The sequence below is a fragment of the Humulus lupulus genome, chromosome 8 (genome assembly GCF_963169125.1).
Source record: "Humulus lupulus chromosome 8, drHumLupu1.1, whole genome shotgun sequence".
Taxonomy (NCBI): Eukaryota; Viridiplantae; Streptophyta; class Magnoliopsida; order Rosales; family Cannabaceae; genus Humulus; species Humulus lupulus.
The window spans coordinates 65,642,091-65,713,291 of NC_084800.1; the positions used below are offsets into that span (position 1 = coordinate 65,642,091).

At 32.2% G+C, this 71,201-nt stretch overlaps 5 protein-coding genes, 2 long non-coding RNA genes and 1 other non-coding gene across 11 annotated transcripts in view; 3 read left to right on the forward strand and 5 right to left on the reverse strand.

The window, feature by feature from the left end:
- The first annotated feature begins 2,542 nt into the window (after window positions 1-2,542).
- On the forward strand, window positions 2,543-8,760 carry LOC133797591 (ATP-dependent Clp protease ATP-binding subunit ClpA homolog CD4B, chloroplastic). The gene is made up of 10 exons (XM_062235542.1): window positions 2,543-2,721; window positions 3,988-4,566; window positions 4,915-5,030; window positions 5,122-5,244; window positions 5,348-5,533; window positions 5,722-5,937; window positions 6,244-6,461; window positions 6,567-6,642; window positions 6,731-6,820; window positions 7,122-8,760. Exons 2-10 carry the CDS (start codon window positions 4,005-4,007, stop codon window positions 8,298-8,300), a joined length of 2,766 nt encoding a protein of 921 aa, XP_062091526.1. The 5' UTR covers window positions 2,543-2,721; window positions 3,988-4,004; the 3' UTR covers window positions 8,301-8,760.
- Window positions 8,761-14,405: 5,645 nt separating this feature from the next.
- On the reverse strand, window positions 14,406-14,512 carry LOC133798862 (small nucleolar RNA R71). The gene has a single exon (XR_009876079.1). It is a non-coding gene; the product is annotated as a small nucleolar RNA R71 (small nucleolar RNA).
- Window positions 14,513-22,409: 7,897 nt separating this feature from the next.
- Window positions 22,410-24,289, forward strand: LOC133793846 (uncharacterized). The gene is made up of 4 exons (XR_009874984.1): window positions 22,410-22,611; window positions 22,692-22,767; window positions 23,236-23,297; window positions 24,015-24,289. It is a non-coding gene; the product is annotated as an uncharacterized LOC133793846 (long non-coding RNA).
- A 5,632-nt stretch (window positions 24,290-29,921) lies between these two features.
- LOC133797592 (chaperone protein ClpC, chloroplastic-like) lies at window positions 29,922-35,780 on the forward strand. Its single transcript, XM_062235543.1, has 10 exons — window positions 29,922-30,078; window positions 30,878-31,456; window positions 31,651-31,766; window positions 31,879-32,001; window positions 32,083-32,268; window positions 32,395-32,610; window positions 33,305-33,522; window positions 33,761-33,836; window positions 33,925-34,014; window positions 34,326-35,780. The coding sequence occupies exons 2-10, from the start codon at window positions 30,895-30,897 to the stop codon at window positions 35,502-35,504; spliced, it is 2,766 nt and encodes a 921-aa protein (XP_062091527.1). The 5' UTR covers window positions 29,922-30,078; window positions 30,878-30,894; the 3' UTR covers window positions 35,505-35,780.
- Window positions 35,781-36,525: 745 nt separating this feature from the next.
- On the reverse strand, window positions 36,526-43,996 carry LOC133797593 (dual specificity protein phosphatase PHS1). 3 transcript variants are annotated; one of them, XM_062235544.1, is made up of 11 exons: window positions 43,581-43,996; window positions 43,224-43,301; window positions 42,857-42,999; window positions 42,032-42,236; window positions 41,676-41,852; window positions 41,399-41,559; window positions 39,704-40,796; window positions 38,642-38,788; window positions 38,083-38,310; window positions 37,456-37,613; window positions 36,526-37,326 (listed from the first exon to the last, which is right to left on the reverse strand). In XM_062235544.1, the coding sequence occupies exons 1-11, from the start codon at window positions 43,629-43,631 to the stop codon at window positions 36,966-36,968; spliced, it is 2,802 nt and encodes a 933-aa protein (XP_062091528.1). In that variant the 5' UTR covers window positions 43,632-43,996; the 3' UTR covers window positions 36,526-36,965. The 3 variants fall into 3 exon arrangements, with proteins under 3 accessions (XP_062091528.1, XP_062091529.1, XP_062091530.1); XM_062235545.1 differs by lacking the exon at window positions 43,581-43,996 and adding an exon at window positions 43,419-43,529; XM_062235546.1 differs by lacking the exons at window positions 43,224-43,301; window positions 43,581-43,996 and having other exon boundaries at window positions 42,032-42,231; window positions 42,857-42,994.
- A 5,790-nt stretch (window positions 43,997-49,786) lies between these two features.
- LOC133797594 (uncharacterized) lies at window positions 49,787-51,889 on the reverse strand. The gene is made up of 2 exons (XR_009875667.1): window positions 51,300-51,889; window positions 49,787-50,805 (listed from the first exon to the last, which is right to left on the reverse strand). It is a non-coding gene; the product is annotated as an uncharacterized LOC133797594 (long non-coding RNA).
- Window positions 51,890-54,768: 2,879 nt separating this feature from the next.
- On the reverse strand, window positions 54,769-59,807 carry LOC133797595 (serine carboxypeptidase-like 45). Of its 2 annotated transcripts, XM_062235548.1 has the most exons (10): window positions 59,460-59,807; window positions 59,278-59,379; window positions 59,101-59,196; window positions 58,671-58,763; window positions 58,502-58,581; window positions 58,297-58,418; window positions 57,997-58,218; window positions 57,819-57,911; window positions 57,579-57,696; window positions 54,769-55,121 (listed from the first exon to the last, which is right to left on the reverse strand). In XM_062235548.1, exons 1-10 carry the CDS (start codon window positions 59,701-59,703, stop codon window positions 54,972-54,974), a joined length of 1,320 nt encoding a protein of 439 aa, XP_062091532.1. In that variant the 5' UTR covers window positions 59,704-59,807; the 3' UTR covers window positions 54,769-54,971. The 2 variants fall into 2 exon arrangements, with proteins under 2 accessions (XP_062091532.1, XP_062091531.1); XM_062235547.1 differs by having other exon boundaries at window positions 57,997-58,418; window positions 59,460-59,803.
- An 8,623-nt stretch (window positions 59,808-68,430) lies between these two features.
- The window catches only part of LOC133797597 (coiled-coil domain-containing protein SCD2-like), a 7,319-nt gene continuing 4,548 nt past the window's right edge, over window positions 68,431-71,201 (reverse strand). Inside the window, exons 14-17 of the mRNA XM_062235549.1 lie at window positions 70,881-70,922; window positions 70,120-70,160; window positions 69,580-69,706; window positions 68,431-68,883 (exon numbers count right to left, since the gene is read on the reverse strand). Of these exons, the coding sequence (XP_062091533.1) occupies window positions 68,744-68,883; window positions 69,580-69,706; window positions 70,120-70,160; window positions 70,881-70,922 (350 nt within the window). The 3' untranslated portion in view covers window positions 68,431-68,743. The remainder of the gene's footprint in view (window positions 68,884-69,579; window positions 69,707-70,119; window positions 70,161-70,880; window positions 70,923-71,201) is intronic.

Here is a 71,201-nt window from a genome sequence, read left to right on the forward strand (position 1 = left end):
AATAAATATATAAATTAATTAAGTTTTGTTTTAATTTTTTTACTATAAATTTAAAATATTATTTTAAGCTTAAAAATATAAACTTCACATTATTAGTACTAGTATTTAAAAGAAAAAAATTACAAAAATGTTAAAAAAAAAAATACCACTTTTGTTTGGCCGGGTTGACCCGACCAACCCGCAAAAAAAAATACAATTTCAATTTGGGCGGGTTAACCCGACTAACCTGCCCAAATTATTGGACGGGTTAAAATTTTTTTTTTCTTAATTGGGCAAGTTACGGGTCACTTTTGCTAACTCAATTATGACATTAGACGGGTGAAAATGCCTTGTAACCCGACCAATGCTCAGCCTTAATCTTAAGTTCCAAAGAACTTTCCACCATTTTGAGGGTAATCGTAAATATTTAATCATTCATAAAAAATTATATTTTATTACATAAATTTTAGGATGATATAATTTCCAAATATAAATACTAAAAACATACAAAGAATATATAGTGTGATAATAAACATACAAATGTAATTATTTTTAAAAGACATTATTTTTTGTTTTTGTCAAAATATTTTAGTTAACTTTTCTTCTTATTACAAAACACTTTCGAGTTGGTTGGTTGGGTTTCTAAAAGCCACTTTTAAACTTTTGAAGCGCTAAAAACACTTTTAATATTAATTGAGTTTTCAATGCACTTTGACTTTTAGCTCTAAATTTATTTTTAAAAAAAAATATTGCCTAACAGTTTTTTTTTGATAATCTGAAAGTTAATCTCTGCCAACGTCTTTTTATTTTCTTTTTCAATTTTAGGCATCTCTCTCATTGCCTTCTAAATATATTTTTCACAATATTTTTTCTAATAATCTTTCTATCATCTTCTCTTTTTTTATTATTTTAAATATCTTTATATAATTTATCTCAATATTTTTTTTACCATTAAATTTGTTTAGTTACATATTTGTTCAATTCAATTTTAAAAAAACTATTTTTTTTAGAAAATCATTAGTCTAACACACATTATAAGTTGAAAACAATATATTTTTTTTCAGAGCAGTATTTTTAATTGAAAACAAAAATAGAACATAATACCTAACAGACCACGTGCCCTTTTAAAAACAACATATTTTGTTGTGTTCTCATTCTCTAGAAATGAAAGAAAAAAAAAATAAAGGAGAAATAATACCTTCCAAAACGTTCTAGCTTAATGACTTGGAAAAAATCGAAGGAATATCACATTTGTATTTGTAGTAGGCTTCTTTTGTTTTGCCCTTATACCTATTCTTTTCAACTTTATCACAACAAAGCAAAGACTAACTAAATGTAGTAAAGTCAACCTAGTCTATATCAACTTCTAATTACTATTATTCAAAATATATTTATATTTTTAAATATTAGTATTTAGATTAATATTTAATGTAATTTGAGTTAATAATAGTTCCATCAATCTAAATATTGATTCGATGGTTTAACAAGAACATATAATATATTCACGAGATAAAATTAGAATTTATATTTGTGGTGAAAGTACTTAATTTATTATGTTTGTATCACTTAAATATTTAAATTATTTTTTTAGCAGTGAAAGTATATTTCGTCAATGTTTTTGTGCAGTTTAATACAACTGTTAATTTTCTATGTTAAGTTCGATTGTGACATGTAGGTGAAAGTATAAAATTAAAGAGATATTTGTGGCGAAAATACTTAATTTAAGATATATTTGGGGTGAAAGTATCCAAATTATAAGCAAATGTCATGCTATGGTCGCAGACTTAAGAGCAAAACAAACCAATGCACTAAATTACACCAAAACATAAACAAAAGATACTTTCGACGTTAAAAAAATAACTTAAGTATTTAATATTACAAATACAATAATTTAAATATTTTCACAGCAAATATCTCTATAGTTATTAACCAACGTGCAAAACTGTATTTGTACATAAACACAAAATAAAAGGTAACTCAATTGATCGACAACAAGTAAGGCCATGCCAAAACCTAAGGCTGCCCTGTGCCTAATCCAAATCCAGTGTAGTCGATATTTTTTGTCTACACACACGTCCTAATCAAACATTTTTGCTCATTCAACTATTAAAATTCTCGAATTATTTGTTTTTTGTTTTTTCGAATTTCCATCATTTTCATACACCAATTTGTTTGGAAACTCTAAAATGAAGAAGAAGGAGGAAAAATCTTATTAAGAAATAGTATCGTGTACGACTTTGTTAAATGTAATATAGTGACGTGTTGAAATTTCAACTACTAAACCCGCGGTCTCCATCTCCATGCAACTACGCTTAGCCAGCCAATCAAGGAAAAGCAACCAAGGGTAAAAGAGTCACGGAATAAAATATCTGAGGGGTATGATGGGGACAAACAAAGCGTTGGTGAGCAAGATAAAGCAACCGTACACGTGTCGTGATCTATACAATAGTATTCCAATCTGACGGCTAACGAGAGCTGTTTGACTCTGGATGGGAAGATGGTGATGAGGCGGTGCATGAAGAGGTGTTGTAGTCACCGAAGAGATATAGATAAATCTCTTCCCATTGTTAGGAGCCGACCATTGTGTAATAGGGTCTCTCTTCTCCCTTTCTCTCTCTAAAAAGGAAGGCCCTTCTTCTCTCTCCTCGCTCCTTATCTCTTTTCTTTCTCCCTCTTCTGTTAATTTATTTTCCTTCGGGTTTTTCATTACTTGTAATTGAAGCTCAATCGAGCAGTTAAGGGGTGAGTTTCGGATTTCATTTTTCCATTTCTGTACTTATATTTCTATGGCTGAATTAGGGTTTTTGAATGGGTTTGTCCGTCAATTATTGTTTTTTGTTCAATTTTAGGGTTCCTTTGTCCTTCATCGATGATTATTGTTTCATTTCGGTTCAGTTTTGGGCACAAAAGCTCATCTTTTGGTGGTTGTAGCTGTATTATTATTATTTTTTCGGTTAATCGAATTGGAGTATTTATCTCTCCAATGGATTTTTGTTGTAGCTGTTTTTTATTTTATTTTTTTGGTATTGTAGATGCTATTGCTTATTTAATTTTTAGCTTTGTTCTATGGCGGGATTTCGTTTTAAGCTTCCATTCTTTTGCTGACTGTAGTTGCCAAGGTCATTACTCATAGTTACATGATTGTCACGCTTGTGATTACTTGCAAGTTGTTTACTTAAAAATGGTGCTAAAGTAGGCGTGTAGTGGTTAGAATATGGGTTCTAGTTTATTACAGCTTGTAAATGACTATCAGGATCATTACTTATTTATTTATTAATAATTTTTTGAGATGCGTTTATTTTTTGACTAAGTTATCATATTATTCTTAATCATAGAGTTCTTTAATTTTTTGGTTTGTTTGGTGGTTAGAATATAATACTATTAGATTAGATTAAGAAAAACAAAAAAGAATTGAGAGATATTTTTGCCAAAAGTAAGTTGGATATAAAGATCTAAAATTTTACATTACCAATAAAATATATAAACATGATAGATTAGATATAATAAAATTATTTATTTCTCAATACTTTCTAATTACATAACCAAATAAATTATCTAATTCATTCTAATAGAATATATAATAGACATTACTTAGGAATTATTTAACATAATTAAATTCTTCGCTAAAAAAATAAAATAGTACATTATAGTTGCCATCACCTTTTTTTGTAGGATTTTTTCTTATATTAGATCATAAATGTATAAATATTAATAATGTTTTATTTAAATTGTTAAATTTATAATTTGCACAATTAAAATTAATTAAACTTCCTCTCACTCGCCCAAGCCTTGAGCTGTACCTGATGACTTTCATGACCCCTTTACTTAAATTAGGCAAATAACCCACTAATGTTCAATCTTTTAAGATAGCTTAATAAGAGAAGTATACTTGGTATTTATATGAATGAATTACCATGATTTTGTTTTGTAAAATGTTATCAATGCAATTGTACTCTTCATCTTTTGTGCGAATTTAAAGTGGCTAAGTTGTTTCTTATACGTATGCAGTGTGTTAGGTGGAAATCATGGCTGCTTTAGTTCAGTCGACTAATGTTCCGGGTTTAGTGGCCGGGTTAAAGCAGGGCCAGTCTAAAAGGTCTGGCAAGTCAAAAAGGACAGTGAAGATGATGAGTTGTATACAAGCACCTGGATTGAGCATGAGAGGTTTCTCAGGACTTAGAAGCCTTAATGCTTTAGATACTGTGACAAGGCCTGGGCAGGATTTCCATTCTAGAGTGGCAATTACATTATCTTCCAGGCAACGGAAGGCTACCAGATGTGTCCCCAAAGCCATGTTTGAGCGCTTTACAGAGAAAGCAATTAAAGTAATTATGCTTGCCCAAGAGGAAGCAAGGCGACTTGGTCACAATTTTGTTGGCACAGAGCAGATTCTTTTGGGACTTATTGGTGAAGGAACTGGAATTGCTGCTAAGGTCCTTAAATCAATGGGTATTAATCTTAAAGATGCTCGTGTTGAGGTTGAAAAGATTATTGGAAGAGGTAGCGGCTTTGTTGCTGTTGAGATTCCATTCACTCCTCGTGCAAAGCGTGTTTTGGAGCTCTCATTGGAGGAAGCTCGGCAACTTGGTTTGTACTTTTTCTCTTCTTCCTTTCTACCGCTCTAACTTGGTTTTGCTGCTGTTTACTGTTATGCTTTTGAAAAATTGTTTGAAGTCATTTATTTTACTTGTGTGCTTTTGGTTGTTCTTATATCAAAACTGTTGAGTCACTTTTTACCCCTCTTGGAGATTAAATGCTCATTTTAGATAAATAAAGTTGTGGTAAAAACTGGGTGATCTATAAGTTGATCAGCTTGGATTAGAATCTATTTTTAAAGCCTGTTGCATTTAAATAGGCATTAATTAATTAGACTTGTTGCTGTGCTTGTGTTGTTAATATGATGATTGAAAAGCTCAATCTTATAAAATGTTTCAGGCCATAATTACATTGGGTCTGAGCACTTGCTTCTGGGCCTACTTCGTGAGGGTGAGGGTGTAGCTGCTCGTGTTCTTGAAAATTTGGGTGCTGACCCCAGTAATATTCGCACACAGGCGAGCATAGAATTCAATTTATCTTTGATGTCAAGGTAATTAATTATAATTACTAGAGAACTTCTGCTAAGGCTTTCCTTGTGGTGGGCAGGTTATTCGTATGGTGGGTGAGAGCACAGAAGCTGTTGGAGCTGGTGTTGGAGGAGGCAGCAGTGGTACTAAGATGCCAACGCTGGAAGAATATGGAACAAATTTAACAAAGCTAGCCGAAGAGGTAAATTTGAAGTCTTGGGAATTTTTTCACTTATTACAAAATTGCCACCTTTTGCTGCTATTGTCATGAATTCTTACTCACATTACATTTCTTTCCTTTCCAGGGTAAGTTGGATCCAGTTGTAGGAAGGCAGCCACAGATTGAAAGAGTTGTTCAGATTTTGGGCAGGCGAACGAAGAACAATCCCTGCCTTATCGGTGAGCCTGGTGTTGGGAAAACTGCAATTGCTGAGGGACTTGCCCAACGAATCGCAAGTGGTGATGTTCCTGAAACAATAGAGGGGAAGAAGGTACTCTTCATACTTTAAGTGCTTGTTTAAGGATCTGATGTAGCAACCTCCCTTTTTCTAGAAATATTTTAATATATATCTGTTTATGCATTATGTCATGTAGGAGATTCTCTGTTGTTTCAATGCTCAATTTAAATCTTCGTTTAATTTTGTGAATAATAATCTGATGAGTTGCCTTTCGTCTATAGGTTATAACACTGGATATGGGTCTTCTCGTTGCTGGCACCAAGTACCGTGGAGAGTTTGAGGAAAGATTGAAGAAACTTATGGAGGAAATCAAACAAAGTGATGAGATAATATTGTTCATTGATGAGGTTCACACTTTAATTGGAGCTGGAGCAGCAGAAGGAGCAATTGATGCTGCTAACATTTTAAAACCAGCTCTTGCTAGAGGTGAATTGCAGGTAATTTCATCACCATGGATGACTAAAGCATAAAGACACACACACACACATATACTCATCCATATTGCATATATCTATATTGTGTCTTGCTAACGTTGAAGTTGAAATACAAATTATGTATTTTATTTTAAGTTCTTGAAAAACATAGATGGGCGTGATTGTTATGTACTTCTTTGAAGTTGGTTGATGCCATCAACTTTCTGCTGTTTATTCTGGTTGATGCTCAGAGTTTTGTTCATTTACTTGCTACTACTAAGATTCTGGAGGTATAGTGGAGAAGTCTTAGTTTCATTTTTGATGGTGCAGTGTATTGGAGCCACAACACTGGATGAATATAGAAAGCACATTGAGAAAGACCCGGCCTTAGAAAGACGATTTCAACCAGTCAAAGTGCCTGAACCAACAGTTGAGGAAACTATTCTAATTTTGAAAGGGCTTCGTGAGCGATATGAGATCCACCACAAGCTTCGCTATACTGATGAGGCACTTGTATCTGCTGCACAGCTGTCATATCAGTACATCAGGTACATAATTCTTAAATATTGTCAGTACAATATTATGAAGAAATTGGTGACTTTATACTTGTTCTTGTTTGAGTTTTTTTCTGATGCTTTAATTATATGCTTCAGTGACCGTTTTCTGCCTGATAAAGCAATTGACTTGGTTGATGAAGCTGGTTCTCGAGTTCGACTTCGTCATGCACAGGTAATTATCTTCCTTCTCCTCTTATTTGATTTCATGGGAGACTTGAGAGTTATTCAACGTTTGATGATTTGTGTCGTGTCATTTACAGCTGCCTGAGGAAGCACGCGAGCTTGAGAAAGAACTGAGGCAGATCACCAAGGAGAAGAATGAAGCTGTTCGTGGCCAAGATTTTGAAAAGGTAAATCTTTTTTGTTTGCTTTCATGGTGGCTTTCTTATTTTCATGATTACAACAAGGGAACCATGCATCCTATATTTTCATAATATAACTATTTAAAGTTTTTAACATTTTTATGATGACAAACAACAAAAAGAAAATGGAAGAACCTTCCTTTGAATATTGCAATTTTTTATTAAAGTCTTTTCGAAGAGAAATCAACTCCTTAGCATCCTAGTGTATATATATGTATAGGCATTTAGAACTATCATGCCCTTATTCAGTAGGCTGACCATGCTTGACCATGTTTAAAATTTCAAACAGGCTGGAGAGTTGCGTGACCGAGAAATGGACCTGAAGGCACAGATTTCAGCTGTTGTTGATAAGGGCAAAGAAATGAGCAAGGCAGAGAGTGAGGCTGGAGATGTAGGTCCTATTGTGACCGAAGTGGATATCCAACATATTGTCTCCTCCTGGACTGGAATTCCTGTCGAGAAGGTGTCAACTGATGAATCTGACCGCCTTCTTAAGATGGAAGAGACGCTTCACAAGCGCGTCATTGGACAGGATGAGGCAGTTAAGGCTATCAGCCGTGCTATTCGCCGAGCCCGTGTTGGATTGAAAAACCCCAACCGTCCAATTGCTAGCTTTATATTTTCTGGTCCTACTGGTGTTGGAAAATCTGAGCTTGCAAAGGCATTGGCTGCTTACTACTTTGGCTCAGAAGAGGCCATGATCCGACTTGATATGAGTGAATTCATGGAAAGACATACTGTTTCCAAGCTTATTGGTTCTCCCCCTGGTTATGTTGGTTACACAGAGGGTGGTCAGCTGACTGAGGCAGTTCGACGCCGTCCTTACACTGTTGTACTTTTTGATGAGATTGAAAAGGCTCATCCTGATGTCTTCAACATGATGCTTCAAATTCTTGAAGATGGAAGGTTAACAGATAGTAAGGGAAGAACCGTAGACTTCAAGAATACACTTTTGATAATGACATCAAACGTTGGAAGCAGTGTAATCGAGAAAGGAGGCCGCAGGATCGGATTTGACCTTGACTATGATGAGAAGGATAGCAGTTACAACCGAATTAAGAGCTTGGTGACAGAGGAACTCAAGCAATACTTCAGGCCCGAGTTCTTGAATAGGTTGGATGAAATGATTGTCTTCCGACAGCTCACCAAGCTGGAGGTTAAGGATATAGCAGATATAATGTTGAAGGAGGTGTTCGAAAGGCTAAAGACCAAAGAAATAGAACTACAAGTGACAGAAAGGTTTAGAGATAGAGTGGTCGATGAAGGTTACAACCCGAGCTACGGTGCTAGGCCTTTAAGAAGAGCCATTATGAGACTTTTGGAGGACAGCATGGCTGAGAAGATGCTTGCTAGGGAGATCAAGGAGGGTGACTCGGTTATTGTGGATGTCGACGCTGATGGTAATGTCACTGTTCTGAACGGCAGCAGTGGCTCGCCTGAGTCGCTACCAGAGGCAATCCCTGTGTAGAGAGAAAGAACATCATCTTGGCCTCTTGCATTGCGTTAACCTTTTGCCAGTACCTCGTTTGATTTGTTTTTCTCTGTTAGTTGGAACTCTTGCCATAGATCTATAGTTCTTCTACCATGGCTCTCTATTGCTTCAACTTCTAGTTTCATATCTGATAACAAATACAGAGTAAGAAAAGAGAAAAAAAGAACTTGATTTAGCGTTAAAAGTTCAATGTGAATACCTGCTATCAACAGCTCTGAACTCCGTCGTCGACTTGGAAGACGACCATTCTGGCAGGCTGTGTTGGGCCATGTTCTTTGTTCTTCAACCATGGCTTGTTCTTTTGTATGATTTTTATTTAGGTCTTTATGTGTAAACGTATTAATTTTCAATTCAACAATCAAAAATTTCCAAATGTATTATAACATCAGTTTTATATTAGATAAAATTTTCAATAATAAAATTTTATTTTTAAGAAGTATAGGTTTTTAGGATGATTCTAATTTAATTTAGTATTCGCTGTATAAATATTTAATATTTTTATTTTGTAATTTTATATTTTTTTTATTAGGAAATTTGCGATAAAAGTCATTATGTTGCAAAGTTTTTTTTTAGTTTTAATTTTTATTTATTATATATTTTTTAAAATAATGAAAATTTTTATTAAAACATATTATAGTATAATTTATTTAAAAACAATTTAAACGAATTTAAATTTAAAAAAAAAAAAATCAAATTAAATTATAATTGAATCACAAAATTTTGGAAATTTCTAATTTTATTCTTCTTTTGTTATTCGAGGTTAGAGTGCTAAATCCTAAAATCACGAGTTCTTTGACTCAAGGATTGAACAAATACATTCTTACATAAAATACTAATATTTTTTTTTTGCTAAAATAGTATAATTTTATGGTCAATTTTTTTTCTTTTCATTTTTACGGTTTTCATGAAATTTTTATATTTTTATGGTTTTTTTTGTTTGTTTCAGTGAGTTGTTTTCAAGTTATTTTTCCTATAAATATATTTTCGTAATTATAAAATTTTAAAAATTATATTTTTGAAAACTTGAGTGTATATTAAAAAAAAAAATAGGAATAGTAAAAAAGTAAAAAATAATGTGTATTTAAAAAAAAATCTCTAAAACAAAGATTGAACATAAATGCATGGTTATGGAAGACAAAGGTTTTTTTTTTCTGTTCGGTAAGCAAGAATTACGAGGGAGAGAATTGTTCATTAGCGAGAGGATTGAATAAAATAATTGAGTCTTTTTTTATATACTATTGTAATTTACGTTTGCTTAGTTTTATTTATAAATTTTATTAAATTTGTATGATTATCATATGGATTTCAAATAAATATATAATATTATATATAAAAAAATGACATAATATATTAAAAGAAAATTTAAACTAAAACATTGTTTATGATTTAAAAAAATATATATTATGATAACTTAAGTGATAATTTTTTCAATTAAAATTAAAATTATGTATTATATATTATTGTCATAATTGATATTTTATAATATTTATTTTATATTAATATGGGTATTAAATATCTAATCTTCTATCAAATATTATTATAAACATATTATTTTATAATATTTGAATTTATATTAATATAATTAGTAAAAATTAGAATTATATATTATTATAATAATAAAAGTTTATAACATTTAAATTTATATTAATATAATTATTAAATATTTAGTTTTCTATTATATATTGTAGCATCCACATTGTTTTGATATAATATAGCTAATGTTATCCAAAAAAATTAGCATTGATGACGTGGCAAGTGATCCCTGGACACGTGACTGACACCTGGAAAAGTTCTGCTAGAGTATCGATCAGAAGATGCATTAGGAGCAGTAAGCAATCTAGGCTTATCTGCGACCAGTCTGGTCGATAGTTCCGCATACAAGGCAACATTAATAAGAAGATCTTTGTAAATTCCGAATTTAACTCACACAATCTCCTGAATATCCGATTATTCAGGAAAGAATAACTGTAACGATCTTATGTAATCCTCCTTGAGCCTATAAATAGCAAAAGATAACTCAAGGAAGGGACTGGGGGCTTTGGAATTATTTGAGACTATAGTAATTCTCCTAGTGATATTGTATTGTTCTTCAGAGGTTAGTGAAACTCATTGAACCATTGTTCTTTGATCACTCCTTTGATTCTATATCAATAACAGTCTAAGTGGACGTAGGTTATTACCAGATCCTGGGGCCGAACCACTATAAAAATATCGTGTTGTTATTTATTTTTGTCATTGCGTTCTTCTCATCATATTCATTCATATCAAGCATATTCTGACTCCGTGTCAGTTGGCCAAATCTTGGGTCAACAGCTAATAATCACATGATTGCATTGCATTACATATTATACAATATGTATAATTTGAGCATATGCATATTCTTATAAGTGTTTTCATGTATAAGTATAAAAGTTGTGTATGTGATGTCTATATGTAGGCTCAATATTATTAACCTTGTGGCATTTGAGTTGTCTTTTATGGGTGTTTGATGTGCTCAAGATATAAGGAAGGATAAAAAAATTATGGACAAGGCATGAAATTAAGTGAAAAAAGTGAGATATAGAAGACAAAAGATGTTAAGTGGTGAAAAATAGTACAATGTCGATTACTAGTGATAACTCTAGGAATTAGAGTTATTTTACCATATTTTTTATGCTAATTGTTGCTTAGTTCTTGAGTTTTTAATTAACTTATTAAGTTTTTATGTAATTTTTAATTTATTAGTCTTACTGTAGTTTTCTAGATTTTTATATGTTTTTATAGATATTTTATTATAATATGTTGTAATTTAATTATTTAAAATTTGTGTTGTTAGATTATAAGTATAAAAAAAATGTTATTTTATTTATCTTAGTTTCTAAAGTAGATTAAAATTCAATTAGTATTTTCATGGACTTAATTTGAGTTATTTTACAATTGAAAATATTTAATTCTAATTTAATATTTACTTATTTTGCAATAAATTGTTGCATTTTAATGCTCTTGAAAAGAGAAGAAAAAATGTTAGTTTTGAAGAGAAAAGGAAATAAAAGTGATATTTTTGTAGAAAGTAACAAGAAAATATTTTCTTTACAGGCCCATGCTAGAGCCCAGGCCCACGGTCAGCTTTAGCTCCAAACCAGCTTTCGGACCTCTGCCCCATTCAGGCCCAATCTGGGCCCGTTCCCTTCCTGCCCAGATGCCAGCCCAAGCGCCTGGCCCAGTTGTCCCTCACGCCTGGCAAGCCTCCCAGCCATGCAGCCAACGCCAGCTGTCACCTCACTTTGAAGCACTCAGCTTCAGCCTTCACGTGACTCTCCTGCTGCATCTCCTCACATCAATGAAGCTTCCCTCTTGGGCCAGCTCTCCACAACATACCACATGGCCCAAGCCATCTCACAGGCCCACGCCTGCCACCTGCCACACGCCTGGCCCAGCGTGTCCTCAGCCCACAAGGCCGCCTGCCACCAGTAGCCTAAATGCTGCATTTTGTCACTTTTTAGCCTAAAAATGTCTAAGTGTACCAATTGTCCCCTAGGTTCAAAATGCCACCTTTTTACCCATTTTCTACACACTTTTTACCCCAAAATCATCATCACTCCTACAATTCACCCCTATTTACCATATTATTATTAATTTAATCAATTTACTTAATTTAAATTGATTATTTTAATAATCTCATTTTGGCTATAAATAAGGGTTTTGAAGACCATTTGGGGGTGCTTAATTTTGGTTACCATCTTTTTCTCTCATTTTCTCTCTACCATTCTATCTTCCATTTGGGTTTTTCAAGAGCATTTTGCAAGTATGTATGTCTTTTATTTTGTAATTTCTACTCTAGTTATGTGCTTCTAATCTTTTTCATAAGATTATTAAGATCATGATGAAGCAACTTGTAACTAGGTAATATTTATGTTGTATGTTGATTTCCCTTGTAATACAACAAAGTTTATGGATTTTTCTTCTACATATATTTCTTTCATCTTAAATATCTTGTATTTTAGATTGTTAGAACATATTTACACTTTGTTCTTCATTAGTGCATAAACATAATATTCTTTGTGTAAGATGTGTCATTAAATTGTACACATCCATGCTTAGAACAAAAATATTATGTTTTGCCTTATAAATAATGTTCATTGATTTATTTGTTATTTCATTAGATTGATTTACACTAAATGCTTTGAAATTATAATTTTGAAAAGTGAAGAAAAATCCTAACTTTTTATAAGAAATTTGTGTTTAAAATTATAAATATTTTGGAAAATGATAGTTTAAATTATTTTAACTATCACTAAAACTTGGGAATCAACATACTAATAAATATTATTAAACTTACATTTTGTGGATTCTAGTATCTTAATAATCTTTTCTTTTAACACTTATTTTCAACTCATTATTGGTTTATTTTCATTATCTTAAATAGCTTTATTTTTCAATCTTTTATTTTATGTTCATAATATTAAAACTTATAAATCTTTGGAACTAGGTTAGAATTTATTACTTTTGATTTAAAATAGTTTCATTTTCGATTTTAGACAACTCCTTTGGGTTCGACATCCTTGCTTACGATCACTATTCTATATGGACGATTCGTGCGCTTGCGATATATAAATTTTTAAACATACCCGTTTTGGGTCCATCAAGTTTTTGGCGCCGTTGCCGGGGAGTTGCAAGAGAAAAGAAACGAATTTATCTCAAGGTTAGTGAATTCTTCTACTAGTTATTTTAATTTTTGTTACACTTAAAAAAAAAAAAACTAAAAAATATATATCTATAAAATCTAAAAAAAAAAAAAGATAAAAAGAAATTTGGGACGGTTCAACCACCCATAAAAAAATATATACTTATATTTATATTTATTGTTTTTTTTAGTTGACGGCACTTGTGCCTCCTATCTATCCTTTTAATTTTTATAGTCGATGGCACTTGTGCCTCCTAATTTTGTTATAATTTTGTTGTAATTTTATTTCTTTTATATCTTTGTTAATTGATGGCACTTGTGCCTCTTGACATTTGTTGTAATTTTCTTTATTTATATTGTTGTAATTTTTATTTTATTTAATTTCCGCAAATTACTAGTTGATGGCAATTTTGCCTCCTAGCTAGTTGATGGCAATTTTTGCCTCCTAGTCCTCTATCTTATGTTTAAGTTGATGGCACTTGTGCCTCCTAGTTTTTACCTTAATTTTGTTATGGTCGATGGCATGCTATGCCTCCCTACTCTTGCTTAAATTTTAGTCTTATTTAATTTTTGCCTTATTTTTCTTTGTCTTCTTTAATATTTTAGCGTAATATTGTGAAAAATACTTGAAAAAAAAAAAAAAAGAAACCTAAATCTTGTCCTTTCACCATAAGCAATTCTTGCTTAAAGGAAATTTGACCAAATTCCCATCCGCCTCTACTAATTAACCTCGGGGAGTTGTTAGTAGTGCGCGAGTAAGTGGAATCAAATAGGCCTGGGGACAAGTAAACCATAAGAATTATATTGTTGTGAAATCTCTAAAAATTCTAAGTATGCTCTGTGGTTGCGGTTTTAACTGATCTTCCACATCAGAAAATTGCTTGTTTGAGATTATCCTTGTTGCCTTGTTTGTGAAAAATTGTATGCATCATTGGGAACGTAACTCTAAAAAACGATTAGTAAAAAGACGTTTATCTTTGTTTGAAATTGAAAGTGTTAGTAAAAATTTGAGCATCATGGAACCTATTGCTAATATTGTTGATGAAAATGCTGTGCCTGAAAAAACTTTGCTTGAATATTTTGCACCTATTTCATCTAATGCTCCTTCATGCATTGTTTTACCTACAACTTCTGCTACTCATTTTGAGCTTAAACCAGCAATCATTCAATTGTTGCCATCTTTTTATGGGTTAGATAGAGAGGATCCTTACATGCATGTCAAAGATTTCTTAGAAATTTGCTCAACATTTAAATTTCAAAATTTTTCTGATGAGTCGGTCAAACTAAGATTGTTTCCTTTTTCATTAAAAGACAAATCAAAAGCTTGGTTAAATTCCCTTCCCACGGGGTCTATAACTACCTGGGATCAACTTTATAATAAATTCTTACTGAAATTTTTTCCTATGTCTAAAACTGATAGTCTAAGGAGAGAAATCTCCGAGTTTTTTCAAAAAGATAATGAAGAGTTCTATGAATGTTGGGAAATATTTAAAGATTTATTATTAAAATGTCCTCATCATGGTTTTGAAAAATGGAGACTTGTAAAATATTTTTATGATGGTTTGACTCCCTCTAATCGTCAAATGATTCAATCTATGCATACTGGAAAATTTTTAAAATTTCAAGGACAAGAGGCGTGGGACGCCCTTGAAGATTTATCTGTCAATTCACAACAATGGAATTATTTTGATCCTAGGTCTAGGTCAACTAATTCACCAAAAAGAGGAGGAAGGTATGAAGTAAAAGAAGAATTAGACTTAAGAACATCCTTAGACAAATTAGCGAGAAAAGTAGAAGCTTTAGCCATAAGCCAAACTATAAACTCTCCAATTCAACCTAGAAAAGATGTTTGTTCTATATGTTCTAGTCCTTGCCATAATGCCCAATCATGCCCTTCCTACCAAGAAGCCTTTTCTGAGGAGGCCAATGCTCTTCATTCTTATGGGAAACCAAATGATAGCCCATTTTCGTCCACCTACAATCCAAATTGGAGAAACCATCCAAACTTTTCATGGAGACAAAACCAACCCCAAATGAATCAAGGGCACCAATACAACACACAAAACCAAGCTCATGCCCCACAAAATCAACCATATCCGCAACAAAGAAAACATTCCTTAGAAGATACTTTACAACAATTTATGCAATCCACCCAACAAATCCTACAAAATCAATCTCAATCTATTACCAAACTCGAGACACAAGTAGGACAACTCGCCACTGCTTTAGCTGATAGAGAGAAAGGAACATTCCCTAGTCAACCTATCCCTAATCCAAAAGGTCAATATGAGATAGGAAAGTCTAGTCATAATGGAGAAGTCAAATCAATTTCAACTCTTAGGTCTGGAAAGAAAATTGTCAAACCCGATTACATACCCGAGGTTGAAAACGAAAAAGAAAAAGAAAAGAGTCAGCCTTTTAGTTCTAATCTCAATGACTCATCAAACAAAGAAACTCCAATCCATCCTTTTATTCCGAAAGCCCCATTCCCACAAAGATTACTTCCAATTAAAAAAGGCGGCCAATATAATGACATCTTAGAAGTTTTTAAACAAGTTAGTATCAATATCCCTTTCTTAGATGCCATTAAACAAATTCCTGCCTACTCTAAATTTTTAAAGGATCTTTGTACTGTTAAAAGAAACACTAATGTTCCTAAAAAGGCATTTTTAACTGAACAAGCTAGTTCCATTATTCAATATAAGAGTCTTGTTAAATATAAAGATCCTGGGTGTCCCACAATTTCATGCATTATTGGTGATCATTTTATTAACAAAGCTTTACTTGATTTGGGTGCTAGTGTAAATTTATTGCCTTATTCTGTTTATAAGCAACTTGGTCTTGGTGAGCTAAAACCTACCTCTATAACTCTTCAATTAGCCGATCGTTCTGTGAAAATTCCTAGAGGCATTATAGAGGATGTTTTGATAAAAGTTGATAAATTTTATTTTCCTGTTGACTTCATTGTTCTTGATACTCAACCTGTGGAAAATATGCATGCTCAAATTCCTATCATTTTAGGTAGACCATTCTTAGCTACATCTAATGCAATCATAAATTGTCGTAATGGTGTTTTGAAATTATCTTTTGGAAATATGACTGTTGAATTGAATGTTTTTAATGTGGTTAAATCTGTTGAGTGTGAAGAAGTGCATAAAGTTAACATGATAGATAGTATTTGTGAAAATGATGGAAATGACTTATTTGATTTTTGTGAAAAATACTTTGGTATGAACTTGCATGTTGATGACTCTAATGATGATGTGAATTATTTGGTAGAGCCAATACCCTTAAATGAAACCAAAGTTGAACCTTTTTCACCCTTAGGTCATGTTCAATCAATTTCTGAGTCTCCAAAGTTAGACCTTAAACCTTTGCCAGAAAATTTAAAATATGCTTTTCTAGGAGAGTCTGAAACCTTACCTATTATCATAGCATCCGCTTTAGATAAAGAACAAGAAGGTAAATTGTTAGATGTCCTTAGAAAACATAAAGAAGTCATAGGTTGGACCATTGGAGACATTAAAGGAATTAGCCCATCCATATGTATGCATAGAATCCATCTAGAAGAGAATGCTAAAACCTCTCGGGAATGTCAAAGAAGATTAAATCCAAATATGAAAGAAGTAGTTAGAGAAGAGGTCATAAAATTGTTAGACGTAGGTATCATTTACCCTATTTCTGATAGTCAGTGGGTTAGTCCAGTTCAAGTTGTGCCTAAGAAGTCTGGGATCACAGTTGTTGAAAATGAGAAAAATGAATTAATCCCTACTAGAGTACAAACAGGGTGGAGAGTGTGCATAGATTATAGAAAGTTGAATAATGTTACTAGAAAAGATCATTTTCCATTACCTTTTATTGATCAAATGCTTGAACGATTAGCTGGCCATGCATATTATTGTTTTCTTGATGGGTATTCAGGATATAACCAAATCCCCATCGCCCCAGAAGATCAAGAAAAGACTACTTTTACATGCCCTTTTGGAACTTTTGCATATCGTCGCATGCCCTTTGGATTATGCAATGCACCTGCGACTTTTCAAAGGTGTATGATTTCGATTTTTTCTGACATGGTTGAAAGATTTCTTGAAGTATTTATGGATGATTTTTCTGTGTTTGGTTCTTCCTTTGATGAATGTTTGCATCATCTTTCACTTGTTTTAATTCGTTGCAAAGAGAAAAACCTTGTGCTTAACTGGGAAAAATGTCATTTTATGGTTAAAAAAGGAATTGTTTTAGGTCATGTAATCTCATCTGATGGAATAGAAGTTGATAAAGCTAAAGTCGATCTTATTTCAAAACTTCCCCCACCTAAAACTGTGAAAGAAATTAGATCATTCTTAGGCCATGCCGGTTTTTATAGAAGATTTATAAAAGACTTTAGCAAAATTTCTCGGCCTTTATGCCATTTACTTGGAAAAGAAAATGCTTTTGTCTTTGATAATAATTGCCATGTTGCCTTTGAAAAATTAAAAAATTTGTTGACTACTGCACCCATTATTCGACCTCCTGATTGGAAAATACCTTTTGAAATAATGTGTGATGCTTCTGATTATGCTATAGGTGCTGTCTTAGGACAAAGACTTGAAAAAATACCTCATGTAATTTACTATGCTAGCAAAACTTTAAATGATGCTCAATTAAATTATTCCACAACCGAAAAAGAATTGCTTGCTGTTGTTTTTGCATTGGAGAAATTTAGATCTTATTTGTTAGGATCTAAAATTATTGTTTATTCTGATCATGCTGCATTAAAATATCTCTTATCGAAAAAAGATGCTAAGTCTCGTTTGATCCGTTGGATCCTGCTTTTACAAGAATTCGACTTAGAAATACGTGATAAAAAAGGATCTGAAAATGTTGTTGCTGATCATTTATCTAGACTAGTTGTTGAAACTATACATGATTCCACTCCTATCACTGAAACTTTTCCTGATGAACAATTGATGTATATTTCTTCATTGCCTTGGTATGCTGATATTGTTAATTATTTGGTCACTAATGAAATACCATCTCATTGGTCTAAGCATGATAAATCTAAATTTTATTCTGAGGTGAAAAACTTTATTTGGGATGATCCTTACTTGTTTAAATACTGCCCTGATCAAATGATTAGAAGATGCATTCCAAACTATGATCAATCTAAAATCATATCTTTTTGTCATGATCATGCATGTGGAGGACATTTTAGTGGTAAGAAAACAGCTGCTAAAGTTTTACAATGTGGTTTTTATTGGCCTACTATATTTCATGATACATATGTTTATTGTAAAGCTTGTGAACGTTGCCAAAATTTAGGAAGTTTAACTAAAAGAAACATGATGCCTTTAAATCCTATTCTTATTATTGACATATTTGATGTTTGGGGCATTGATTTTATGGGACCATTTCCTAACTCTTTTGGTAATCTTTATATACTTGTTGGAGTTGATTATGTATCTAAATGGGTTGAAGCTATTGCATGCCACACTAATGACCACAAAGTTGTGCTTCGGTTTTTAAAAGAAAATATATTTTCCCGTTTTGGTTCACCGCGTGCTATCATTAGTGATAACGGTACACACTTTTGTAATAGGCCATTTGAACATTTGATGAAACAATATGGCATTACGCATAAAGTCTCAACACCATATCACCCACAAACTAGTGGTCAAGTTGAAGTGTCTAATAGGGAAGTTAAGCACATTTTAGAAAAAACTGTGAATCCAACTAGGAAAGATTGGTCCTTAAGACTCACTGATGCATTATGGGCGTATCGTACCGCGTACAAAACGCCCATTGGCATGTCACCCTACAGACTTGTGTATGGGAAGGCATGCCATTTACCTGTTGAGTTAGAACATAGAGCCTTTTGGGCAATTAAGCAGTTAAACTTTTCTTTAGACAAAGCAGGTGAGAAACGAAAGCTTCAACTAAATGAACTAGACGAAATTAGTAATGATGCTTATGACTATTCAAAAAAATATAAGGATCGTATGAAATTTTACCATGATAAAAATATTTTGAGAAAAGATTTTTATCCAGGTCAGAAAGTCCTTTTATACAACTCTCGTTTGCATTTATTCCCGGGAAAGTTACGCTCTAGGTGGTCCGGTCCTTACATTGTTCGTATTGTTTTTCCACATGGAGCTATTGAAATTAAAAATCCTAAAAATGGTGATATATTTAAAGTTAATGGACAAAAATTAAAACCATTTTTAGAATTAAAAACTGATGAAGTGGATGAGATACTCCTTGAGGACCCTGTTTACCATGCTCTTTGATTCCTGTGTGATCTTGATAACTTGTGTTTTATTTGTATTGTTGTTTTATGTGTGATTTAATTTTTGTTAGTTGTATCTTGTTCTCTCTTCGCAGTGCACAATATCAAGGTACGACCATTCTAAACCTTACACTCTTGTCAATTTTAATTTATATTTATATTTTGACACATTGAGGACAATGCTTAAATTAAGTTTGGGGGTATCGAGTTTTATTGTGTATGTTTGTGTTTTATTTATGTTATTTATGTTTTATTGTGTATGTGTATGTTTGTGTTTTATTTATGTTATTTATGTTTGTTTGAAAAAAAAAAAAAATTATTTATTTATATGTTGTTGTTTTGTTAATTTTTTTTGTTCATTTTCATAAAAATTCAAAAATATATATATATTAAAAAAAAAAAAAAAAAAATTGGTGATATTTTTCATTTTCAATGATAAAAATTCTGATTGAGTTTGAAATTAATTCTCTTAAAAATATGAATAATTTTTAAGCTTTGTTTTTAATTATAGGGTCAATTTTGCTTGTAAGAAAAATTTTATTTTTCATAAACACTCTTATTTCCTATAAGTTTAAGTGAAAAATAATTTTAATGAAAATCTATTTTCTAAAAGCAAAATTGACAATTTAATTAATTACATAAGCTTAACTTTTATTCATAATAATTTCTGAGATTTATTTTCATTGTGCAATTTTTGAGAAAATCATTTTTATATCACCAATAAAAAAAAATTAAAAAAAAAAATGTTTGTTTTAATTTTTCTTTTGCTTGAGGACTAGCAAATCTTTAAGTTTGGGGGTATGATAACTCTAGGAATTAGAGTTATTTTACCATATTTTTTATGCTAATTGTTGCTTAGTTCTTGAGTTTTTAATTAACTTATTAAGTTTTTATGTAATTTTTAATTTATTAGTCTTACTGTAGTTTTCTAGATTTTTATATGTTTTTATAGATATTTTATTATAATATGTTGTAATTTAATTATTTAAAATTTGTGTTGTTAGATTATAAGTATAAAAAAAATGTTATTTTATTTATCTTAGTTTCTAAAGTAGATTAAAATTCAATTAGTATTTTCATGGACTTAATTTGAGTTATTTTACAATTGAAAATATTTAATTCTAATTTAATATTTACTTATTTTGCAATAAATTGTTGCATTTTAATGCTCTTGAAAAGAGAAGAAAAAATGTTAGTTTTGAAGAGAAAAGGAAATAAAAGTGATATTTTTGTAGAAAGTAACAAGAAAATATTTTCTTTACAGGCCCATGCTAGAGCCCAGGCCCACGGTCAGCTTTAGCTCCAAACCAGCTTTCGGGCCTCTGCCCCATTCAGGCCCAATCTGGGCCCGTTCCCTTCCTGCCCAGATGCCAGCCCAAGCGCCTGGCCCAGTTGTCCCTCACGCCTGGCAAGCCTCCCAGCCATGCAGCCAACGCCAGCTGTCACCTCACTTTGAAGCACTCAGCTTCAGCCTTCACGTGACTCTCCTGCTGCATCTCCTCACATCAATGAAGCTTCCCTCTTGGGCCAGCTCTCCACAACATACCACATGGCCCAAGCCATCTCACAGGCCCACGCCTGCCACCTGCCACACGCCTGGCCCAGCGTGTCCTCAGCCCACAAGGCCGCCTGCCACCAGCAGCCTAAATGCTGCATTTTGTCACTTTTTAGCCTAAAAATGTCTAAGTGTACCAATTGTCCCCTAGGTTCAAAATGCCACCTTTTTACCCATTTTCTACACACTTTTTACCCCAAAATCATCATCACTCCTACAATTCACCCCTATTTACCATATTATTATTAATTTAATCAATTTACTTAATTTAAATTGATTATTTTAATAATCTCATTTTGGCTATAAATAAGGGTTTTGAAGACCATTTGGGGGTGCTTAATTTTGGTTACCATCTTTTTCTCTCATTTTCTCTCTACCATTCTATCTTCCATTTGGGTTTTTCAAGAGCATTTTGCAAGTATGTATGTCTTTTATTTTGTAATTTCTACTCTAGTTATGTGCTTCTAATCTTTTTCATAAGATTATTAAGATCATGATGAAGCAACTTGTAACTAGGTAATATTTATGTTGTATGTTGATTTCCCTTGTAATACAACAAAGTTTATGGATTTTTCTTCTACATATATTTCTTTCATCTTAAATATCTTGTATTTTAGATTGTTAGAACATATTTACACTTTGTTCTTCATTAGTGCATAAACATAATATTCTTTGTGTAAGATGTGTCATTAAATTGTACACATCCATGCTTAGAACAAAAATATTATGTTTTGTCTTATAAATAATGTTCATTGATTTATTTGTTATTTCATTAGATTGATTTACACTAAATGCTTTGAAATTATAATTTTGAAAAGTGAAGAAAAATCCTAACTTTTTATAAGAAATTTGTGTTTAAAATTATAAATATTTTGGAAAAGGATAGTTTAAATTATTTTAACTATCACTAAAACTTGGGAATCAACATACTAATAAATATTATTAAACTTACATTTTGTGGATTCTAGTATCTTAATAATCTTTTCTTTTAACACTTATTTTCAACTCATTATTGGTTTATTTTCATTATCATAAATAGCTTTATTTTTCAATCTTTTATTTTATGTTCATAATATTAAAACTTATAAATCTTTGGAACTAGGTTAGAATTTATTACTTTTGATTTAAAATAGTTTCATTTTCGATTTTAGACAACTCCTTTGGGTTCGACATCCTTGCTTACGATCACTATTCTATATGGACGATTCGTGCGCTTGCGATATATAAATTTTTAAACATACCCGTTTTGGGTCCATCAACTAGTATTTCGGGGTAAAATTGAGTATTAGTAGATTTACCAAATATAATTGAGGTATGATTAAGGTCTCATTGATGAAGTAAAAATGGTTTTAGAACCATTAGATCAATTCTTGATGGGAGGTATACATAATCAGTGGTATTGATGCAAAGTCAAAACGAGTTTAGCATAAGTGCGCTACGCTCGATCGGGTAAGCATAACTATTGGGTATGAACTCATATGGACCTAAGGTTTGGTGTGAGTGTTTTACACATAAGGATAATAGGCCTAGTAGATGATTAAGTCGAAATTATTGAAGTGATAAGGTTTTCATAAGTCAAAAGGTGAAATGATGAGGTGCAAGATGTCAAATTTTGATACAATAAGGCCAAATCATTGAAAATAAAGAATTTTCATCAACCTTATCACTTTGCACGACCAAGACTCTGAAAAACAGAGAGAAAAGAAAACCAAAAACCATTTCTTGGCTGGTTTGAAGAGATTCTAAGGAGATCCAAGTGAAATCAAAGCCAAAGAAGTGGATTAAGCTTAGTTTTGGTCTTTTTATGGTAAGTTCTTGTACTTTGAAGTTAAACCATGTTTTTGAATTTTGCTAAGAGCTTATCTATGGTGTTTTATCCTTTTTAAGATATTTTTTGGTGGTTTCCAAGTAGTTTGAGGTTTAGAAAAGCTTGAAGAGATTGTTTTTGCCGAAAAGTTGCTCGGTAAGTGAAATTTTGTGTTTTATGAGGTTTTTGGGGTTCTTGGAGTACAAGAAGATTTTTGGTTATTTTGTTGAGTTTATAAGAGAGTAGATATGTTTATAAATGTTTGAATAGACGTGGAGACTCATTTAATTTGGGTGATAATCTTGGAAATTATAATTTTATCAAAATCGGTATATGATAACTTTGTGATGAATTTTGTTGGTATTTGGGATTTATGGTTATGGTAGGTTATTTGATGTTGATTACTGATTGATTTTGATATTTAGGGATAGCTAAAATTAAGGAGAAACTCTGTCAAAATTTCTCTAAGTGTCTAAGATAAATTTAACGCTCGATCTAGGTGGTTTAAGACATTTTAGGGATGATTTGGATATGAAAGTTGATATGATGTTTTATGGGTATTTTTAAATGATAGTTCAATGTCTTACTGCCATCATTATGATGAGAAATCCATGCCATTGTCAGGATAAGCACATCAACACCTAAGACACCACTTGTTACACGGTGAAATATATTTTGGACAGAAGGTAAGTAAAGTACTCAACTGCAACACAAGAATTATATGTTATGTGAAAGTATGCATTATATGAATATTTTGTGAGTAAGTGGTATTAACATACATTGACACTTCATCATAAATTGTAGGCATGGCATAATAGTGATCTGGTGAATTATTGTATGATATAAGACCATGCATGATATTATGATGATTAATTATATGATGCCTTAGCAAGTTTTATGCAACATAAAAGCAAGTTGTAATAAGAAGTTTAAGTTCAGTGTCACTGTTTTGAAAATGCAAATGAAAGTGTTAATAAGTGTAAACGGAGGCCTATAGTAGGCTTATAGTGGCAGCCCAATAATTTGGGCTAGGTTTTAGTGAACCAATTATATTGTTTGCCATGTTTCCGTTTTTATTTCTCCTCCATATGAGTTATTGTTATATGTATTGACACCACAATGTGTGGCCGCCTTAACTCTTGAGCCCGACGGGGCAACGATGGAATAAGGTTTTTAATGTGCCCTACTGTGGTGATGGCTAACCGAAGGAGAACCCATGAGATTTTATATTATAGGTGTAATAAGCCCTGCAGGCATTGACCAATTCAAACAGTGTGCACAATATTAAGGGGTCCAAAATTTAAAAAGAAGTTGTGTATGTCCTTTGACATTGAGTAATCATTAGCATTGCATGCATTACTTTGCTTACTAAGCTTTAGGCTCACAGTTGTCTTGTGTTGCAGGTAGAGAAATAAATAAGTGAATGACATAAGGAGAACTGAAGCATGTTCCTGACCCTGATTTGTACATATGAACACATCGACCTTTTGTGGGTTATTTCAGTTTACCAATGTGATATTTGTAATAAAGTGTGAAGTTATGTTTTGAAAACAAATTGGGTTTAATACTTATGTATAATATGTTTGAGACACACTTTATGTTTAATGTAAATAATGTGAAATAAGTTTTAAAAAAAAAATGTCCAGACTTCTGCAGTAATAAATTATGATATAGTTTTAAAACGTAACACATCAGATATGGTTTTAACTAAAATAAGTGAGGGTGTTACATATATTATTATAATAATAATATTTTATAGGGTTTATACCTTTTTGGACCATGTGTTTTTTTCCATTACCTGTTTGGACCCTGTGTTTTGACAAATTACTTTTTGGACCCTGTGTTTTGTAAAATAGTTAAAATAGAACCCTAAACTCAATTTTGATAAAGAAAAAATTGAATATAACAACACAATTTTTAAGCAGAATTATTTTATTTTTGAATAGAATTGTTAGTTGGGTAAATTATTTGTGATTTTAGTTGAAAAAACATTGACCAAAATCGGGTTTAGGGTTCTATTTTAATCATTTTACAAAGCACAGGGTCCAAAAAGTAATTTGTCAAAACACAGGGTCCAAACAGGTAATGGAAAAAAATACAGGGTCTAAAAAGGTATAAACCCTATTTTATAATATTTGAATTTAAATTTATATTAATATAATTATTATATATGTAGTCTTATATTGAATATTATTGTAATAATAATATTTTATAATATTTGAATTTATATTAATATAATTAATAAATATTTATTTTTAATTAGTTTTAAAAGTATACTCCATTAAATATTTAAAATATTCCGTTAAAATTAGCAAAACAAAACCATTAAAACTAAGAATTTTCATTATCTACACACTTTGTATATAAAAGAGAGATTTATAGGAGATAACAACTTGACTCCATTTATGTGTAAGTTATTTAATATAAGCTCTTTAGTCAGTTGGAGTTTTAATTAGTTTGTTATACTCAAATTTCGAGATTAAGTAAACAACCTCGAAATGTAGGCTCGAAATAAATGAATTTCCACATTGCACTTGTGCAAATTATCTTGGAATGTCATAGTCACATGGTTCTAGATCTGCCATCAGCGTTCGAGCATGGGTTGCAAGCTCGAAGGCATTAACCTTCTTTGAAGGATGAGCTCAACAGACTTAGCGAGGGAGGAGGAAGCAACAACTGAAATGATAAGCTCGAAGCTATGAGTGATCTCGAAAGCGCGTTGAAATAATGTTCAAGATCGACGATGCGTTTACCATAGAAAAAAGTAGGTGTCCAAAGCAAAAATAATAAAAAGAAAAAAGTTGTCACCATAACAAAAATTAAAGCAAAACCCCAATCAAAATACTCGACTGAACGATTGGAGAACACAACATACCAGTAAAATGCACCTTACCAACATTGAAGAACTTCAAATCAAAATACAAATTAACCAAAACACCCTACCCACATAATTAACACTTGCAAAACCCTTAAGCCCTCCAAAAAATAAAAATAAAAAATATAACAACTTTTTTTAAAAAAAATCATAAAAATATATCCGAACCGAAAATCAATCAAACAATAACATATTAAACATAAAAGACAATAAGAGTTATGCATCTACCTCAGGTACTCAATCAAGAAAATTTTCAAAAGAGCTATCGAATGAGAAAGGGACAAACAAAACATTTGTGAGCAAGATAAACCAATTAAACATATCTCAATTAGAGTATCTCCAATCACATTAGCTAATTAATAGTTAAATTTGAGTAAAATAGCTAAAAAGCTACTATAGCTAGTCATTTTTTTGAACTTCTTCCAACCATGCTCTCTATTATAGAGAGTTGATTATTTTATAATCTTGTATTTATAGAGAACATTGCTTTTATGTCCACTCCTTACTAATTTTTATTATTAAAATAATATGCTATTAATTTGGCTAGCCTTTCACACTAGTTATATTTGGTTAGTCCAAAAATAAATTGTTATAATAGCTAGGATGATGGGGTTATGGTTGGAGTAGGAAAAACCTAAAAAAATATCATTTCATTAGCGAAAATGACTAATTTTATCAAATGACAAGTGTGGTTGGAGTTGTTCTTATGAGAGTAGTGTTCCAATTAGAAGGTTAATGAGTTGTTCAAACTTCAGTGAAATAATGGGGATGAGACAAAGCACAAGTAATAATGAGTTTTTTATTCTTCTTTATTTTATTTTATGTGAATTAATCATTATGATTCATCTACTTTTGGCCCCAAAGCATTACACACAACACTCAGATTCATTGCCTACCATTTAGTAGGGGTTGCCCTAAAGGAGACCGAAAGGCTTTTCTAGTAATCGAAACTCTAATCGAAAGTAGACTCAAGTTTCACCTTTTTTTCCCTTCTTGTACGAGAATTTTCCTAATCTAGTTCTAAATACTCGGCAAATCTTTCTTTGCTTCACGAAGGAGATTACCGGAGGACCAACATAGGGAGACGTTGTCAGTGTGACTTGGTGCCTCTATGCTCTTCATGGAAAGGAGTGAAACGAGCAAGGACAGAGTCAACATTAATGTTAGTGATAATAGTAAAGGAAGAGACGTATTTATTCCATCCAAAAAAAAAAAAAACTCATTGGCTATTGGTGACCAGAGTAATGCTTGACACACATTCTTAATTTTCTTTCCTAAATTTTTATATAATGTTGTTGACGCTAATTTTCATAAACTTAATTATGTAGAGCAATAAGCAATTAATTTAGGAAGAATAGAATAAATCAATTATTTTTAACGTGGTTCAACAGTTACAATGTACCTACGTTCACGAGTCACTATTATTATGAACACTCATTAAAAGCTTTAGATGAAAGCAATTTGATAGAGACTCGTCTCAGTACAAAATTGTGCGTGAATACAAATGACCTAGCCCATGTTATTTATGGATCTGGTTGTAAGAATATCTTCTCTCCCAATTCAGGGAAGTTACAATCAAATATTTAAATTCAAATAAATATTTGAATTAATAATAAAAATCAAATGTAGTAATTAAATAACGATCGTTACACGATTTTGACCAATCCTAACGAAATAGGGATTTCCCAACAGTGTTTCCGTGTGGTGAATGCGTCATCAAGCTTAAACATTGCTTCAATGTGCTTTCGATATCACTCATAGCTTCGAGCTCACCATTTCAATTGTTGCCTCCTCCTCACTCTCTAAGTCGATTGAACTCATCCCTCAGAGAATGTTGGTATCCTTGAGCCTGCAACTCATGCTCGAGCACTGATAGCAGATCTGGAACTGTTTGACAATTTATACAAATGTATTGTTAACACTTGTTAATCCCGAGCTTAACCCTTTATGAGCCTACATTTCGAGGCTATCTAGTTAATCTCCAAATTTGGGTGTAACAAATATATTTAAAAAAAAATGAATATAAATACGTGTATAAATTTATAGAAAAAATTACGTATAACATGGATTTTCTTTCTTTCTAAAGTTTCATAAATATGGAGAAATTATGATTTTACTTGACTTATGAGTTTTTTCTTCTTCTAATCTTAGCTAATTTTGTGGAAAATTATTTCCATATTTTTAAGTTTTTAAAAAAAATAATAATTCCATTTTTTAGTTATTACTTTAGTGTTAATGATATTGTATTATTTATTTGATTTTTTTTCATTTCATTCTTTATATAAATGATTTTTGTGTGATTGTATAATTTTTTAACCAAAAAAAAAATTGTTCACATATTTTTTAATAAAAATTGGCTCTAACAAAATAAAAATAAATGGAAAAAAGGGTAACAAATCAGTAATATTCTTTATGTTTTCCCCTCACTTCCTTCTTTTCTCACTTTATTTATTTCTTTCTTATTTCTACAATTAAATTCACTCATACAATACTCAAAATCACCATTTCTTCTTTTCTAATGTTTTTAAAGGAAAGAATGTTCAAAATTGTTCAACAATATTGTCAAAAATAACCTAATACTTGTATTATAAATGTATAAACATTATATATGCTAAGTAAATTAAATGAATCATTTCCTTATTTATTTATTTTTTTGCTTGTGTGGTTTCTCCATTGGTTGATTTTTTTGCAAGTTTTCTCCTATGCAATGATTTAATGCTTTAATGAAATACATTTCCTAAAACAATTATTGCTTCATTCAACTATAAAAGATAAATAATCAAGTACCATGTTTATATTTGCCAAAATCAATTAAGGCTGAGCATATGATCAACAAACAATGTAGGTGCCAAGTTTATCTGTTAAGCTAAAAAAGATAAAGAACCAAACTCCAAATTACTTTTTTCACTATTAAGTTTCTTTTTGCCAAAATCAATTAAGGTTGAGCATATTTGATCAACAAACAATGCAGGTAAAGTTACTTCTTCAAGCTAAAAAAGAAAAATATCCAAGTTCTAAGTTACTTTTCTCAGTACCAGTTTTTTTTTTTTTTTGCCAAAATTAAATGCCAAGCATATTTGATCAATTAATAATGTATGTATCAAATTACTTTGTTAAGCTAAAAAAGATAAAGAACCAAGTTCCAAGTTACTTTTTTCACTTCCAGGTTTTTTTTGCCAAAATCAATTTAGGGCTCAACATACTTGATCATCTAACAATGCAATTACTAAGTCAGTTCATTAAGCTATAAAAGAAAAATAATTAAGTTTCAAGTTACTTTTTTTACTACAAAGTTTCTTTTTGCTAAAATCAAATGCTGAGCATATTTAATCAACTAAAATGCATGTATTGGGTTACTTTGTTAAGCTAAAAAAAAACAAATAACCAAGTTGCAAACTACTTTTTTCACTATCAAATTTTTTTTTGACAAAATCCATTAATGCTAAGCATATTATATCTAATAACAATGTAAGTATTAAGTTACTTCGTTAAGCTAAAAAAAAAAAAACAAAGAACCAAGTAATTTTTTACGCTATCAAATTTATTTTTCCCAAAATCAATTAGAGCAAAGTATATTTGATCAACTAAAGTACAAAGTTATTTCCTTAAGCTAAAAAAGATAAACATCACTTGGTGCCAAAATAGAGCAAAAGAGAAAAAATTGAAATAATATATACTTGAGAAGTGCCGATAGTATAAACAAGAAACAACATAAATGTGAAATTAAGCTAATGTAGATCGACATGTATAAAATTCAAACAATATAACTCATAGTTTAGACTCATAACAAAGACTAATTCAAACAATATAACTCATAGTTTAGACTAAGCAAAATATTACACCAGAAAAAATGGAGGATCTTGGCTAGAGCATCACTACTTCGGAAAAAATGGAAGTTTTTGGCTTTTTAGATCGTCAAAATCATAGAGGGGAGACAAATCGTGGATTGTGATTTTGGTTTCCCAATTTGTTTGGGTGCTTGAAATTCAAAAGCTAAAGATTCTATTTATATGCCAATTTAATTATTTCCACATTTATTAATTTTTTATTCTGTTTTCACGTTTTTAAAAGATTTCTTTATTACTACATATTTTTCTATTTTTTTTAAAAGAATCATATTTATAAAAAAAAAACCCAAATTAATATTCATTCTCCCTAAAGCAAAAATAAAATTATATATTTAATGAGTCTATTTTTTATTAATTTTTTTCATTAATGGCTAGTCATTGGTTTAACCTAAGAACATGTAAAATTAATTCATAGGTCCCTTAATATTTTTTCGATCCACATAGAAATGTAAGCTTTTTTTTAAGTTTATTTAAAAATAATTTTACAAATTTTAATAATAGTTTTTAGAAAAAAGACACCATTTTAATTTTCAGAAAACATTTTCATAAAGATAATAACCGAGGAGAGAGACATATATATATATATAAGAGAAAGAGAAGGCCAAATAGTTCCTTTTATCGGCTATTTCTATACTATTCCCACTGTTGGGAGCCGACCATTGTGTAATAGGCTCTCTCCCTTTCCTCTCTCTCTACAAAGGAAGACCCTTTCTCTCTCTTGAAGTTCAATCGAGGAGTTTCGGGGTGAGTTAGGGATTTCTTTTGCTCCATTTATATTCATATATTTCTATCGGTGAATTAGGGTTTTTGAATGGGTTTGTCCGTCATTTTTTTTTTGGTATGCTGTAGGTTCAAATTTTGGTTTTTTGATTTCTTTTCCCTTCATTGATGATTATTGTTTCATTTTGGTTCAGTTTTGGGTACAAAAGCTCTTCTTCTGGTGGCTGTAGCTGTATTATTTTTCTTTTCGGTTTATCAAATAGGAGCATTATCCGTCCAACTAATTTTTCTTCTAAGCTATGCACCAAGTTTTTGTTTTTGCATTTTTGGGTATTGTAGATACTATTGATTATTTAGTTTTTAGCTCCGTTGTATGGTGGGATATCGTTTTAAGCTTCCATTATTTTACTAAATTTAGTTTCAGAGGTTATTACTTTTAGTTACATGCTTGTCACGTTTATAATTGCTTGTAAGTTGTTTACCTAAAAATTGTGCTAAAGTAGGCCTGAAGTAGCTGTATTTTAGAGTAGGGGATCTAGTTTATGTTGGCAGAAAATATGTAGATTAACTTTTGCCTGACTGTTACATTAAATTTGTTCAAATGTAAACGACCTCTCATGCCCCGTTTACTTTATTTAGGCAACCTACTAATGTTCAATCTTTTAAAATAGCTAAGCAAGAATAAGTATACCTGTGTAGTTGTATGAATGAATAACCATGATTTTGTTTTGTAAAATGTTGGTGCTAGGTTAACGGTGTAATAGTAATGTTTTTCTTTTGTGTGAATTCAAAGTTGCTAACGTTGTTCCTTATCTATATGCAGTGTGTTAGGTGGAAATCATGGCTGCGCTGGTTCAGTACACTAATGTTCCTGGTTTAGTGGCCGGGTTAAAGCAGGGCCAGTCTAAAAGGTCTGGCAAGTCAAAAAGGACAGTGAAGATGATGAGTTGTATACAAGCACCTGGATTGAGCATGAGAGGTTTCTCAGGACTTAGAAGCCTTAATGCTTTAGATACTGTGACAAGGCCTGGGCAGGATTTCCATTCTAGAGTGGCAATTACATTATCTTCCAGGCAACGGAAGGCTACCAGATGTGTCCCCAAAGCCATGTTTGAGCGCTTTACAGAGAAAGCAATTAAAGTAATTATGCTTGCCCAAGAGGAAGCAAGGCGACTTGGTCACAATTTTGTTGGCACAGAGCAGATTCTTTTGGGTCTTATTGGTGAAGGAACTGGAATAGCTGCTAAGGTCCTTAAATCAATGGGTATTAATCTTAAAGACGCTCGTGTTGAGGTTGAAAAGATTATTGGAAGAGGCAGCGGTTTTGTTGCTGTTGAGATTCCATTCACTCCTCGTGCAAAGCGTGTTTTAGAGCTCTCATTGGAGGAAGCCCGACAACTTGGTTTGTACCTTTTCTCTCCTCTGATATTCCACTAAAATAGTTCATTGGAACTGGTGATGAATGTTTAGTTTTCTGTTACTGGTGTTACTGTTATGCTTTTGTGAAAATGTTGAGTCATTAATTAATTAGACTTGTTGCTACATTTGTGCTGTTGTTATGATGATTGAAAAGCCCACTCTTATTAAATCCTTCAGGCCATAATTATATTGGGTCTGAGCACTTGCTTTTGGGCCTACTTCGTGAGGGTGAGGGTGTTGCTGCTCGTGTTCTTGAAAATTTGGGTGCCGACCCCAGTAACATTCGCACGCAGGCAAGCATAGGAATCGGTTTTACTTTGTTGTCAAAGTGATTTATTATTATTATTTTTTTTATTATTATTATTCGTGGAGATTTTAAGCTAAGGCTTTCCTCGTGGTGGGCAGGTTATTCGTATGGTGGGTGAAAGCACAGAAGCTGTTGGAGCTGGCGTTGGAGGAGGCAACAGTGGTAGTAAGATGCCAACATTGGAAGAATACGGAACCAATTTAACAAAGCTCGCCGAAGAGGTAATTTTGAAGGCTTGATACAAAATTGCTGCCTTTTGGTGTCATGAATTCTTATCTGCATTATATTTCTTTCCTTTACAGGGTAAGTTGGATCCGGTTGTAGGAAGGCAGCAGCAAATTGAAAGGGTTGTTCAAATTTTGGGCAGGCGAACCAAGAACAATCCATGCCTTATTGGTGAGCCTGGTGTCGGGAAAACTGCAATTGCTGAGGGGCTTGCCCAACGAATTGCAAGTGGCGATGTACCTGAAACAATAGAGGGGAAGAAGGTGCTATTAATATATATATTTATGCATTATGTCATGTTGGAGGTTTCCTGTTGTTTCAATGCTCAATATAAATCTTTGTATAATTTCGTGAATAATAATACAATGAGTTGTTTATTTGTCTATTAGGTTATAACACTGGATATGGGTCTTCTCGTTGCTGGCACCAAGTACCGTGGGGAGTTTGAGGAAAGATTGAAGAAACTTATGGAGGAAATCAAACAAAGTGATGAGATAATACTGTTCATTGATGAGGTTCACACTTTAATTGGAGCTGGAGCAGCAGAAGGAGCAATTGATGCTGCCAACATTTTGAAACCAGCGCTTGCAAGAGGTGAACTACAGGTAATTTCATCACCATGGAGGTCGAAAGCCCTCTAGCTTTCTTATTTTTCTTTTATGAATGACTTAAGAAATCAAGTTTGAGTAGTTTTCAGGTGTAGCTAGATTATGCAACTTTTTGTGATTGGTTTTTAATCTTACAGTTTTCTGTTTTGAGACCTCAGTTCCTGAGGAATGAGGATTGAGATTGTAGTGTACCACATTTCAATATTATATCCTTCCCACTCACGAGGGTTAGGTTGAGTGGTGACGTCCTGATTTTCTCCTATGAGGTTTGGCTTCAATTCCTCATGGAGGTCTGCCTAGCAATTTGCTTGAATTTTCTGCCTCCCAAAGATTGTCGGATCAATGGGCGTTAAGTATAAACACACTCAGGCGCGCACACAAACACACACACACTTGTCCATATTTCAGTTATCTATGTTCTGTCTTACTAATATTGAAGTTGAAGTACAAAATGTATATAAATATGAGTAATGATATGTGCACCCAAAATATACACTCATTTTAAAAATCAGTCCTACGTCACTGTGTGTAATGTTTGGGTGCCCATATCATTACTCTTAACATATATGTTTAAAAGTACGTGAAAAACATGGTTGGACGTGATTGTTTTATACTTCTTTATTCATTTCCTTACTACAACTTGGATTCTGAAGGTGTAGTGGAGGTCTTAGTTTCATTTCTAATGGTGCAGTGTATTGGAGCCACAACACTGGATGAATACAGAAAGCACATTGAGAAGGACCCAGCCTTGGAAAGACGATTTCAACCAGTCAAAGTGCCTGAACCAACTGTTGATGAAACTATTCTAATTTTGAAAGGGCTTCGCGAACGTTATGAGATCCATCACAAGCTTCGCTATACTGATGAGGCGCTTGTATCTGCTGCACAACTGTCATATCAATACATCAGGTACAGAATTGGCAAATATGGTCAGATTGGAATTGGATTCCTTCCCCATTATTTGTTATGTGCAATGCATCCATGGAGCTTTTCTTTTAAGTATCAATTGATAATTGATGGATATTCTTAAATTACTCTTGCTTCCTTATTTGCATTTGTTTGTTTAGTCAACTTCGTGAAAAAAATTGGTGATTTTATGCTTGTTATTGTTGGAGGGTTTTCCTGATGCTTTAACTATGTGCTTCAGTGACCGTTTTCTGCCGGATAAAGCAATTGACTTGATTGATGAAGCTGGTTCTCGAGTTAGACTTCGTCATGCACAGGTAATTATACGCCTACTCCCCTTGTTTGAATTTATGGGAGACTTTCAAGTTATTCCACATTTGATGATTTGTGTCGGGTCATTTACAGCTACCTGAGGAAGCACGTGAGCTTGAGAAAGAACTGAGGCAGATCACCAAGGAGAAGAATGAATCTGTTCGTAGCCAAGAATTTGAAAAGGTAAATCTTTTGTTTTTTCATATTATGATTTTCATGATGGAAATAAGAGAACCATGCATCCTATATTTTTTTGTAATGTATCTATTTAAAATTTTCAATAGTTTTATGCTGAAAGACTACAAAAGAAATATTAAAGAACCTTCCTTGGCATGTTGCCGCCATTGAAGTTTTTTAAAAGAGAAATCAAGTTCTAGGTTTCAGATCCTGTCAAAATATTGTATATGGTTCTTGGACATTTGTTTTTTTCTTTTACAAGAACCATCATGCTCTCATTTGTTTTTTAGGCTGACAATGCTTAATATTTCAAACAGGCTGGAGAATTGCGTGACCGAGAAATGGACTTGAAGGCACAGATTTCAGCTCTTGTTGACAAGGGCAAAGAAATGAGCAAGGCAGAGACTGAGGCTGGAGATGTGGGTCCTGTTGTGACTGAAGTGGATATTCAACATATTGTCTCTTCTTGGACTGGTATTCCAGTTGATAAGGTGTCAACTGATGAGTCTGACCGCCTTCTTAAGATGGAAGAGACACTTCACAAGCGGGTCATTGGGCAGGATGAGGCAGTTAAAGCTATCAGCCGTGCTATTCGCCGAGCCCGTGTTGGACTGAAAAACCCCAATCGTCCAATTGCTAGCTTCATCTTTTCTGGTCCTACTGGTGTTGGAAAGTCTGAGCTTGCAAAATCATTGGCTGCTTACTACTTCGGTTCAGAAGAGTCCATGATCCGGCTTGATATGAGTGAATTCATGGAAAGACATACTGTTTCCAAGCTTATTGGTTCTCCTCCTGGTTATGTTGGTTACACTGAGGGCGGTCAGCTGACTGAGGCAGTTAGACGCCGCCCTTATACTGTTGTGCTTTTTGATGAGATTGAAAAGGCTCATCCTGATGTCTTCAACATGATGCTTCAAATTCTTGAAGATGGAAGGTTGACAGATAGCAAGGGAAGAACCGTAGACTTCAAGAATACACTTTTGATAATGACATCAAATGTTGGAAGCAGTGTAATTGAGAAAGGAGGCCGCAAGATTGGATTTGACCTTGACTATGATGAAAAGGATAGCAGTTACAACCGAATTAAGAGCTTGGTGACAGAGGAACTCAAGCAATATTTCAGGCCTGAGTTCTTGAATAGGTTGGACGAAATGATCGTCTTCCGACAGCTCACCAAGCTGGAGGTTAAGGAGATAGCAGATATAATGTTGAAGGAGGTGTTCGAAAGGCTTAAGACCAAAGAAATAGAACTTCAAGTGACAGAAAGGTTTAGAGATAGAGTGGTTGATGAAGGTTACAACCCGAGCTACGGTGCTAGGCCTTTAAGAAGAGCCATTATGAGACTTTTGGAGGACAGCATGGCTGAGAAGATGCTTGCTAGGGAAATCAAGGAGGGTGACTCGGTTATTGTGGATGTTGACGCTGATGGTAATGTCACTGTTCTGAATGGCAGCAGTGGCTCACCTGAATTGCTTCCGGAGGCAATCCCTGTGTAGAACATCAACTTGGCCTCTTGCGTTAATCTTTTATTTGTTTTTCTCAGTTAGTTGGAACTCTTCTATAGAACTAGTTTTTTTTTCTCCCCTTCAAAGGTGTATTTTGGTAGTGGAATTGAAAGCCAGATTATTTCAAGTTATTGGCTGTTTCAAAAGGCTGTATCTGTTACACATTATAATATGCACAGTTCTGTTGCAGATGATAGTTTGGACGTCAGTAATGTTTAGAGCCTTTGCACACTGGGTGCAATAATAAAATTGTAATATTAGATTTTATTAGTTTTTATTTTGGATGGTCGTGTATAGAATTTTTGAACTAAATGATGAAAATATTCTTCCCTTGAATGGAAACGATCTACTTCTAATATCAAAAGTTTGGAAAATATGAAGGGACATGACTCCAAAGGCAAACACGAAGTATTTGAAGCTAACAAATGGGTCCTCCAATCATGTCTATATTAAATATGTAAAATTAGTTTTTAGTATCTTAAAATGTTGAAGTTGATGTCTTGAAAAGTATCTAGAAATGGATACGATATTTGCCAGATATTAAGGAAAAAATAATGGTGGGGATATTCATTGAATATTCACTCATTCATGGTGCATGTATTTTTCAAAAGAATATTGCTTTACCGATCCAAGTGCAAGTGGTGACAACATGTTTCAGATCTTATCAACAACCAGTGGTAACTGATTTGAATGAGTAATTTATTCTAGATGTGAGATAATCAAACGTATGGCTTAGACTTCCCAAGTTTTGCTTTCTCAAATAAATGTCTTTGGACCCTTTTAGTTAATCTGAGTTCACCTAAAATAGTAAAATTTCACACATTTGCCTGAACACTTTATATCAGCAGCCAACTGTACAGATAATGTAATAATAACCTTTTAGGCCACAGATAACGAATATACTTAGTTAAGATATTTTGGGATTTGTTGTTACTAATCCTTCTTTTGCGCTTACAACCTTTATGTCAAAAAAAATCAAATAATAGAAAAGTCCCAGCAAGGAATGCCTATGAAAAGAGAAATCCAGATGTGTATGCATTCCAATCCAATTATATCCCCAAAATTTGTGATGATACATTCTTTGGGGAATGCCATTTAAATATGGTTTATATTGATTACATTTCTTTTCAAGTGCCAAACCCCATTACAGATAATGAGCCAAAGCTTCTTGATTACAGCACTGATCTAATATCCCTCATTATTTACATGAATGAAATAAACACTGAACTGCCTTAAAAAAAAGTTGGTTATATGGTTAGTGCCCCTCCAATCATATAGTTTTACCCAATTGATTATGTGCAAGTAAATAGAGACAGAGACCTGTTGTGACATCACCTTGCATATTATTTACCTCTTTTTCTCTTTTGGATTCTTCATATCAAATTTCTCCTTTGTTTTTGTTTCGTAAAAGCTTTTGATCAAATCTGTAGAAGGCGAACACAAGGATGATTTCTAATCATCCATATCCGAACAAGATACCCTCTGAGTAGGGCTGACACTCCCGCCTCGGCTAATCTGGAGTGCCATCAAGGCCTTTTGAATTTCCATTGTCATGGCACTGTCAACACTGCCTGACGATAGCTTCTTGTGAGATTTCTGCAAATGAAGCTTAAGTGAGCTGCTGCTCAGACCGGCATTCTTCCCACAGATGGGGCATACTTTCATCATCGGTTTTCGCTGTTGCCATTCCATGGAAACATTTCCATGCAGTTTCTTATCCAGGTTTAGTAGGTGCTTTGCAAATCCATCGTTGGGCTGGGCTCGACGATGAACACGTTTAAGTGTGTTCCATGCTTCTAGCAGAGTAAAATTTCTGCAAGAAGAAGGGTCAGAATGATTAAAGGTCCCAGGTTTGATATCATAGAATATTATATATATTTACACATGCATATGCATAACGTATTTATATATTTCTAACAAGTCAAATGTATTTTTCACTTACTTCCTGAGCATTAGGTACGCAAGCACGACCGTGGCACTTCTACTTCTTCCCTCAAAACAATGAACTAAAACCTTCCCACCTGTTTGCTCAACATGATCAATAAAATCTGAAGCTTCATCAAAGATACTACTGATGTTTTCATCTTCGCTGTCGTTTATCTGTCGAAAGGAAGAAGGTGGTTGTATTGTTATACCCAACAAACCAGCAATGTATGTACCAAATCATCAACAGTGTAAAAATTAATTTCTGAAATTAAAACAATATTGATCAAATAAATTACAAACAATAACTAAAATTAACAATACCACTCCTACACCTTAAATAATACCTGATCAAAAAATGACTTAAACAAACTTAGCATAGGCTCTAGGAAAATCCAATATTTGAAAATAAAAATAAGCTGTATGACCATTTCCTTCCTTTATGAAATATATATTACATATACACAGATATAAAATATATTGTTTTAATGATGTTAAAAAACTGTTGATAAAAAGTTTACAAATTGAAGTATATCCTAAGGGGATGTGAATAAGTTTCTGCACAATAACTAGACTAATTTCAGGTTTTATCGAAAAATCACTCAAAGGGAAAAGGAAAAAACAGTCTACCAAATATGAAACTAACCGAAAAATTCTTGTACTTGAATAGTTCAGGGAATTGAGAATCTGACTGTCCGATTTCATTGGAGCACAGACACAATATATGAGTGATTCCTAAATGCTGCAGTGTGAATACAGATCTTCCAGCCAGGGCCCCACCAATGAACAGGCTATTTGTGATTGAAGATGGCCTCTCAGTATTTGCAGCCTCTGATATCAATGAAATTCTCTCAAGAATATGCTCTAGTCTCACCTGTAATTCATACCAAAAATTGTTTTGAGATAAGCAAGATGTAAAGGAGAAAATTGTTCCTGGTAATATTAACTCCTCTCCCCAACATGCCTATTTTTTACTAAAAAAAGGTTGGGTTTCTCCTAGAGACCAAAACAAGGAAAATAATAGATATCATCACAGTTTGGTTTCTCCCAGACAAAAGACTAAACAAACTAAATATCAATCAATATTATCATCAGGCTTTAAGACATTTATCCATTATGTGTCCCATATCGCATCTCCTCGACAAAAATAAGAATGAAAGCTAAAAGTATAACAATTCTGAGTATAATACCAACATAAAAATTACCTTCAGTTCGTAAGCATCGATGGCACAATTATTATCGCTACCCTCGAAAAATCCAGTATTAAAACTGTTCTCTTGGCAGAGCTTGACTGCATCATTCTTTAGCATTTCATTCCATTGCTCTAATTCTTTACTTGATTCAGCATCAACCTGAGCAATATTCAAACAATAGGGAAATAAATTGGACATTAAATATGAGAATATTTTCCTTTGGTATTAGATATTCAAATTATAGGTTACATGCCTATTTATAAAGAAAATACAATAACAAAATCTAATCCTAGGAAATAGGAAATGAAACCAATAAATAAATTCAGAAAAGAAAAAAAGAGGTTACAGGAATTATCTCTAAAACCAGATTGAACTTAATAACAATTTGGAATAAAACTAAATAGACTTCTAGATTTTTTTCAGAAATCATAGGCCTAAACGTAGCATAAGAATTGAACATCTAATCAACTGCCCATCATTTCATAATTATTGGATGTTGTTATGGATTTAATGTAGCAGTAGATTTTAAAATATTCAATGGAAACATAGGAAAAAGAAACTCCTAATTGAATATTCTACTTCCCACCACCTTTGTTCAAATTCAATTGTTCTGTACTTGCAACTTAAGCATGCTATTTCTCTACAATAACAAGCAAACAGATGCTACATACCATCATCATAAAGTACAGCATTTTGAAGATGAAAGAAACTCCACTCAAAACCAAGAAATACTATATTAGTAGCATTCTTTTCAATTTTCCCCAACATTGGCATTACCAAAGAGCATTTACCAAGTCTTTTAGTTAAAAAAGAAAAAAGAAATGTAACTAATCACAATCTCAAGTAAACAACACCATTTATAATTCAATTCATATGATGGTCAATCCAACTCATAAATCTGTCTTAAGTTATTTGGCATTATTGTTGTCCATAAAATGAACTAACAAGGAATAGTTGCATTAATTCCACTACATCGGTCCACAATGCTTCCACTTAAACATAAAATAAATGAAAAAATTAACATATTTTATTCCTCAAAGCATAGTTGTTATCAACTTTGAGAATTTTACCTACCTTTGCAAATTTCTGGAAATCTCGGAGCTTTGCTGTCAAACGCAGATGCCGATGGGACTCAACACTACCTTTACAAAATTTTCCATGAAAACCATCACGAGAAACTGGAGAACTCGAGTCTGAGCTTTCTTTATTTCCTGAAGAGGATGATCTTGGAGCACTTCTCTGCTCTGAATCACTAAAATCTAGATGGTTATCATGAATACACCGCTCCTTACTTGGCTCCTTACTTGGCGGAGAAGGGCAATGAGCATTTCCAGCAACTTGTAAGTGTGACTCAGGAACTGCCAAATCCTCTTTGTCAGATTCCCCTGAGGAAATTTTACTTATGATATTCCAAAATACTCGCAACAAGCTTTCGAGTTTTTGGTGAAGTGTGAGTAGGAAAATATGGAATCCTTGCATATCTCTAAGAGCACCGCGGAATCCATTCCGAAATTCTTGAACAACTGTACCCATTTCAAACTTCAAATCATTTGTGTCATTGTCTTGAACAGAAGAATATCCTAATTTTCCCCCTGTTATGTCAAATAACAGATTGGATGAGTACTCAGAACTATTGAGTAGTAATTCAACCAACTTAGGATAAGTTGCCTGATCATTTGAACGTTTCCCCGCTGGAGGTCGACGAGGAACACCAGAGTCAATAGCCACAATTCGGAAATCAGAAAATGTTGATTCATCTAATAGTTGACTTTTTAAGCACATGTCACTAGATCTAGGTGATTCGGTGATATCAGAAAGATCAGAGGTCTGCGACACCAATCCTGAATTGTGAGATTTCATTCTGCTATCTACTGAAGTTGCCCTTCTATCTTTTTGAAGAGCTCTTAGTGCTCTTGGTCTGTATCGCTTGATTACAGAATCCAAGGCTTCATCCAATGCATCCATATATGCTGAAGCCATTTTATCAGCCAATAACAAATTTGCATTATTTCCACGCCATCTAAGCTGACGGCAGGGGAGCCTATCTTCATTCCTGATGATCAGGTCTAACATGAAGACCCTACCAAGGGCAGCTGCTGTTTTCTCTGCATTTTCTTTCATTTCAAATGCGTTGGAACTTTCTAGTAAAGGTGATCCATGGACATAGCTGCATAAGAGAAGGAAATGCCTTAGTAACATCATAACAAAGTTAACAAACATTCTATTTTTGGTACCAAGCGCCAAGAATAAATGACTATTCTACATTCTCAATGCAATGCAGCGTGGAAAGAAACCCAAAAAACAAATGTAGATAAGCTACGTAATACTGTCAGTTTGCCAAGGCACAACAATCACCACAATCTTCTCTTAACATGCAGAAAATGCAATCAAGAAATAGTTGAATTTATGTGAGAGACCAGAAGCTCCTGTTACTGGATAAGTATAGTTCAGTTTGATAGAGTAGAAGTGCAAAATGCCAATGAAGGAGATTACTTATTTGAGCAAAAAATGTCACAGTTGCTTAGTATGGTCAAATCAAATGCCTCAAAATTTCATCAGACAACCCAACACTTCTAATGTTATGATGCATGGAATCACCCAGTCATAGATCCCTATATTCGGACAATCATTAAGTGACAAAGAATTGGTATGTCAATCACTTAACTCTTCCCCAGAATAACAGACACCAAATGCTATATTAAGTAATTTATTTACACCACACAGTTGCAGTACTGTTTACATAATACAAAAATAAGAATTACAGTGCACCTCATCAAGAAAAGGCATCTGCTAAGTTCAAGAGCTTCCAATAATTCTGAGCAAGTCATTTCACCAACTTCATCTCCTTCTAAGCTTGCAGCGTTTCTTGCCATTTCTGCAGCTTCTTTAATCTGGAGCCACTCAGGGGCAGAATTGTGAATGACCCTGGCCTGAAATATTCCAACACTAAAACTAAGAAAACATTCTAGCTCAAAGAACATACATAATCACTTCAATCAAGGTTACTCTAAAGAAATAGCAAATATAAACAGCTACAAGGTAAAACCTGAGGAGCTCGAACTCCGAGCCACTTTGCCAACTCATATCCAAGACGTTCAGATTGTGAAGCCATCCTTGATGATGAGAACTTTATAACAGCTGCTGCTTCGTTAGCAGAAGAATTATCATCTCCATGCTGGCTGAAAAGGGCAAAGAAGACAACTCCACCAGAATTCACAGTAACCTATATATGCACACAACTGAAGAGAAAATGAGACAGCAGCTTTTCTACTCTGAAGTCTTACCACAAATAAATAAATGTGTGTTTTTAATTTCTTCTATTGTGGGGTACATGTGTGTGTTCTACTTCTAACTGAAGAAACAATCCATTTCAAAGCTATGTAGATAAAATAGAATGCAGACCTCGAGGGCTTTATTCATTTCATCCTCAGATTGGTCAGTACTGCTACTGTGTTCAGTGTGATGAAGCGAAGAAAGTCTATCCCAAGAAAAAGAGCTTGATTCAATATCCATCATTGCAGCTTTACCAAGTCTTTCCCACAGACTGATTTCTGTAGTTTGATCAGAGAGAACAGGACCCTTTGAATCATGAATTGATTCTCCTGCACTGAATAATGATCATTTGGTATTTATAAAACACACACACACACAAAAAAAAAAAAAAAAAGCATTATTATTTAACATTTAAAAAAGAAAATCTGACTATAGAAACAAAAGGCTACACTTCATGTATAATATTCGAAGGGAGGTTAAATATGGATATATAAAGTAGAATCGTTCCATCCAATATTTCCACTATATATATATAAGAGAGAGAAAGAGAGAGAGAGAGAGATGACAGACGGGAAAGTACTGAATGTCACACATGAAAGAAAAATGTTATTTCAATTCTACATTGGTTCTGAAGTACTGTAGTCTCTAGAAATGACTACATCATTAAATGCAAAATTTATTTTGTGACTGTCTTCTTGGCTACGATCCATAATAAATGATATTCCTTGGTTAAGGTTTGGGTGAAATTATCATGAGATTGTTGGTATGGCGGGAAGCAGAAAAAAAGGAGAAAACCAGAAGCTTGCAAACTTACCTCATTATTACATAGCGCAATACCTCACACATTCCAAGTATTCACAAGACATACAATCCAAATTTAATACAACTACAAACAAACAGTTGTTGATGGCAGAAGAAGAAAAAATACACAAAAGAACAGGAGACAAAACTAACCAAGAAGGCATATCATCGAGCCTCAGAGGGCGGTTGGGGAAGCCTGAGGAGCGGTTTTGGTGGCTGCGTTTACGAACCAGTTCCAGCCATTGGGTGAACCTATACGCTGGTCCTGCTGCAATGTCACCCAACATATACAAAACCTGCATTTTCGTCACAAACCCAACTCAATAAATTTCAATTTTTAATTCTTTCTCAATATCTACTCCTACAACACCGGCATTTCCAAACACCCTTCTTCATCAAAACAATACCCTTTTAGTTTCTTTCTCTTTCACACCCCATTCTTAACTCTATATTTAGAAATGATATATCTACCAATCTATGTCACTGTACAAAATGAAAATGGTATGTACTAGTAACTGACCCGGGAAGTAACAGTTAGGGGAGAAGGAGCTTCAGGCTCGTCGGATCCAATGCCCACTTCCTTGGCTTCCTCTTTATCCTGCAATTTCGTCATAAAAAAGGACCAATAATAGATCAAACTCAGTGACTTAGGAAAGAAAAAAAGAATAAACCCAATGATGCAAAGCAATGGAAACCCCAGATCCCAAAAGATCACCATATGTACTTCCATCTAAATTAAGCCAGAGAGACACTCATTTATTATGATGTTGATTGAAAGAATGAAAGAAACCCAGTACAAAAAATTTATTTTTGAAAACAAAAAAGTAGAGGGAAAAAGGTAAAGAAAAAGTGAGGAACATGTTAGGTATAGCTGGACCTGAATGGGGTTGATGATTGCTGCCGAGACTTCCTTGTGCTCATTTTCCATAATGTAAATTTTCGGAGGTTCAGTTTCTTTTGAGGAAAAAAAAAGAAAAAGAAAAAGAAAGAGAAGTGGGGGAAGAGAGAGAAAGCCAACAAACTGGTCGACCAAAGACACGAAATTTGGCGAAACTAAAGTAGTTTACTTTTTTTAAGGAACTGAATATAGAGAGAGTAGGCGCCTTTTTGGGTGTGTTTTCTGCTGAGTTCTGAATTCTTCACTTGTACTAGGAATACTTTATGCTAAGCTTAAGCTCCTGCAACTTGTATAATGAAGTGGGTCACTGAGTTTTGTTTCAGAAAAGCTCTGAAGGATTGGTAATGGAGATTGCTGCTCTAATTGAATGCTCTGCTCTTTTTTTGTATTCAATCAAGTAGGGTCGACTTGAAGCGGATTATATAAATATATATTAGATTATATAATAAGATTATTTGTTTATTGGTACGAGATCTCATGAATTGATATTATAAATTGTGTTTACGTTGTAGTTAATTCTTATTGAGATTGATTCTTTAACGGTTCTATTTATCGGGGTTGAAAATTGAGCTATGATCTCAACGACGTACTTTTAATCTTTTTTCTTTTTAATAATTTCTTTGGTAAATTATGAATCCGATTTCTAATTTTTTTAAAATACTTTTCTTCAAACAAATAAAATTGATCTCTTTGTGTCTGTGGTAATTATTTATTACATGTACATATGAACAACACAAGCCTATAATACTATATAATATATAGAATTGAATAATAGATAATAAGAGTGAAGTAAAATAAATTTGAAATTTGAGTACATATTACTGAAACTAAAAAAGTAATGTACACTAATAAACTGAATATGATTTTTATATGAATAAAAGAATGATAGAGATTGTGTACCTCTAGCTATTAATATTGATTACTTTAATCTACTCCTTTTAGATTGCAAAATAAGAGAAAACGAATTAGTGAGAACTTTCAAGCTCTCAATAAGTCGTTTAGAAACATGTAAAAGTAAGAAAATGAGTAATGAACTTAAAAACTACCATAAATTAGTGAGAATATGAAATTAGGTAACTAAAGGTGACAACATATAAAAGATAATGTTAATTATTCCTAGTATTGACCATTATTAGAAATAATTAAAATTATTAGTTAAATATAAATTGTTAATCAATGTTAAAAGTTAGAATATTTGATCATATATGAAATCAAGTAACTAATATACGTTTAACATATATAGAAGATAATATTAATTATTGATAACATTAACCATTATTAAAAATAATTAAAATTATTGATTATATATAAATTATTAATAAATATTAAAAGTTAGAATAATATAAAATAAAAAATAACAACAAATTAGAAAATTAGAATGGTAGAAGGATAGCATGCCACATCTTTACCGAAAAAAATGTTTATATTTTCAGTTAAATACTGCATTTCATAGAATATCCATGCTTACATTCTTAAAAATGTTAAACTTGTACTTAATTTAATCATATTTGTACCTTAAATAGATTACAGCAACTATATCATAACATCATTGTTAATTATTCTATTTGGTAAAATTACACTGACCTCCTTTTCTCTCAAAATCATAAAAACACCCTCATGAACAAAATCTATCATACAATTACACCCCATTAGACTTTTGCCATTTAACTAGCATTACTCGTTTTTTTTAATAGTAGTTGTTTAAATAAAATAAAAAATCGACATTAGAGGTGGGGTTTTGTCCAAAATAATTTATTATATGATCATTTTATTGGCAAAATGTTTTGCGGAGCTCAAATTTATCATTAATTCTAATCTTTTTAATGGGTGCAAATTTTGACCCATCATTGAAAAAATAACTTGCATTCTATTTTCGTGAAATAATAATTGGATGCTTCGATCTATTATTTAATGAATTTTACAATTTCTATTTTTACATTAGTTAAAAATAAAAACATGTGGGGGTGGTTGCAAGATTAAAAGTGTAATCAATACTTTTTACTAATCTAATGTTTTCATTTTTTTTAATAAAAAAAAGATTGGTGGTGTCATCACGCCCCAACCTAGTAGTATTTTTAGGAATTTATTAAAATTATAGGTGGAATTAAATAGTGCAAATTACACGGAGTGTTCAGTTTTACATGTCAATTAATTTTTTTAGGCACTTTTTAAAAAAATTAATTTTATACCCAATATTTATTTGATACTACCAATTATACCCTTTAAATATAGGTGAGTTATATGTTTATAAGTAAGAGTACTATAAGAAATGTCATAATAATAATGGGTAAAATTTAACTGAATTTATTTAATAGCTAATTTTAGTTAACTAATCCTAAAAATGAATACTTATCAAGTTATTCCAATAAAATATGACATATCTCGTACTTTTTTAAGGATTATGTCGGAGTCCACCAAGCACAAGTAGTCACGAATGACATTCCCATAAAAGATAATAACTTTAACCTCATTGTTGGTGGGAATCAATTCCTAAATGACCCAATGAATATACTTGGTAGTTGGTAGGTCATCACTATGTCACTACACTGATGGTAAACTAATGTTTTCTTGAGTCTAATTGATTAAATGTTTTAATTAATAGTATTCTCACTTTAGTTACCTATTATTATTTTTTGTAATTTAATATGATATTATTAGTGTCCAATATCACATTATGCGGCAAATGAGGATTGATGCATTTTAATATTATATCACATATATTTAAATTTAAAATAGAATAAAAAAAACATAATATTTAATTGCACTGGTTATCATATGCCGCAATATTCGATATTCAACACAATATATGGTGCCCCATAGCAATATCTACTGTTTTACCATTTCACTATGCTAAAGTAGATTTGACAACTTTTGTTACTCATTATATACTTTTCCATTGCGACTTAGGACAACCACAACTATAAAATGCATTTTGGTGTTGAACCAACATTTTTTTTTCCATTCTAACCCCAATACAAAAGCTACACTAGCAAATATATTCTCTATTATTATAGTGTTTTACTATATCAAAATAATTTTAATATCCAATTAATTATTTTAATAAAATATTATTATTAATTACTTTACAATAATATTATAAATATTTAATTATGATATATTATTAAAAACATATTAATTGCATTACAATATAAACTAACTAAATTTATACCACAAATATTATATATATAAATTTATAAAATATTAATATAAAAATTAAAAAAGAAACACATAAACAAAATGGCAAAATGGCATTGCTATAGGGTCCGTTTGGTAAAATTTTTGTTTTTGAATTTTTTAAACACAAAAATAGAAATATTATTTTATTTTTGTTTCTTTATTTTTAAAAAATAAAAATATGTTTGGTAACTATTTTTGTTTTTTGTTTTTAAAAACAAAAAATAATAAACGCTTTTGATAACTTTTATTTTTATTTTTTGTTTAACAATATAAGGTGTTGATTTGAAGAAGAGAAGAAGAAAAAAAGAAAAAATTGAAAACTGTTTAAAAAAAATTGAAAGTGAAAAAAATTCTATTTTCAAAATTTAATAAATTTTAATTAAAATTTAAAAAAATAATAAATACAAATAAAGTTAACAAATACATTTTATATTTAATTTTCAAATTTTTAATTAATTAAATAAAAAACTATTTTTTTTTAAGTGTTATCAAACGTAGTGTCACACTATAGCATATCACCAAAATGCATTAATTTTTGTACTGCAGTTGAAAGTGAAATGATGTTAATTTCACATCAAAAATCTGTTTTACCGTTCGGTTGGTTTTGGCTTTAGGACAGCTCAGGCGGGCTGTAAGACAACATATATAATGCTAAATAGGCCCAAAAATAAATCCAACCCAAATATTGTTCTCATATATAATATAATAATATTATTAAAAAAATACTTTAAGTATATAATATATATATTAAATAGAATAATAAAAATATAATATATATAATTGGATAGTATATTTTTGGTGTAGTTTTTAGTAGGGTTTATACTTTTTTGGACCCTGTGTTTTTTTCCCATTATCTGTTTGTAGGGGTGAGCATCGGTCGGTTTGGGCAGTTTTTTCATAACATAAAATCCAGAATTCGGTTTTCGGTCCGGATTGGTGCAATTCAAAAACCGACCGACCAAACCAGTCAAAAGAAAAAACCGACTGTTTTGGACCGCGGTCAAACTGAATTTCTTATTTAATATTTTTTTTTTTTTGTTGAAAGTTTTAGTTAAAAAACTAAAATTTTTGGATTGTTGGAATCCATTTTTGTGCATTATTAAAACATAAATATATAGAACATAATTTCATATTTTTTTTTATTTTTATTTAATAATTATATAATATTATATTATTATATATTATATTGTTCGGTCGGTTTCGGTTCCGCCGGTCGGTCCGGACAAAATTTTCAAACCGACCGAACAGTAGCGGTTTGTGCCGCTGGCGGTTTTTTCGGTGTTCGGTTTAATCGGTTTCGGTTTTTTCGGTGTTCAGAAGGTCGATGTATACGGTTTTTTCGGTTTTTCAGATTTTATGCTCAGCCCTATCTGTTTGGACCCTGTGTTTTGACAAATTACTTTTTGGATCCTATGTTTTGTAAAATGGTTAAAATAGAACCCTAAACTCAATTTTGATGAAGAAAAAATTGAATATAACAATACAGTTTTTAAGCAGAATGATTTTATTTTTGTTCTGAATTGTTAGTTTGGTAAATTATTTGTGATTTTAGTTGAGAAAACATTGACCAAAATCGGGGTTAGAGTTCTATTTTAACCATTTTACAAAACATATGGTCCAAAAAGTAATTTGTCAAAACACAGGATCCAAACAGGTAATGGGAAAAAACACAGGGTCCAAAAATGTATAAACCCTTTTTAGTATTATGATTAGAATAGAAAAATATTTTAGTGATAAAATTACAATATTTTAGTGTTCTTTCAACACAAATTTATTGTTTATGGTTGGAGTTGGCCTAGTGCCTTACTCAAATCCAAACTACTTTATCATATAACATTCTTTTTTATTATAAAGCCCAGTGAACTGCTAGAAAGAAAGTTTTCAGATTTTGGTAAAATATTTAATAAATAAATAAACTACTCAAACTAATGTGTGTTAACTATAAAACAGTAATAAGTTGTATTTTGGTTACTAATTATATTTTCAACGACAAAATATTATTAGTCTATGGTTGAATTAAAAGGGAAATTAGCTATTATATGCTAAAAAATTAAACAAGATAAAAAATTAAACCCAAAAAATAAACATAGAAAAGTTATTCTATTTTTTCAATTTCTTCCCCAAATTACCCCTCACTTTCAACTTCCCCCATTTTCTCTAACTCCCTTCTCTCTCCTCCTTCTCTAACTCCCTTCTCTCTCTCTCTCAGACCAAAAAAACCACCACGGCTTGCAGTCAGCCGGACCTCCACCCACCACGACCTCAGCCAGACCTCTCACACACTCAACCGACCTCCACATTCATTTTTCTCACCCAAAAGCAATGGGTAAGTGTTTTTTTATGCAAAATATTGTTGGCTTTTGTTATATTTAGTGTAAGTTGTATGGATTTGCACATTGTTTGTTGTATTTTGTCCATTTTGTGTTCTGAAATGAAAGTAGACTATGCTCTGTTTTCTGTGTTTTTTTCTGGGTTTTTCATTTTTTTGTGATTTTTGAACGATAAATTGCGATTTTGTGCGATTTCTACCAAAGTCAGAGGTTAGGGATGAAACTATGCGACATTTGAACGATGTCATTGCGATTTTGTGCGATGTTATATGTGTGGCAAAACTAAGTATTTTTGGGCGATTTTAGGGCGATTTGTGGGCGACTTTATCTGCGTGCGATACTTGTGCAATGCTTGTGCGATATCATTGCGATTTTGTCTGTATTGATTTTGTCCAAAATTTCTTGCGATAGTTGTGCAACTTTGTGTGATGTTTTTGCGATATTGAACGATATATGTGCGATTTTAAATTTGTACGACTTTATTTGTACTTTTTTCTGATTTTAATTTTTTTTGTTTGTGACAGATTTAACTGTATTTGTGCATGTATTGTATGATGGTGTTTGGGCTGTCGAGGGTTTCAACTGGGTATTCAATTCCCCAACAAAGTAAGACGTTGATGTTTGACATTGACACTACTCTGGAAAAGTTGCGTGAAGTTTTGTATGAAGAGTTGGATGTGGATCCTTTGGTGTATGAACTGAAATTAGAAGTTTGTTACATGTACATGAAATGTGCCTTTTAAATTAGAAAAAAGTACAAATAAAGTCGTACAAATTTAAAATCGCACATATATCGTTCAATATCGTACAAATTAGAAGTCTGTTACATGTATTCAATTCTGCTGTCGAGGGGCCACCACTCATCTTTAGGCCTGTGATCAAACTGAACTCAGACCTCCCAAATCTGGCTTTCGTTTTACCCACGTTAAACCACACTTCATTGTTTTTAACTTCACTGATTTTCTTTTTCCTCAATAACAGTTGATGCACAATCACCCCGGAGAACACTGACATTCTAAAAAGATTCGAAGGGACTTTCCTTCACCTTATCAGTCAACTTAAAGGCTTCGAACTTATCCTTTATAGCAGTGAAGTACCCGTTCTCTCTGTAGGTGATACGCCCTAGAAAATGCTCGGACAATGGGAGAACGAGCTCTGGAGCCATCTGCATTTTTAAAAATAGGAATTATTATTAATCGCACAAATTTCGCAAAAGAACTCGCAAAACTACAATTATGAATCGCACAAACATCGCAATGAATCGCAGAAAAAATGTATAAGGTTTTTAAATTAAAATCGCAAAACCTATCCAATATAATCGCACAAACATCGCACAAAGATCGCTAAAACTATGAGTACCTTGACTGTCGCTCAAATAGCTCAATATCGCTCAATATTGCTTAATATCGCTCAATATCGCAAAACAACACAAATGCCATAAACTATCATTATTTCCCTAAATAATTGCACAATATCGCCCAAATGTAACATACTTCATGTACATGTAACAGACTTCTAATTTCAGTTCATAAACCAAAGGATCCACATCCAACTCTTCATACAAAACTTCACGCAACTTTTCCAGAGTAGTGTCAATGTCAAACATCAACATCTTACTTGTTGGGGAATTGAATACTAGTTGAAACCCTCGACAGCCCAAACACCATCATACAATATAGGCACAAATACAGTTGAATCTGTCACAAACAAAAAAAATTTAAATCAGAAAAAGGTACAAATAAAGTCGTACAAATTTAAAATCGCACACATGTCATTCAATATCGCAAAAACATCGCACAACTATCGCAAGAAATTTTGGACAAAATTAATACAGACAAAATCGCAATGATATCGCACAGGCATCGCACACAGATAAAGTCGCCCACAAATCGCCCAAAAATACTTAGTTTTTGCCACACATAACATCGCACAAAATCGCAATGGCATCGTTCAAATGTCGCATAGTTTCATCCCTAACCTCTGACTTTGGTAGAAATGGCACAAAATCGCAATTTATCGTTCAAAAATCGCAAAAAAACGAAAAACCCAGAAAAAAACGCAGAAAACGGAGCATAGTCTACTTTCATTTCAGAACGCAAAATGGACAAAATACAACCAACAATGTGCAGATCCATACAACTTACACTAAATATAACAAAAGGCAACAATATTTTGCATAAAAAACACTTACCCATTGCTTTTGGGTGAGAAAAATGAATGTGGAGGTCGGTTGAGTGTGTGGGAGGTCCGGCTGAGGTCTGGCTGAGGTCGTGGTGGGTGGAGGTCCGGCTGACTGCAAGCCGTGGTGGTTTTTTTTTGGTCTGAGAGAGAGAGAGAGAGAGAGAAGGGAGTTAGAGAAGGAGAAGAGAGAAGAGAGTTAGATAAAATTGGGGGAAGTTGAAAAGTGAGGGGTAATTTGGGAAAGAAATTGAAAAAGTAGGATAATTTTCCTATGTTTATTTTTTAGGTTTAATTTTTTAACTTGTTTAATTTTTTAGCGTATAATAGCAAATTTCCCATTTAAAATCAGGTCTCATGTTTATAATTTAAAATATCAAAGTAATGAAATTTAACCAATCATCACATAACACTTCAAGTGATGTTAGTCATCATATAGTGCCTTGTAACATTAGTCTTTATGTATAATTTATGAAAATTAAAAATTAATTTAGATCTAAATAAGTACTGGATAACAACATATTACATTCACGATATTAAAAAAAATTATTGAAATAGAAAACTAATTTGGTTATTTAGCTCCCAAATTAGTAACATTGAAAAAAAAAATTTGGCTTCTATTGGTAATGCCACTTAATTTAGTGAAATATTATTCATAAGAATGAAGTTAAGAGTTTCCAATATAAATCACACTAAACCAAAATAAGGTAGCTAGTAATTATTGAAAATGGAAAATTAATTTGGTTACTTACTTCCAAAATAGTTAGGTTGACTAATGAAGTTTGATTTTTAATAATAAGGGGATATAAAGAAGTAAAATATTGTACTGTTATATTATTTAAGTAATTTAAGAGGTTTTGATCACACTAGTTCTCAATAAATATATTAATAATAATTATTGAAATGAAGAATAACTTAGTAAATTACCTCTTAAATTAGAAGGTTGACTATGACATTTGATTTTAATTAATAGTAATAAGAATAAATTAAGTGCAATATTGTAATATGTTCTTATATGAGCATGAAATTAAGGATTTTCTATAAGAAAATATTACAAGTTAAACTAAACCAAAATAAAGAGGCTAATAATGATTGAAATGGAAATTTAGTTTGGTTACTTATTTCTAAATAATGAACTTTGATTTTCAATAATAATGGGACCTAAAGAAGCGAGATGTTGTACTGTTATTTTATTTAAGAAACAAATTAAGGGGTTGTGATGATACTGATGCCCAATAAATAGGCAAGTGATTTTTTCAATGAAAAATTATTTTGTTACTTAGATCCCCAATTAGAAAAATTGACTAATAAATTTTGATTATTAATAGTAATGAGCGCTATAATTAAGTGAAAATGAAATAATGTACTATAATGTTATAATAGAATGAAATTAGGAGTTTTCAATAAAAAATTATTATGAGTCACAAAAAAAAAAAGACTAGTAACTATTGAAATGGAAAATTAATTCCAATTCAGTTACTTACTTCGAAAATTAGCAAGATTGGCAAATAAACTTTGGTTTTCAATAGTAATGGAACCTAAAAATGTAAAATATTGTACTATTCTTTTATTTAAGAAATAAATTAAGGGGTTTTGATAACACAGATTTGGTTACTTCCAAAATTAGTAAGGTTGACTAATAAATTTGATTTTAAATTGTAGTGAGATCTAAATAAGTAAAATATATACTATAATGTTATATTAGTACGAAATTAGAGATTCTTAATAATAAAATATTACAAGTCATACTAATTCAAAATAAAAAGGTTAGTAATTATTGAGATGAAAGTTAATTTGATTATTTACTTTCCAAATTAATAAGATTGACTAGCGAATTAACTTTGTTTATTTAAGAAATGAATTAAGAGGTTTTGATCACACTCATATTCAATAAATAGGCTAGTAATTTATTACAGATAACTATTGGAAAATTCCCAAAAATACTTAAGGTTTTAAAAAAAAAATACTCAAAATACGAAATCTATAAAAGGATTACAAAATACGGAGTGATATAATCGTAAATACGAAGTTTTTTTTAAACGAAGTTTACAAATTTATAACAATACAATTTTTTTTGTAACCAAAATTTACAAATTTGCAATAAAATTTATAAGTTTGTAACAATATGTTATAATTTTGTAAATAACATTTACAGACTAAATAAAAATTGTAAATTTTAACAGACGATTACAGAACCATAACAAACTGTAATCTATAGTTTTGTAAAATTCCATATTTTTCAAATTTTTTTTAAATTTACAGTTCTAAGTGTAATTTTTCCATAACTATTTTGGTTACTTGCTCCAAAATTATAAAATTTGACTAATGAATATTGTACTATGATGTTATATATTGTGCTGATAAAATATTTTAGGGGTGCCAACCAAATTGCATGGCTTTTAATTGTTAACTACAAGTTCAGTTAAAAGGAAATGTGCTTCTTTGCGTAATATTCGTAATCCAATGTTGATAAGAAGTGTTCTATTTATACATCTATTGTCTATACTTGATAAAAATTACCCTTAGTTTGGCTAACGAGTACCATCTTTCCACACAAATATACTGTTAATTGCTACATCAATGTGCTTTTATCTTTTCAAAATATTTAGGTTAAATTCTATCCCATCACACATAAGCAATAGAATGCATTCCGTTTTTTTCTTGTTGATTTTCATTTTTAGGTTCTTTTTAGCCACATTCTATAATTTATCTATTAGTGTTTAAAATTTATCTAATCTGCGCGATACGATACGATCCGATTTAATCCAATCTAACCTGCAAAATACAAATACTTAGGGGTATTTGGTATGGGGGTTTAGTTTAGTGGTTATGAGAATATCAAATCTAACTCATGTTTGGTAAATTTATTTTGAATGGTTTGGGGGTTTGTGTTTCTAAGTAGGTATAATTTTTTAACTTGATTTGAGGGTAATCTTAACCCCTTTAAACACTTGAGTTTCACATTCCCTTAATCTAAATCCCGTCTAACTCTACTCCCCCAAACCCAAACCTCATACCAAACACCCCCTTAATGTAATTTGTTCCATTTGTATATATATTTTAATTATTTGATATTATTTACCATTATTGATATTTCTATATTAGTATTAACCTAGAACTATAAAATGCTTCATTAATTTGGTGTATGAGTGGAGATACATAAATACTATGGTGCTTAAGCTTGTTTTGATCCCTTTTGGAGACAATTTATGCTCCTTTAATTTAATTAGTAACATTAACATTTATCTTTAATCACTATACCAACACCTTTATAGCTTGTTGTAGGTTTATTTATGTCATTTATTTTAATGTGTTAAATAGCCTCCAAAATTAATTAATATTAATTAAGGTTCCAAAAGAATTCTCTCTCTCTCTTATTGATGATACCAAACTTGTCAAGTATTCTATTAAAATTAATGGTTCATAGCTAGCTCAGTTGGTTATACTTTTTCTTTAAAACATAATTTATCAACAAAAAAACAAAAAAAGATTCTTATGATCAGTTAGCACATATGGATATGGTACTAATGGTCAAGTTACATTGTATTCTATACTATTGTTGTATGGTTTTTTTTTTTTTTTTTTCATTTGCAAAAATTCAATTCTATTGGATCCATTACAACTCAAGACTAATTTAATGAAGGCAATTAAATAGCATATATTTGTATAAATGAATAAAAATATATCAAAAAAATTCAGGGAGGGGTTTGCCTTGAAGAAATGAATGGAAGAGCATGAGAGATCTTTGAGGCTGTGAAAAGGGAGCCTCATGAGAGGCACCTCTTATTGTTGCAAATGACAATACATTTCCATAAACTTGAGTCCATCCCCCAACCTCCATTGCCATTCCACACAATCACACAAATTAACCATATTAGTCATGTTGTTAATTAGCTTGTAATTACCAAAATTTCAACTACAAAATAAATAAATAAAACAATAATAATGGCTAAATAAGAGAAATTCATGCAATTGGGCAGTTTAACCTTGGTAAAATTATGTGAAATCTCCATTCACTCAGTACCATTCTTTTACAATATTATCTCTTAATTTTTTCTATAAAAGATAACACCAAAAACACCTTATCTATTAGGATTAAATACCACATTTATTAAAAAGTAAATTCAAAAGTGTTATTCTATTGCAATCCTTAAAAAATCACCATACTGAAAAAAAAAATATAAGTTATTAAACCTAACCTATTTAAAATACTGATATTAATAATTGACTTATATATATATAAATTTTGAATTTTTTTTACTTAGATAACTTGAAAAAAATACGAAGCATAGACAATAATAAAATAATATATTATTGATAAATAATTATAGTTTAGGGGTGAATTTTTCTTAACCAAATATATAACCAGCAATAATAATAATAATAATATATGGTACTTCTAGGGTGCACCCCCTAAAAATGGGCATACCGGTGCACCCCCTCCTTTTTTTGATACCAGGATGATTTTCGATGAATTTTTTTATGATTACGTATATTATAATTATTTAGAGCATTTTGTAAAATTTCGGGAAATTCCGAATAGTTTACAGAACAAAAATTAATGTTCAAATTGTCTATTGCACTCGTGACTGTTTTTTCTTATGCGCGTGGAAGATAATCTGTTTGAACCATATTTTCGATATTGTAAATTATTCATAATTTCTTAAAAATTTATAGGGTGTTCTAAATAACTACAATGTACACGATCATAAAAAAATATATTGCTATTTGACACTTTAAGGTGCCCAACACCACATGAGGTGTCGCTTCATGATTGGTTAGCGATACCACATAACCCTTATTAAATTCAAATAAGTGGGACCTGATATTAGATTGTCCCAATAGCGATATACTAACAACTTATAATGTTGGACACTAACGGTGCAATTCTCTAAAAAAAAAATTACTCTAAAAATCATTCCAATACTTAAAGAAAGGGGTGCACAGTGCTCACAAAAACATGCCGTGCACTCTAGAATTTTCCAATAATATAATATATTATACTCTTTGGAATTTGTAATAAAATGCATGGAATGACTTGTCTTTTCAAAATAATAGAAATGTATACCCCTCTCCATGTCTTTCTAGACTAGCTTCTAGTTGATTTCTTAAAATGACAATTATGCCCTAGGGCTTGTAATACTTATATATCCAGTCATTCCTTAACAAAAGAAAAATTAGGGTGAACTTCTTCTGTAATGTATTTTGTAACACTTAATTTTTTATGTAAAATATTTGGCGACAAAACTCTTTACCGTTAAGAATTTATTGTAGTCTCACTCTTTACATATAAGTCAGGCATTAAATTTGATTTAAATCATAATAAGAGACGTGACGACATCATATTAGTCAAAAAATAGTTTAATTTAATAATTTAAAAATAAACTAAATTTAAAAAAAAATTTAATATGGGATCTGAAATTTTGAAAATAAAAATTAAACCAAATTTTTATAAATAATTTTAAAAATAGAATAAAACTTAAATTAATTTAAAAGTAATTAAAAATAACACTCAACATTGATAAGTGATTTATATATATATATATTCAATTTTATTTATTTTTTTATTAATTTTGAAATCATATTAAGTTTAATTCTATTTTTAAGATTATTTATAAATATTTTAATTGATTTTTGTCATTTTAAAAATGATATATATAGTTTTTATTCCCAAAATTCGAGATCTCACATTAAAAAAATCTGGTTTAATTTTTAATAATTTTTTAGTTTTTTTTTTTATTATTTAATATTTTTATAAAAATTATTAAATTAAATTATTTTTGGATCAATATAATATTATCACGTGTCTCTTATTATGATTTTAGTCAAATTTAACGGTTGACTTAACAATAAGGAGTGAGACTGGAACAAATTCTTAACTATAGGAAATTTTACTGCCAAATATTTTACGTAAAGAGTTAAGTGTTACAAAATAAACTATATTTAGGGAGTTTCGCTGCAATTATCCCAAAAACCTATAATCAAACATTACTTTTTTCATAAAAGCTTTTATTTTTTGAAAAGGAATTTTTTCATCAAAGTTAAAACCACAAATTGGAGATTTAAAAAAATAAAATAAAATAAATATCACACTATTAGTCTAGCAACAGGACTTTGAAATATGTTAAAGAGCATTTTGGGTAATTCAATTTCATGGAAAGAATTTGACCAACCGAAGAGTACACATTCTTTCATATTTTAGATTAAGAAAACAGAGTGGGATATTTATTTATTTTCACAAACAGATTATTAAATGTAGTATTTATAGGAAAGGAAAAGAAAAAGAAAATACCTGCTTTCCCTGGAACCAAACTCTGTATGGGACGGTGGTCTTGAGGCCCAACTTTCTAGCCAGATTATGAACCAATGTTCTACTCCCCATCAATGGAATCACAGAATCTTGGTCCCCACTAAGTTCAGTAAGTCAAAACAAAAATCAAATGAGATGAGAAAAGCATGAAATTATACACAACACAACATAAGAACAATGGATAAGGTTTTGCTCAAGTTGAGTTGTGTTGTGTTGTGTTACCTGTAAACCAGAACTGAAACTCCAGCTCTGACGAGTGATCCCACAATGGAGATGGTAGGCAATTCCACGTTCAACACTTGATAATCCAATACACTACAAATACACAATCAAACCAACCATATAAATATAACAAGCCATTTCATGTCATAACAAAAGAAGAAACTAAATTTGACATTACTTGCTACAAACATCCCATCTCCGAACACCAACGAGGCGAGCATGGAGAGCCTTCTGCACATCTCTTCTGTTGAGATAGCTCACTACCTTGTCTTCAACACACACATCCACACTCCTCTCCTTCACTTGAGTTAGCTGGGGTCGAGGGTTTAGGATTTTCGATTGGGACAACACTGAGGAGATGCAAACGTCGAGAGTAACATCATATTTGTCCACGAACTTACTGGTTTCTGCGTTGACTCTGGTCATCACATTCAAACAAGATGGTGAAACTGCGTCTCTGTAGTACTCGCTCACGTACCTGGAATAGTTGCACACTGAGGTGAACATTTCGTATGTTGTGTCTGATAACAGCCCATGTGACCATAAGAACTCCGATCTTGAATTGAAATCAGTTGCGTATTCAAGAACAGGGTTTCCCAGCTGCATATTTTACTTGATGATGAGAAAGAACTCTGGCCTTGAGAAGTGAAAGCAGGTTTTTGACAGTTAATTCTGGTACTTACAGCAATTCCTTTGAGATTGAAGACCTCTTTTTTTCTGTTTACTTGAACCATAAGCTTTGCCAGCTGAGGAATATAGTGTCCTATGGAGAGTTTTGTATTTGGTAAGTACAAAAATAATTTAAAACTATTTATTTATTTATATGTAATGTAATGTGTTAAACAGAAGTACCTGCATAACTTTCGCCTGTTAAGAACAAATCTGAGTTTTTGTACTGAGGAAACTTCTTGAACCAACGTTGCAAGAACACAAGGTTCTCCCTGGCTTAACATATCAAATCAAAAGTGACAAGAACATATACATTAAATAAACAAGTGAAAAGAAGGACCCCTCTTATCTTTTTCTTCAACCAATAATAATAAACACAAGTGAAAAAGTTTGAGTAAAGCAGATTGAACAACAACAACAACAAATACTGCTTGGTGTTTCACTTTTTAAAAGTCTATGTTAAGTTCAAATGAACTGTTGATGTCCCCTTAGATAAACTATATTACTAAGAGATACAGGAGGAAACTAAGAATAAACCAAAAAGGAATGATAATAAATGTGATGAAAGTGATATTTAACACACAAAAAAAAGCATACAAAATAATATTGATACCTGTTGCTTCATCATCCACTGCCACATAAGAGGAACTATCAGTGGAATAAGAGAAGCCTACTCCAACTGGTGTCTCCAAATACAGCATATTTGCCTCTGTCAATTACCAAATAATCTTAACACCCTTTTGTGTTTAAATACCAAAGAAAAGAAAACATTACATATAAGAAGAAGAACCTTTATTCCAGCTATATTCATTTCTAAGCAAGACTTTCCCATTTGGTCTGAAAGGTCCATTTTCAGAGAATGCTCCTACCCCAAGAGAAGAACAACCAGGGCCTGTAAAAAAAATATTGAGATATGACTTTGAATTTAGTCTGAATTGAACAACAAATCCAATGAGAAGCTAACAAACAAACCTCCATTTAACCAAAGAACCAAAGGCTTTGAACTTGGATCTGTTTCAGCTTCCACAAAGTAATAAAACAGAGAAATGTTCTTCTTATCATCCACTTTGACATAACCAGAAAACTGTTGAAAACCCACATGAGGTTGTCCTGGAAGCTTAAAAATCTTGTCAGAATGAGATGGAGAAGACTCAATTACATTCATGGGAAGGCAAAGCAAAAACACAAGTAGTAGTACTAGTAAAGAGTTTTCCATTGGCCAAAACTAGGATAGAGAAGGAGAGAGAGAGAGAGAGAGGAAGGAAAGGAGTTAAACTTTGATGAAGTGTTAGTGTGTATTGTGGAAGGAATATGGAGTTGTGGTGTGGACTAAATAAATAAAGTCCTTAATTGACTTTTTTTATTGCTCATAATATGATTAGAGTTTGTAACTTTTGGTTGCAGGAGGCTTGGAAGGAAACGGTATTGAAAGAGATGTGTGAGAGACACAATGAATAGAGTGAGTTTGGTCTTCTTCTTTGGGCTGAGTCAGCAGATAAAGTTGGCCTTTTTACACTAAAAAGTTCTGAATAAGCAAAAGGAATCTGCAGGTGGGGGTGTTCTACAAGAGCTAGGATTGATCTTCAGAAATTACAATTTTGTTCTATCTATTTTTTTTTTACTTTTGTTTTTATGTATAAACATATAGACTAAGCAAGCATAATAACAAATACCTGCTATTCTTCCTCACAAAAGCAACAACAGAATGTAGTTTGGCTTGAAAGTGGCTTTACAATGTTACTACTTTCAATTTGGATTTAGAAAGAAAAATAAAAATTGTGAATACAAAACCCAATGTGTCTTTCTTTTTGGTTAAAAGAAAATGTTACAGATTCATGAATTCAGGACAACATCATGAGAGTTTGAGGAATTTTATTTAATCTTTTTTTTTTTTTCCAAGTATGATTTGATTTATTAACTTTTCTTGATACGCAAGGACAAACCCAATTCCTAGTTCAGAAAATCATTGTTGACTATAGTTCAATTAAAGAGATTTAAATTAAATGTAGTCTCCTGAATAATTTTTCCTCCACTGTGGAAAAAAAAAGCTACAACAATAATTATTTTCCATATGTGAAAGCATATTCATTAAGGTCATGGCAATATCATGCTTTCATACTAAGAACACTTATTATGAGATCAGATATACGTTTGGTTTCATCACAAACCAACCAAATTTGCTTAATTTTTGTTTATGGTATATATAATATATATATATATATATATATAAAGCAATGCAATATGATTTGTTTAATAAATTTAACACTCTACTTTATAGTAGGTATGAGTAGAAATGAAGCATAAGCTCTCTCTTTATGTATTTTTCTGTAATGAATTTGTTCTCTTTGACCAATTGTTTATAAAGATCTCCAATGAAACTTGGATACCTGCCTTAATCTATACTACAAATTATACAATGTACATGTATATAAAAATACAATGGCAATATAATACACTTTGTTTTTTTGTCCACACACACAAAGATTATATATATATATATAATTAAATCACGTGCCAGGGACCACAGACAACACAACACATGCTTCCCATTATAGCTTCAAAAACACCAATAATGGCTTCTATGTGTGTCCTAGCCTCTTTTTTACTATCACCCACATTTGGTTTTAGTGTTTAATTTTCTATTGTCACTCACAAACCAGGTACCTATACCACTTCATTGTCATTTTAAAAAATTTGAATAGCTCTAATAGTACTCATTAGTTCATGGAAAAATCTAAATACCATCCATAAGTGATTATTGCTATCAATGACTTTATTTTGGTTGAATTATACATATTAGTATATTAATCCTACCATATCACATGAAAGTGCGTGTTATTAATCTAAAGTTAGTATTGTCCACTCTCCATCACCACCACTTAATACAAATTTCAAACTATCAAACTATCATATATATATATATATATATATATATATAGCGATTATTTTGGCAGTATCGGTGCAGTTAGTAGGGTATTTTGGTACTCAAATAATTTTTTTATGACGGTGGTATTGTAGTCATTTAAGACATTTTTCAAATTTTTAAAAAATTCTGAATAATTTACCGTAGCAAAAATAAAGATTGTTGCACGCGTGTCTATCATTGCAAAACTATAAAATGTTCGGAAAAGGCAAAGTGGTGCCCTATATATGTATATAATTATTTTTAATATCTGGGTTTGGTAAATCTTATAATAATATACATCTATCATGGTTTTTAGCTAAAGCTACCATGAGAAGATTCAGTGCCTTGTGGGGTTTCTTTGGTTGGTTTAAAATATAAGTTGCAAGAATCATTATGTGTATCAAAAAGAAAAAGAAGAAGAAGAAGAAGAAGCAAACAAGATACAAAGAGACAAAAATCCATGCTTGGTACTGATTTGCAGCTCATTCAACTTACAATTGTAGATTTTAAAACTAAAAAGTTACCATGGATGAGCTTTATAAATAAGGCCTGCTTATTTCATTATTACAGTCTGAAAGAGAACCCATTTGGCAACTGATTTTAAGAAACTCCTACCAGAAGTAGTAATAAAAATAAGGGATGATATCATTTTAGATTCTTTATTAATTTTTACTAAATGTTTGGAGTATCTGTTTTGAAAAATACTTTTTGGGTTCCTCTACTTTATAAATTAGTTTAAAATAATAAATTAACTGGTCAAAATATTTTAGAATATAATTTTGTAAAAATTAATATATGTTGGATATCTAGGTGACTCAGTAAAGTAAAAAAAACGTAAAAGTTAAATTTAGGAAACTATTTTGAACCAATTTACACTAAACATGGAGTCAAAAAAATATTTTATAAAAAAAAGTCCAAATAGAAATTTAACAATGACAGAAGAAGGTCCATAATTTATAATAATAATACCTCATTAAAATGTCTACCATTAAAAGAAATATTAATGACCTTCACTCAAAATGTTATGATTTTAAGGAACTCGTACAAATAAGAATAGTGCGTCATTAAAATGTCTACCATTAAAAGAAAGATTAATGACCTTCACTCAACATGTTTTTATTTGTTCATTTCCGTAATTCTTCTCAAGTGATTGCATTCACAGCCAATAAAAATGCTACAAAAAGTTAGAGAAATTCCCTTTCTCTTTATCCAAGCTAACATTTTCACTCTCAAAAAGTTTGATATTTTTTGTACCAATTCATACACATGCTATTCTTATAGCCTAGTGGGGGTGTCCCAGCCAGAATTGAACAGAATTATAAGTTATACCTAATCATTAAAAAAATGAAAATAAAATTGAAGTTATTGGCATCTACAAATACCTAACCATTAGAAAAAAAAAAAAAAAAACCCCAAATTGTCAGCATAATAAAGGGGTAAGACATTAATATGATCCCCAAATAGAGGGTCAACGACTCTGATATTTTCAGTCATCAATATCTTCTGTTTGACCAAAATTGTAAGGTTAGATCATTTACCTAATGTTTGGTGTTTTTTTTTTTCTTTTTTAATATTGTAACATTATTAGGTGAAGATTCACTTTATTCGGATAGATTAATGAGTGTAGCTTGAGAAAGAAGTCTTCAAAAGAGAGAGAGAGACATCACTAACTCTAAATTTAAATGTGGTATTATAGAGAAAAAATAATGAATTGAAAATATTTGATTGTATTGGTTGGGACTCGGGAGCATGAGAGTATGTGAAGATGTAAGCTTTTTGAACCCTTGTGATGAAAGCAAAGCTGCCGAGTACCTTTTATTTGCTTCTTATTTTCTTCTCTTTCCATATTTCACAAAGATAATTAAAAATGCACCATAGTTGAGTGAAGTAAGCCAACTTTCCAAAATTTTTAAATTGAATTTGTAAAAATATACTTTTGGAGCACTATAGATATTGATGTAAATGGCTGCAGATATCACGGTTATTTGTCCCATTGGTGCTATTCAATGGCATGTCTCCACTATATATAGACATTAAAAGTGATTTTATTTGTAGTTTTTTTTTTCCCTTCAAAGAAAAATTATATTGGTTTATATTGGGTTGGGACCATCTTAATAAAACGAACATGCATGTTTAAGGATAATCATAACAATTCCATAGGATAATCATAACATGTTGTTGTGCTTTGGAAAATTATAAATTGCAAGTTCTTTAGTGACAATTTTACTCGCAACAAATTTTCTTGTTACTAAAAGTAACTTTTCCCATTGTGTATTTTAACCTCAATTCTTTTGTATCTAGTGACGGAACAACATAGTCAAAAGACTCTTTGGCTATTAACTATTATATTTTAAATTTTTTCATATTTTAGTTATAAATTATGTTCAAAGTCGTTAAACTTTTTCATATTAAGTTTATAAATTATAGGATAATTGGCGGCAAAACTCTTTATAATTTGTATTTTTTTACACTTAAACCCCATTCTTTGTTTTTGTTGGTAAAACCTCTTAAACCATCATTTAGTTAGCAAATCTACTATTCCATTAGTTCAATTCTGTTATTAACCAGCAAGAAGCCACGTGACTATCTAAAACCAATGCCAAGTCTCTTATTTGTCAAAATCATAATATATAATATTAAAACTAATTTTAAATAAATTTAATTCTTTAAATCATTAAAAAAATAATTAAGATAAAATATAATATATTAATAATAATACATATTTAAATAAAATTAATCTTAATTTAGATTTATTAATTTAATAAAAATAAAACTAAAAACACCCTAATTCTAACATGTAACCCCCTTCTTCTTCTATCATTATCATTATCATCGTCACCATCTTCTTCTTCTATTTGTCCCCTGCAAATTCACCCAACGCCGACTGCCCCTGATCCTTGCCCAACGTCTACCGCCCTTGCCCAACGACAACCGCCCCTGCTCCTCGCCCAACACCGACTATGCCCCTGCTCCTCACCCAATGCCAGTCTTCCCAGATCTCTCCCACGACACTAGCCATGAATCCCCAAACCTTGGTGCACCCTTTCTCCTTGGCCCCGACCCTAGATGTAACGCCCTAAACTCCAGGGACCGTTACTATGTGTCTTTTAAATAGTGCTAAACTCGCTAATCGAGTCATTTGGCCATAATCGTGTAACTAAGTATGATTAGCGGTTTAGGGATTAAATTTTTTGGTTAAGATATAATGTTTCACTAAAACGTTTACTGTATACATTGGGATCCCAAAAATATAATTTAAATGTTAATTACAACAAAATATTTACAACCAGCCGATCTAAGCGGCAAAATAGGGTTTAATCCTAGTTCCTCTTTCAACACTCGGTCGTGGCAGTCGAGCAGCCGCATATGTACACATCGTCACCTAAGCTCTTCAACTCAAGGATGGTCCAACTTTCTTTTGCCTTTACCTGCACCACATAGCACCCGTGAGCCGAAGCCCAGTAAGAAAACTCAATATGCTCATGAAAAGTAATAACATGTCATCAAATCATAATGTGCATGCCTAGCAATAATAGCCTTAATCATGCATGCAAAAAAGTTCAGATAATGACGGGGGATTCATGATGAGGAATCCTGCCCTCCTGAATGGATGGCTATCAAGTCAATCCTAATCAAATGAGTGATTTAACACTTTGTAGTTCCATTAACCATAATGAGTGACTGATGAGCAAGTCACTACAGGGCTCAGCACCTACAACCGTGTGACTGATGATCATTATAATCATACAGAGCATGTAGCCCTGAACAGATGAGTGAATATCACTTCGAGGTTCTGTTTAACCATAATGAGTGGCTGACGAGCAACTCACCACGGGGCTCAGCACCCACAGCCATGTGACTGATAAAGTCACCTGGGCCCTCTGGCCCTGGCTCTAAGTGACTAGTCATAGGCTAAACAAGTGCTTTTAGTTTTCATCGAACTTGAGGTCGGTCCGGCATTAATGCTCATTTGAGTCATTCAATACAGATGTCGATTAGATCTAATCTTTGTCGGCTTGCGTTAAACACGCTAAGACCGTTCTTGACTTATTAGTCAATATCAGGTGACCAGTGCTCAGTACTACTGCCGAACTTGACTAATGAGTCACAGCTTCATAGTTAATACTGACACCATTGCCAATTCTGACTATTTAGTCAGTGCCACGCACAAGTAAGCAATGCTACCAGACATATAGCATATGTCAAATATCCAAATGTAGGGCATTCAACATGCTTACTTAACAATTGCTAGCATAATTATGATCATGCACAAACACAGAGACTCAAGCTCTGATCAATCTCATATTCAACATTCATGGCATGCCCTAATCACATGTTTCTCGTGCATCACATACTGGGTGCAGTTTTCTTACCTCTGGTTCGAGCGAGAAATAATAATTGAACAACCCTTGAGAACGATCAATCATTTGATCCCTTAGCGGTCACCTAGTCATAACCAAATATGGGATTTCATCAATAATACAAATCAATAAAAGGTTCTCGGACCAAGACCTAGCCTCCGGGACATCAAATCCCACTACACCGGGTAGTAGGGACAATCCCGAGGCCTAAGGTTTGGATTCCCATGACCAAAACACATTTCTGGCCAAAAATGCCACTAAGGGCCACGACCCTACATCCACCATGCCGCGGCCCGCCTCCCAAACAAAAGCGACTACCCTTCAATCCCCAACACGGGCCGCGACCCTACCTTTCCCATGTCGCGACCCAACGACCTTCTTGCACCCACCTGCTTCATCATCAAGCTTAGGTCGCGGCGCTCTAGAACAAAGCGCGGCCCCATCTGAAACCCAGCCAAAAACCCTTGTTTTTCCTCTTCAAACTCAATTCAAAACCTCACTAAAACACTTCCAACACCACAAAGCACAGGCCCCAACTATTACCACAACTTATCCATCATAAAACCAACAAAACCCAAGCCTTAAACCATTCAAAACCTCATCAAATTCCCATTCCTATAATCAAAACTCCAACATCAAAACTAACACCAAAAACAGAGTAAGGAACCAGAAAATTGAATCAAAACCTTACCTTAAACTCGAATCGAATCCTCTCCAATGGCTAAACACAAGCCTAAACCCTTAAGCCTTGATTCCCACACTTGAACCCTCAATTTGAGCTTCAAAATTTCAAAAGGAAAGGAAAAGGAGATGATCGAGGAGGGAGAGGAAGGAAACACTCTGTTTTCTGCTGCCTTAAGCTTCCTAAAGTGATATATATCCCTTAGGTCAAAAGACCAAAATGCCCTTAGGCTTATTGTCTTTCCTTAACAGCTCCCAAGGGTAAAACCGTCCTTTCCTGCCTATCTCGTTAATCATAATTAACACCCTCCAATTCCCGTTACTCCCAATATTCTCAAATGCTAATAAATCACATCTCATTACCCTTTAATTCCCGGTAATGAACTAATCTCAAATTACCCCGAGACTCACCCTGAGCCCCGAAACTAACCCTGTTATGACCAGACCAATAACTTGCATTCAAAGATCATCTCATGCCGAATGGCTCGAACAAATCCACATATAATGTGGTAATATTCATAATTCTCCACATACATGAAAATACACAATTACGCCATCAACGGGCCAAATTACCAAAATACCCTTATAATTAAAAATGGACTCATATGCATGCATTTATCATCATATCATAATATAATTCACATAAACATGCATATAATCATTTAATAATATAATAAATCAATTATGCCCCCCGACCTCCTAATCAATGTCCCAAACCTTATTAGGGATTTTGGGGCATTACACTAGATCTCTCGCCTAGCCACGAATCCCCAAACCTCGACGCACCCCCTCTCCCCAACCCAAATTTCATGTCCCCAACCCTAGATCCCTTACCCAGCCACCTCGTTGCCCCGACCATGCCACCGCATCGCCTTAGCCACAGAACCTGCAAGAAGAAGAAGAAGAATGAGAAAAAAATTAGGGTTTTCCTTTCAAGTTTTAATTTTTTTTTCAAATTATAATTTTAAAGATTTGGATGTATTTTTAAATGATTTTTTTTAATTTCAATAAATTTATTTTAAATTAAAAAGCTTCTTTTATTATTTTAATTAATTTAAATATATTTATTCATTTTTTAAATTAAAATAATTATAAATTTATAATGTGACATTGATTTTAGATGACCACTATGGATTTGCTAGCAGAACAGTGGTTTGAGATGTTTTACCACCAAAAACAAAAAAAATGGGAGTATAAGTGTAAAATAGTACAAATTATAAATGATTTTCAAATTTTCAAATTAAAATTAGTTAACCATTGTAGTTTGGAATCATGCGGTATTGAAACACGTGACACACGAACCCTTGTGAGGAAAGCAAAGGCCAAAGTGTGGTTTCTTTCTTCTGTGAAACCCTGGCATTTTCTAAAAAAATTGTGTAGTGAATGAAAAGCTAACCCAACTGTCTCACTATTAAATTTCAAATCATTTGTCATAAATTTTATCGATTCAGATGGCACAAACATAAAGCTGTGATGCGAACAATAGGTAAATGCTAACTAGGCATGCCTTTTAACGTTATTAGACCACGGCGAAGGATGCCGTGAAATTGGAGCGGCGACTCAATCCTATTGAACACAAACTCGTACTGTACTGATTTTAAGGTCGTCTATGGATTATTTAACTGTCAATAGTGATGATCACTAATTTTAATGACCAACATGATGAATAATAAATCCCCGTGACTTGTGTTAAAAACAAATAGAATTTACCGTGGAATAAGCAACCAATCCTGGTCTAAAAGGGCATTTTGGATAACCGACCAAAAATGTGAAAAATATAGTAAAATAAGATGACCACATTATTTCCAAATCTTTCGAGTGCTATTAACTTGTAAAATATACAGAAGTATTCCATAAAGCATAGTATAACATTTTAACAATTGACTCAAGTGTGGCATCACGTTTCATTTTGAGGAACGTTATTGAACGGTAGCCGATTGACCTCATATTCTTCATACAAAGCAATGAATATGAAAAGTTCCTCAACTCATCAAACTTCTTATGAACATAAAACTCAATTTAATAAAATAATGGATCTACAAGCGTTACGTTAATCCAAAAAGATCATTGCAATAAATTACAAATTTAGTAAATGTTATAGAACGAACGATAGACCAACTCTATTATATATAACAACAAATATGATGATGCCAAAAGGCATGTAAGACGAGAAAATCCAAAACGAGCGGCACTAGAAATTATATGTGAAGAAAAAATAATGAGACGAAAGTAAAGGAAAAAAGACCCCCAAAAAAGAATAGACCTGCATAAGCCAGCCAGCCTTAACACGGGTGTGGTTGGGAATCTTATCACGAGGAAATCTCAGAATCTGTTTGGTTTTTGTGATTAGCAAATGAGGAAGGAGGAGCAAAATCAATTTCATTACGAGATGCTTCCCAAAGTTGCTGTTCTATCCCCAACTTCCTCAGCTCCAATAGACCACGCTCAACTGCAATAAACCACCCTCAACATTATATATGAGCAGCTTACCATAAAAAAGTGTGATAGCAAGTAGAAAAAACAAACTTGCAACGAAAAATGCTTCTAGGACATATCCAGTAAGTCCAAAAATTTAAATCAAATTTATCTGGAGAACGACCTGAGCTTGTGCAAACATAAGAAGTGGTCTAGTCTACAATCTAATTTGATTAGCCAGCTTTTAAGGTAATGAAAATGGACTATTAGAGGTCAGGGTACAATGATACTACTACAACTAGACAATAGTAGTAAAAGTTCTTACTACAGGTTTATAGTCCTCAAGTCAACAATAACAGAATGCTAATGAATTTGTATTACCTCCATAAAATGCCCACTGGCAAGATTAACTGAAATCATCAAATCGTATTTTCATATAGAAGTGTTGAACTATTGTGAGACAGCAATGCAAAAAGTATTTTTCATATTAAAGTTTTCTTGATGAATTTCTGTAATGTAAAACTCAAACATAACATGCCTGGCAGATGCATGTCCTAATAGTTCTAGAAGCAATGAGGTGAAAAGCTAAAACAGCACATTATCCAAGGACATGCATATGCATAGGCACACTCCTCAAAAGAGAAGCACAGGGTAACAAGATATACATGGTCACTTAAATAAAACATTGTAACATTATATGCAAGTATAACAACATCGCAATGAAGCTTACCATCCACGGCATCATGTGAGGTTGGGGAGTGCCCACTACGACTGATCCAAAACTGTAGCCTCTCTTCTGCAATATCTTCTTCCACAACATGTTCTTTAGCTCTTCTCCAAAAGTAAGAAAGCCAGGCCTGTGCACATTAGTATCAAATAATTAAGACTGGGAATATTCATCTTTTATTAAATGTTGTGACGGACAACTTTAGCAAGTGTTAGAGCACATGGTTTACTCCAAGTCACGCTTCTCTGACTTGATGTCAAAAATACTTTTGGTAGTCATTACAAATTTCTTCCTTAGGAAGAAGAAAATACTTCAGTTTCTTTGATACATTTGGCTGGCTAATTTCTTGTTTTCTTATGTGTTTATATCAATTAAAATTTTCACTTCGTCAGTTTCTTTAAAAAAATGGAAATTTTCATTATATATGAAGGGGGAGGGGTAAGTGTTATCACGAAGAAGTGTATTGTTGCAAGAAACTAAAAGCTGTTACTCTTAAAAAAATAAAAATAAAAATGAAAATAAAAATAAAGAGAAAAGCCTAACCTCTTTAAAATGAACATCTTCTGCCTCCTCTTCACTTAGATCTGCAAGAAATAGGGAAAGAAGATAATTCCTAAAAGTTAATTGTTCTGCTAAACAAATTTTTGACCAAAAATTCTAGAATTTTTTTTTTTTTTTTGAAGTAAACATAACCAGTGCACAAAGTCAGCAGAATACATGGATGTGCTTATTTAGATAGTTCTAATTACTTCAGTAAACATAGCCTGCCAATCCAGATCGCAGGCATATTTCCTAATGTCTTTCTGAGAAATGTATTATACATCAAAGGAGAACGAGGAGGGGGGACTATTTCCTTTAGATAATTTAGGGAGAAATCCATTTTTCTGGGAGTTTATAAGCATGACACAGTATAATCATGTAAACAAGGATAGTTCCCCTTTTTATACCAAGCAAAAATATAAATAAATAAAATTATTTGGTTACCATGCACCTTTGTGAGATGAAAGAGAACACTTTAAACTCGCACATTAAAAAAAAAGTTTACAAAAAAACAATTATAGCTTTGTGAAGGATAACCTAGGAAATAACGATCCACGTCACCACATGCCCATCCTTGCAACCCTAACCCATCACATCAATGAAAATTTGGGAAAAAAGAACAAAAGAGGAAAAGAAGCAAACGATAACTAGTAACTATGTAGTCTTCACTAGCATATGTACCAGAAATACAACTCTTGTAGATCATGAAAATACTTTAAACTTTAAGTTTAACAAGATCTTAAGTATATCTTAACATGTCTTACCATATGCCTCCATGTACTTGGGTTCACCAGGTGCTTTGGAATCTGAAATGAAAAAAAAAATCACAATGTAAGTTCCTTTTTCCATTGGCCTATCAGTTAACCCTGGCAGAGCTCGCAGAAGTAACTTATATGAAATTAGTTTCTAACTGACAAATTAATGGACATAAAAGCCATACAATATTATCAATGCCATAAATATAACATCATACTGAAGCTCTTAATTCTCACAGAGATGTTTAAATAAACAAATAAAGCCTATATAAAATAAAGTAATATATAAATACAGCAAAGGAAGAGAAACTAGCATGACAAAACAAAGAA

What these genes read in the sequence shown, in the direction of transcription:
- LOC133797593 (XM_062235544.1), bottom strand. Translation starts at nt 43,631, where the DNA reads ATGGAAAATGAGCACAAGGAAGTCTCGGCAGCAATCATCAACCCCATT. An exon ending in AGATGCCTTTTCTTGATGAG is followed by an intron (nt 40,797 to 41,398) that starts GTGCACTGTAAT and finishes TCTCTTATGCAG; the next exon opens with CTATGTCCATGGATCACCTT. An exon ending in TCAAGTACAAGAATTTTTCG is followed by an intron (nt 37,614 to 38,082) that starts GTTAGTTTCATA and finishes TCCTTTCGACAG; the next exon opens with ATAAACGACAGCGAAGATGA.
- LOC133797595 (XM_062235547.1), bottom strand. Translation starts at nt 59,703, where the DNA reads ATGGAAAACTCTTTACTAGTACTACTACTTGTGTTTTTGCTTTGCCTT. An exon ending in AGTGGATGATGAAGCAACAG is followed by an intron (nt 58,764 to 59,100) that starts GTATCAATATTA and finishes TGATATGTTAAG; the next exon opens with CCAGGGAGAACCTTGTGTTC. An exon ending in TTTGGTTCCAGGGAAAGCAG is followed by an intron (nt 55,122 to 57,578) that starts GTATTTTCTTTT and finishes ATGGCAATGGAG; the next exon opens with GTTGGGGGATGGACTCAAGT.
- LOC133797591 (XM_062235542.1), top strand. Translation starts at nt 4,005, where the DNA reads ATGGCTGCTTTAGTTCAGTCGACTAATGTTCCGGGTTTAGTGGCCGGG. An exon ending in TTGCTAGAGGTGAATTGCAG is followed by an intron (nt 5,938 to 6,243) that starts GTAATTTCATCA and finishes TTGATGGTGCAG; the next exon opens with TGTATTGGAGCCACAACACT. An exon ending in CTGTCATATCAGTACATCAG is followed by an intron (nt 6,462 to 6,566) that starts GTACATAATTCT and finishes TATATGCTTCAG; the next exon opens with TGACCGTTTTCTGCCTGATA.
- LOC133797592 (XM_062235543.1), top strand. Translation starts at nt 30,895, where the DNA reads ATGGCTGCGCTGGTTCAGTACACTAATGTTCCTGGTTTAGTGGCCGGG. An exon ending in GGAGGAAGCCCGACAACTTG is followed by an intron (nt 31,457 to 31,650) that starts GTTTGTACCTTT and finishes TAAATCCTTCAG; the next exon opens with GCCATAATTATATTGGGTCT. An exon ending in TAACAAAGCTCGCCGAAGAG is followed by an intron (nt 32,002 to 32,082) that starts GTAATTTTGAAG and finishes TTTCCTTTACAG; the next exon opens with GGTAAGTTGGATCCGGTTGT.